Source organism: Epinephelus fuscoguttatus, linkage group LG1, assembly GCF_011397635.1.
Source record: "Epinephelus fuscoguttatus linkage group LG1, E.fuscoguttatus.final_Chr_v1".
Lineage (NCBI taxonomy): Eukaryota > Metazoa > Chordata > Actinopteri > Perciformes > Serranidae > Epinephelus > Epinephelus fuscoguttatus.
In genome coordinates, this window is record NC_064752.1 from 6,245,644 (window position 1) to 6,317,732 (window position 72,089).

Below are 72,089 nucleotides of genomic sequence, written 5' to 3' on the forward strand. Positions count from 1 at the left end.
TGCAGCTGATCCCGACAGTTAAGTGGACAAGGTCCAAAACCTGATCACATTTTATGGTTGAAACTTGTTTATTTATAATTAATAATGTTTGTAGTTTGATATGGCAACACATTTGACCAATTTTAGCAAAAGCAACAAGACACTGTTAATTAGGAAGTACTCATTTTAAGACATTCATACTTTATTATTATTGACAGTGTTTAGTTTATTTATACTTATCAGGTCCTAATGATCCCAAATAGCTGAGGAAATTAAAAATGCAAACCAAACAAAAGTTCGGGTCTCAGGAGGATATATTCTAGTGCAACCTCTAGCTCACCTGGTTGTGTGTTCCCCCATAAAGGCTGAATCCTTTGCAGCGGTGCGCGTTCGTCTCCAACTTGTGGTGTTTTGCTTTCCTGTCTGTCTACGGCTGTCCAATGAAATGCCCCAAAAATAATAATAATCTCAACCTCCTTTCACATAGTTTTCCGTTCTTCTCGCAGAAACTTCGACCCCTGCATGCTCTGAATCTTCAATCAGGAAACTCAGTATGAGATAAAGTCAAACACATGCGGCATTAACAGGCTCGTGGTGGTAATAAACAGAACAGGGCTGATTCGGAACTGATAAAACCTTTATTTCACTTTAAATTGTCTTACATTTTGTCCTGTTTATAACATGTAAGGTGAAACTAGAGCTGGATTTTTTTTAAAAGACATACACAAATCTAGTATTACTCCAATAACCAGGGTGGGGGGGAGGTGTCGAAGGGTTTAATTTTTTTTTGTAATTTTCTTTTTTTTTTTTTTTTTTATTGGTGTCCTTAAGCTAAGTCTAAATTTTCACAACCACGTGCGCGCTAAGCAATAAAACCGTCACAGAAGCAAACTTTTTTTTTTTGTTGGGTTTTTTTTGGGGGTTATTTTTTTTTTTTTTTTTTTTTATTTTAAGCATAATACTGGTCAGTAAAAACAAAATGATTTGAGATACCAGATATACAGACAGGCTCGGTGCCACATTCACTACTGCATGGGATCATTTTTTTCCTTATAAAGCGTAGAATAACTGCCTTTTTGTTCAGCTAACGAGAAAAAGAGCGGCAGGGAGGAATTTTTTTTTTTCAACCTTTTTAAACTTCAGTGCATGAAAACATTTGTCCCCAGCAAAAAAGAAAAATGAACAAAAAACACTGAGACACATGACTTTTCTACACCTAAAGAGTGGAATGTCGATGGTTAGTGACAAGGTTATTGTGACACTGAGTGGATAAGTTTATAAAAATGGGGCTCTGACAGACTCACAGGTCTGCGCTGTGGTTGGCTGACATCCCCTGATATTTTTCCAAGTTTGGGATTTGCTTTTTGACACGTACAGCATCTCTATCGGCAGGTCGTAGACATTTAAATAAGAGAGACTACAGGGTGTCTGTTTTATGCCAGGTCGAATTTTCTTATTGTAAAAGATCAGACGCAGGAAAAACGTACCGTTTACTGCTGATCGAGTGTTTTCCCTTTTATAAAATGCAGTCAGACAGATCATCTAAAGGTCGGTGCGTATGCATATTTACATACTAACCTCAACACATTAACCATGATCCCAACGTCAGGTTTCCACAAACAGATGATTGGCTGATCGGCTGCCGGGAGATTTGGCTCCTTCAACGCACGTACCTGTCGTGGACTCAAAGTGTGCATGGGTGACACTTAAAATTTCTGCTTCCTTTTGTTCTTTTGTGAAATTTAATATCTATACAAGTCAGTTGGGTTTAGCCTGAGCAGTCGCGGACTCGCACAAAGTACTGAATCGAACTGTTATATATCAGGGCTCAACAATAGGGATCATCTTGGGCAAGAAAACGCCACATCAGGCTAGTCAATTTAGGAACTCACCTGCCCGATCATGCAAGTGGTGTAAAAGAATGAAACTTTTTCCCAGAGATGATGATGATGGAAGTAGCTACAGAGTGAGCTGTCGCGCTGCTGAGAGTTGCACATGCGCAGTGTGGATCGGGCACTCGTGAGAAAATGGCGGCAGTTAAAATCAAAATTTGAGAGCTAAAGCAGCAGCTAGCATTTAGTTGGCTGGCGTTCGAGGATGTGGGTGAAACTCCAACTAAATATTGCGCAATTTGCCACAACTTTGAGAGAAGGCGGATAAAACAGGCCCATTTTCAAGGACAATTAACTTTAGTCTGTGTTGGCGTTTGATAACCACTAATGATAAAATAATGTGTGTAGGGGCAAGTGAAAACTACATTTTGAACGAGTAGATTTCTGTCCCACTTGCCTGATCGGGCAAGTTTGGTTTCACCTTTCTCGCAGATTTTAGTCAAAGATGCAACTTTTTGACTTTCTAAAGGTCCACTTACGTCACCTGAGTTTAGTTTTTGAGCCTGCTTTCAAGGTCAAGATGAACTCTGACGCTCAACTCCACTTTTGTTTTTAAGTCTGACCCTCTAATCTTGATCATCGTAGACATAACAATCAGGTGGCAGGAACGATACCTGACCTAACTGCCGCTCATATTTTGGAAATGAGAAAACAGGAAGTTTAAGTGTTGATCCACAGAGTGTAGAATTCCCCGCTCCACGGCTCGCGGCAGATTTACATGGTGATAAATGATGGCATGCATTCCTGTTGGCAGATCATTCAGCAGCGATGTGGAAACTAAAGACTTTTCTAGACTTGTCAGTACAAGCAGTTAGGGGGCATAAGGAGGCGTAGGGTGGGGGTGGGGGGGACAGTACCAAACAATGTTCTGGTCAAAAATGCTAAAGCATAAAACAGCAGCTGACTGTAACGGCTTCAAGGTTTTCATTGCAAGCAGGTGTTAACGAACAACATCGACAAACCGTTTTCCAAAAGACAGATTTACAGTTAAGCTCTAAAAATGTTTTACAATTTTACAGTTCTCAAAAACCGGAAAGAAGTTTGATTTGTTATGCACACACACAAAAGGAAAGGAAAAAAAAAAAAAAAAAAGCAATCGCAAGGGGAAATGAACATGTTTAGGTTTTAACTTTAGGGACAGCAGTGCTGATGTCTCACAGCACCGTGACTGGAGGGAGCAGGCAGGTCCCGATGGTGGTGACAATGTCTAAACTCTCAAACATTAAGATGGAATGTATGCTCTTTTTTTTTGTTGTTTTAATCATTTTTAAATCGGTTTTTAGCTCCGAACAGAAAATATGGTGTTGAATAAACCTCCGGGTCTCAGTTAGAAAATAAAATAAAATAAAAAACAGTGAGTGTTTGATTACACAGCAGGTAAAACACTTTGTTTTTAGATTTGTCAGTGTCACAATACAGCCTTGTAGGAGGACCCTTCTGTATAAACCTCAGCAGAATTGCACTGCTGCTCAAACACACCCCCTCCCAGCAGAATATCGTTGTTTTGCCATCAAACAGAGGATCTGGTGGCGAGGTGGAGGAAAAACTAAGCATCACAGTGTTTGTTGAAAATAAACGGACAGTTTAATAACCATTTTTTGATGTTTTGTTTAAAGTGGAATAAAACCAGCCATTCGCCAGTACACTAAGAAAAGCCAAAAGAGAAGGGATGGACAACTACATGAGTGCGTTAACTCACTAGAGCAAGGAGGGGAAGGGGGGGAGGGGTCGTGGACAACTATATAAGTGCATTAACTCAATGGAGCGAGAGGGGGTGGACAACTATATATGTGTGTTCTCATTAGAGGGTCGGGAGGGTGAGAGCACATCCTGAAATGTTAGGAAGGAGGGAAGAGCAGTGAGGGAAGAACAAGAGGAGGAAGAATAACCCAGGAGGGTAAAAACAGGGGGATGTGGACTCTAATAAAAAGGATTCATTTTGTAGTTTTGGATAAAAACCCTCCCTGCGTGCTATAAGACTAGACTGACCAGGAGGTTGAGTCTGCTGGCCGGCCTTGGAGTGCCATGATCATAAGGAGGGATGGAGGGATCGTAGGCGGGGTGATGGAGTAGTTTTCTCTTTTTCCCCCTCCTTCTTCTTTTTAAATTATATTTTTAAATATCTGTCTGTGAAGGTCAGGTACTATTCATGCTGTTGGTTATACAGAAGGGAAGTCGGGAGGCTGGGCTTGAAAAAGTGGGACGAGGGAATGAACAGGCTGTTTATGTGTACGAAGAGAGGAAGAAGAGAAGAAAGAGGAAGAGAGATAAAAGGAGGAGGAAGAGAGTGGGGATGGGTTAACAGTGAAGTGCGCTCTAGTTCTCTCCATCGCCGGTTTCGCCCTCATCTCCCTGGTTTTCTGATGTCCACAGCTGCAGAGAGACAGACGAGAGATCTTTCAGTTATCTTACCAAAGCAAACACTTGAATCCTACGAACAGTTTCTCAACAGGTTGAAAAAATGTAACCTGTACTGAATCATGTGAGCTGAAAGCAGGATTTATACTTCTGCTTTGAAGCTACAGCACTGACATGCACCTCCTCAGAAATGTAACTACACATCGCGGCGTTTATTTTTGTAAGCTGAAACCATTTCCCTCAGTGGAAAGGAAACTTTAATTTCACAGATTAGAAACAATAACTTGTGAAGACAATAAAGCCTCCACAAAAATAGCATTTTCTTGTGTGATTCATCCTGGCTTCATATGAGCAGAGGAAATCTCTGTTCGTTGCTAGGCTAATTTATACAATGTAAAATGCCATAGGCTTGTGCTAATAACGTTAGCATGTTGTATTTGTGTGGAAAATGTGTCCAGCAAAAGACAAGTGTTTGTCTGTGAGCATAAATAAGCCCTCACAAAACTTCTCCCTAATTTTAACCTACAGATGCTCTCAGATAATTTTTGGTGTCCAGTTTTTTGTGTGTACTCACAGTGAGGTTGTCCCTTAGTAGCTGCATGATCAGCGTGCTGTCTTTGTACGAGTCCTCGTTCAAGGTGTCGAGCTCAGCGATCGCCTCATCAAAAGCCTGCGGGGAGGAACAGAGAGGATCGATGATGTAAACCCATGATGATGAGGATGTTTAAGCCATTTTCAAATTACTCAGTCTTTGTTCAGTGACTGTTCTGATGATGACTTATGAGTTTATTTAGAAGTAGAAGTACACTTTTACATAAAGAGATGTCCTGGGCACGGCCTGCACATTTATTCAAATAGGCCTCAACGTTTCAAAACCTAATTCTGTCCAGAAATGGCGTCAGATGCCAGAGGACTGCAGATCCGTCTGGAGCTCCATCTTAACTGTTAACTGGCAGACTGTTCCCCTGTCCAGGATCTGTATCGCCATCCAATACAGCGCTCTTACGTGAATAAACAAAGTGTTGTGCACCCACCTGCTTGGCCAGAGAGCAGGCCTGCTCGGGCGAGTTGAGGATTTCGTAGTAGAAGACGGAGAAGTTGAGGGCCAGGCCCAGCCGGATGGGGTGTGTTGGCTGCATGTCCTTCTTGCTGATGTCGAAGGCATTCTGGTAGGCCTGCTGAGAGTTTTCCACCGTGTCTATACAACACAAAAAAAAAGAGAAAAGATGAAAAATATAAATTGCGAGGACAGTAAAGCCTTTGAAGTCTTATGTGTGATTTTTCTTCCTCCTTCATATGAGCAGAGGAAAAGTCTACTTGCTGCGAGGCTAATTTGAGCAATGTGTTGAGCAAAAGATAAATATTTTGTCTGTGTACCTTGTGAGTTTTTTTTACTGTGGTTTAATATTGTCACTATTAAGTCATGTTTATGTGTGTTTTATGTATGCTGGTTAGATCAATCAACCTTTACTGCACTCCACAGAAACCCAACACAGAATCCGAGAGCCTCGTCACCAGCGTGGCTGACAGCAAATCCAATCTGGTGTAAATTCCACGTGTGCCTGCGTTAAACTTTTGTTTTATGACTATTGGTGCACATCTGAGTGAACCTGCCACCAGCAGAGAGCAGTAACTTTGTCAACATCTCGTCTCAATTTCCTGTACAACGGTTGCTAACCCTGGCAACAAACCATCATTGGTTACCGTCTCTTGGCAACCATCTGAATGAGTCTGTCTCAGCGTTAACAACAGGAGCTCAACAAAAGGATATAAATAGATGACAAAAACATGTACCTGTTGAAGGTGTTACAAGCCTACTTTTCAAATATCACTCTGACTTGTGAAGCCTTTGTATCACATCATGGCTGAGACTTTTACCATAAACCCTGATGCTTCATGTGTCCTCTGACCCCTCTCTGCCATCTTTGTCTTTACTGAACAGGACTCACATGATTTGAAATTTGTTTTTTATTCCTTTTACCTTCTGCAACCATGATAAAAAGCTGCATTTCTCAGTTTGTGCCTCAAGGCAATCTGGCACATTATTATCCTCAAAATCAAACCTGTTGCAACACAACGTAAAACGCAGTGTAGAGGCCGCTAGAGAGTGACCAGCTCCTCAGTACTTGTCTTATTTGTTTACAGAAATAATACTACTGCGTCAACGTTAATACAATATTGGCAGACGACAGAACTGAATGACGATTACAGACTAACGCAATTTGCTTGTGTGGAGAGTTATTTCCTCTCACACAGACGCTGAATGTATGGACTGATTGGGCATCGGCTTTAGTCCTTGTCTGTTCATGTCCAACTTTCTGGCTGAGACACGACGACGTCAGGTGACTAGTTGCCACTAGTCATCTAAAGTTGGTGTGGTTGGTGACAACTGGTGTGGCTGTAATAGTGGCAGGGTCTTAAATGAACTTTTTTCACTGCATTCCACTGTGGCAAGTGTTTTTTTTCCTGCCGTGCAGCTACTTTATCTGCCACTTTTGAAATCTATGTGCTAAAAGAAGGAGTAACATTTAGATCAATGTTGCATCATTTAATGTAATGTATAATGATATACCAGTGTTTACCAGCTGCAAAGTGACGCTCATATTAATGCAACAGTAACTACGCTCAAAAATATAATTTATATTTTTATTAAATAAGCCATTCTGCATAACGACTACTTTCACTTTTGGTACTTAAAGTATATTATGATGCTAAAACCTATATACTTTAACAGAATATTTTCACACTGTATTATTACTTTGACTTAAAGATTTGAGTGTTTCTTCCAACACTGGTAAAATCCAACGAGAATTACACCGCAGCTTTTGGGGAAGCACCGTTTTTGGGGGATGGGAGGGTACTGTAAACATGCATGCACACACATGAATGCATCGACCTGTTGCCAACTGCTGTCTGCTCTGAGAACATCTACTATCACTTTCGCTCTTGCTCGATCATCACACACTCGCTGTGCACTGAGCTGACAGTACAGGCCATGTGTGTATGTGTTTGCGCATCTAAAATCTGGTGAACTCGACTGTCAAAACGAATAATGTTCTTCAGCTAATAGCGTTGCTTTTACCTATCAGTTCTAAGTAAGCGACTTTCAAATGTGTAGCTCAATCCAAACACGCTAATTCCAAAACGTGTCTTTCCATTGTGCTTATGCCCTGTCTGCCAAAGTAGCAGCTGGCCTGAAGATTTTACCAACAATTGATTCAGACCCTCATCAGTGGAAGGAGCTCCTAACTCTTAGCAATAAAGTTTTCTCATTACTGCAAGCAAAACAAATATTTACCAAGATCTGTTTATTAGAGAGGAACATTTACTCTGAGCAACGCCGCAAACAGACTTTTGTTTGAGCGACAGAAAGACGCTCTGGTTAGTCTTTGATTTGACTGAGTGAGGAATCCCTTAAACAGGGTTGAAGATCCCTGAACCAACAAACTTCTCTCTGCTCAACTGCCCACTAACAAGACACTGAATCCCTGTGAGCTCCAGGACTGCAGCACTGAAGCTCAGCTACACCGAGGATCCGAAATGATGCGAAATGCTGTAACTATATCTACTTGCGCCTCCTTTAATAAAGGAATAACACTTTGCTTATTTTCCCAGACAAAATGCTTTTTGTAACTGCTCAAACCCACACACTCACCCTTCTTTGAGTCCCCAGAGGCCACCTCTGACAGGTATCTGAAGTAGTCTCCTTTCATTTTGAGGTAGAACACCTTGCTCTCCGCCTGAGATGCGTTGGGAATGAGGAATTTATCGAGCAGATTCTGAAACAGACAGAAGACCAGAAGGGTTTATAAACAGAAATGTAAAACCAGACCAGCAGATTCTGTGTTTATACAACAACGGCAGGGCAACACAAAAAGAAACCTGCCAGCGTGCAAGTAAAGTGACAACTTGAGTACAGATGGTTTTACTGATGCATGTCTGTGCACTGCACCCTTTGTTTGGGTAGGGTGTGGCGTTGAGGATATCAAGTGTGTGATGACGTGGAGTTCGTGTTGGGACACAAAAGACACTTGACAGTAATTGCTTAGTGTAATGAACCTGGTTAGCAACATGTGTGCCAGCGGTGATAGCAGTCAAAGCTAACCAGTCACTGACGAATGCTTGTCGGATGATTAAATGGCTTTAGAAACCCACTCCCACTCCATTTCTGGCATTGGGTTACGCAGGGATCATACTTCTGCACTGAATCTGTGCCGCAGCCTTTGTTTAGATGCGTAGCCTATGCCATAGCCTGACGTGCACCTCCTCTGAAATTTAATGGCACATCAGGGTGACGCAGACTTCCTGTTAAAGTGACAATAAACCCCAACTAAGTAGCATTTGAGGTCTTGTGTGAGATTTATTCTGGCTTCATGTGAGTAGAGGAACATCTGTTAATGGCTCGGCTAATTTTTGCAACAGGGGATGTCAAAGGCTTATGCTAATAATGTTAGCATGTTGAATATGTGGGTAAAAGGACTCCAGTATAAGAAAACTGGTTTGTCAGTGAACGTTAGAGTTATAATGAAGCCAAATTTTGTACTTTTGTTTAATATTGTTGCTGTTAAGCCATGTTCAAAGTGTGTTTAAGGCATGTTAGCTGAATCAATCAAACTTTACTGTACTTCATAGAAACCCCACCACCAACTAACATTTTGGAGGTGTAATTGCAGGGCACCACCGCACAAGTATAGATGCTTACAACAGCGTAGAGCTTGGACAATAAATTAGCCCTAAGCCAACCCTACTTTCTGAAACTGATGGGTTTGAACTTTCCCCTCAAATTCTATTTTATTCTTGTCACTATTACAACTGAGTTCAACACCATAAATGTGTTCCAGGAGAGATGATTTGAAAATGTGCACCCTTATCCCCACATTAAAACTGAACCTCTACTCTTTATGAAGACCATCTTTTCACTCTGAACAGTAGCGTGGCCCCTTTGAAACAACTACTAACATTACTGCAGACATGGTCGGACGAAATATTGTTAAAAAAAGCTTATTTTCTAGTATAATCCAGCCCTCACACCCCTGTGGAAAGTCACTGTGTGGCAAGCTAGCATCTCTTCTGCAAGAGGCTCTCTCATTGTTTTCATAAAGTCCAGTATATAGACGTAGCCCTGCTGTTTAGAATGGTTAACACTACTGTTTGTCAGTGTTAAATATCAAGAGGAGCTTGTTAAAAATCAGTTTAGCTGTTCACATGTACACACAAAGGAATACCTCCTGGCCCCCAGCTGGGAACCACTGTATTAGACTATTTTATGTCTTGCTGTAAATCAGTGATCAGGAACATTGGATTCCATACAGGCTTTGATTTGTCAGGTGTTTCATTCAAATGGATCTAAATGGATTAGACAATTAGATAAATTCCAGTCTGGTTATTTTATCTAGAAACAGTTTCTCAATTTATTTTCCATCGAGTCTTACAATATATATTAATATTGCAAGATCAAATCAAATATACTTGTGACCCACTAGGTGGGGTTCTCCCACTGTGTTGAAAACATCAGTCCATTTTGTCAAACTGATTCAAAAACACTGTTCCTCCACCTCTACTCCTTCAGCTCTAACACTGCACACTAAGCATGACAAACCAGGCAGTCAGAAGTCTATAGTGGCTCACACACCTCACACACCCACCTACAGAGCAGAGTGATCGACCAAAAAATGACAAGCAGAAGCACCACTCTCGTTTCTTTTTTGTTGTCAGGTTGTGGGGCATTCGTAGCCGTGTTGCAGCCATTGTGGTTGCCTGTAGTAGACCTATCCAGTCGTCATAGCAGTCAGTTGTTAACAATAAACTAAGAATACCTACCATCAGGGATGGACATTTTTAGCAACGCCCATTTATGAGTAGTACTAACATTAAATTATTAATTGGTCCTTCCAGTAAGTTCAACATCTGTACAGTTAGCATGAAACAGCGACTCAAAAAAGCCTGTCGTTAAAGCACTTAGGATTTGTCGTTAACACCTGTTATAAAGCATAGCATGCCGTAGGACTGCCCCCTGAAAGTCGGAGATTCGAATCTTTAGTCAGAGTCCCCTTTAGTCAACTGAGATTCTTTCAAGCAGAGCAGTCTTTCCTTTTCAGTCAGTCAGTGTGCAGTGTACCTCTGGGAGCGTCCCCAGATTTAGTTGCGGAGTGAGCGCTCCTTGCTTTCGTCGGTACAGGCAGCTGTGGACACAGAGGCAGAGAAGATAACGTATCTTCTGCCTTTTGCTTAGAAGCGGTAAATTTACAGCTCACAGCAACTTACTACGACACAGTCTCTGGCTTTTGTTTGATATCTACTGTTGGTTCCATGTTTCTGATCCATCATTAGCATTGCTAGTTTACTGTATGACGTAAATGTCCCTGTCACACTGAACATCTCGCTGAACGCCATTCAAACTCCATATGAAAAAAAAGGAACGCATATTCAGATTTGATTTGACTGATATGATTCTGAATCAGGTACAGATCACCGATGTCCAAATGCCGATCTCTACCTATGTACCTATACAGCAAATTACCTGACTTAAATGTTCACAGAACCGTCATTTCTGAATGCTGCTTATATTTTCACCTGTATTATCAAACACGGTGCTCCCAATGCATGAAAGAAAAGCACTACTGTTCAAACTATTTTTTCCCCACTTCAGGACAGAACAAATAAGAGAATCTATTTTTTTGCTATAGTCTAATCCATTGGTAATATCTTGTAGCTCAAGGTCATGGACACACTCTTTGCCCTGCAGATGCATCAAATCTTTCTCTTTCCAAGCTTCCTGCTGCTTTAAGGACAGCATGTCTCTACCCGTCCTTCCCTCCCTTCATTCCTACAGCACCACATCACTGCAGAGGCTTCCAGTTTGACCTTGAAGATATTATTAGAAGTCTGCTCAGGCGCTAAAAATTTGAGTCTGCCTTGACCTTGAGCAATTTCTGTTCTAACCCAGTCAGGACCTGGCAGTGTGGAGGTTGATCATGAGGACTGAATCAAAGACCTAACTGTTTAAAAACTGCAGATGATACATTTTCCCTCAACACTGTCTGACAGCATCTCTGAACTCTGACAGCCGAGTGACACTCAAATCTTTTAGGTTGTACTATGTTTAGGCAGGACTGACCACAAACTTACAGGACATTCAAGGGACTCTGTGTCGAAAGATTAAACAATTAAACAGACAGAAACTTACAGCTTTTAGGTGACAGAGCACTCGTAACTATTCTCCACAACTGCAAGTCACTGTATTTTTCCTTACTGTAGTTTCCTCTTCCTCAGAGGCTCCGAAAGCAGCACACACAAGACCACCAGTGTTAACCCTGATTGTTTCTGTTACTGACTGAATCATTTTTCCTGATACAAAACTTTAAACACAATCTATTACTTGGATTTGAAGTAATTATTACAGTCATTTTACATACAATCGGACATTTTTCCATCAGATTTTACAAAATGAAAACACAAAAAAATGTAAAGCGTACAAACATAAAAAAATATATATATTTTCTAACACTTCTAAAGTTATTTAAATTATGAACATTATTTAGTTTTGGAGATGCAAAGCTGTTGTGGTGAATTCATCAATTAGTCCTCTGGCACTACTGCGCGTTTTCGCACCACATGTAACGAAACACAATGACGTCATTACAAGCGTACAACAAGACGACAAAAGACAGAGGCATTAACTTCCTGCTGCTAAAAGAATTAATGCTCTATGGTTCTTGTGGTTTTTTTTGTATATTGAGCTTCATTTTAGCTCAATATACAAAGGAATATGCAAACAGCGATTTCCCATGGCCAATACAGGGAACTAATAAAATAATGAAAGTGAAATACCACGTTTGCACAGCATGTAAGATAAGGTAACGTAAGGTCATGAGGTCGAGAAAGGGAAGACAGATGCCTTTGCTTCCTGCTGCGAAAAGAATGATGGCTCTAGCGATTATGGATCTTATCATAGATCTATTTAAATAGAACCATGCAGACAATGATCTCCTGCGGCTGTCCACTGGTGGTTCGTCTTTAAAGGGTTAAGAGAAATATTACACTTATGTTTCAGGTGTAAGCACCACGCATAATTAAACTTGTGGGGAGTTTAGGTAGGTACATACACTGGTGAAGGATATGGTTTTTTCTGACAGATGGATGACAAAAGAAAAAAAGACGAGTCAAATCCAATCCAGAGAGGACTTTACTTGGGATTCAGGTTGAAAACAGCACTGCATTACAAAATCGTGGGGTCAAGGGATTAAGGCTTTTTGCCAAAGGTACCCCCCTCTGCATTAACAACCCCCGTGTCAACACAGCGGCCTAAATGACTGCGAACACAATCTTATCCCTTAGTCAAAAGTAGGCCATGAGCCAAAAGGTGGAGGCATGTTTAAACAGAACAGGTTTAGAAAATGTTATCAGACCACAACTAAACCTGTTCATAGGTGTTCCTGTTTCTAGCTGTTCTTAATCACCACACCAGAAGGTGTGAACGTCACAGAAAGAGGTGAAATGCGGTGGTTTATAGTTGTTGCACACTTTTAGGTAATCTCTCACGGAAGGCATTAATGGTGTTAAACTCCGTTGTGTAAACAGAAAATGACCAACTGACAAGCACCTCTGTTGAAGCATACCGATCCCTGAAGGGTGTGTTCAGGCTGACAGTAACACTGTATCAACAGTAATCGCAGGTTCCTCATTCTTTTCAATCAGACCAATGTGTGTCTGCAAATATGCTGAGTCATACGCCACCTGGATAGACTCTTGCCTCAATGCATTGTAACATCACCTGGCAATACAGTGCGTTGACTAATCAAATGTAGGGATAAGCCAAATGTGAAATTCTGGGCTGATACCGATGTTTTGTTTTTGTGTATTTATTCCCCCTTTAGTGCCAGGGAAAACAAGAAATCTACATTATAGAAGAATAACTGTTTTTAGGTGACTCAGCTGTTCATTAAACTACATTTGAATGAGCAAGAATTAAAAAAAAAAAGAAAATGAAACAACCTAACATATATAACCGTTCACATGAAAAACATCTTTTAAAACTGCTTCAGATGCCTCTTTACTATATATCATTATTCCCTGTCTAATATCTATTTATATTACTATGAAAACATTACTAAATTTATCCTTCAAGCACGTGTGTTAATTAATAAGTTTCCCACCTAAAACTACATTTTATAAGATTACATTTGAACACATCATGATAAAGCCATAGCTACCTATGCTTAATACTAGAGCTGGGTATTGTTTACAATATATCAATACCAGTACCTTTACAGTGATACCGATACCAACAGAATACTTCATTCGTATACTGTAAAAATTAACAGCCTGGGCGTCAACCTGAATTCAACTGAATATCACTGTCTAACCAACATCGTTAGACAGTGATATTCGGTTGAATTCAGGTTGTGACATCTGGTGACTAAAGAAACTGAAGCTGCTGCTGAGTGTGAGCTTTGCACTGGTGCAGGTTGAGAGAGTCAGCCCATCTGTACACACACAGCAACTGGGCTAACTGTTAGCTTCACATGGCTTGTCATCGATGGGTTTAACGACAGTCTCGAGCCATTTCAGTGTGAGTTTATCGGGGGCATTTAAAAGCATGATGTTGGATTTCAGCTGTTGCTGCAGCTGTGTAGCCAGTGCTTACCGGGCAGACACCGAACTAACCGTTCATGGGGAGGACAGCAGCTCTGGATATGACTAACAGAAAGCCTGCTAATGTGGCAGGGTGATGGGACAGGATTAAACCTCCGGCACAAGAAGGATTGAATGCAGGTGTCGTTTAAATGGAGATGTTTCAATACTACTTGGTACTGATTTGTTTCGGTTGGTACCTTGGGAGTATAGAGTACCAATACCCAGCCCTATCCAACACTTATTTTTACTGAATAGAACTTGAACGCATCATAATGTAACTCACTGCAACCTTTGTCGGCAGTTAGTTCAGCCACTGGCTATCAGCTAACATTAGCTAGCTCTCCACCTGCCAAAAGCAACACAGATTTGTAAGCTGTGCTTTAAGCTGCTCCCCTTGACGTGTCGTTGATGAGTTTACTGCTTACTTAAACCAAAACATGTTTTATAATGTCCCTGGGAGACCGTTAGTCTCGAGCCCTGCTTGTTAGCCTGTGCCACATTGATGTGACATGACAGAAAAACATCGGCCACTGCCATTAGTGAATGTCTCATGATGATGATCTCATTTGATCTCATTTGCCGAACACGTAGTCAACAAGGAGAATATTGGTCAATAAAGCGGGGCATCCCTCATCAGATCCACACACACACCTTAAGCAGATTACTATGCAGTGATAAAATTAAATTATTATGCTGTGGTATCTCAGCTGTAAAATCCTGTCTCATGCTATAAAATACTACTGGGCAGTCTTTTACCATCTGATAAGCCTTTAAACTCATAGATTTATAACTTACATTGGACTTCCTGGATCACATTTCATCCTCTCACCTCCTACCTGTAGCAACACTCCCACGCTAGCAGCCCCTTGCTTGTTTTTCTGAATGCAGCACTATTTACTTTCTGAACACCTGCTCAGGACTAAGCTGACAGACGCCACTTCAAAAAATAAGATGCAGTAGTAACGACAGGTTCATAAAATATATTCATTTAAAAAACACCCCTTGTCATTTCTGAGCCTTCATATGAGCAGTCTGGCCACACACACACACACACACACACACACACACACACACACACACACACACACACGACTTGAGCCACAGTGTTGCCTTTGCAGCAATCTTTTCCTCTGAAGCGACTAAATACAATAAATGAAACACAGATACCCAAGTGAGGAAAAAGACAGAAGACTGAGAGGAAAACTAAGCTTTGTTTGACAACTCTTAGGAGCCACCAGCACTGCTGCTAGCAACATTATTACTGCCTCCACGAGTAACACCATGTGACTGGTGTTCTCTCCTCAGCCAGGAGGGATCAGCTCCAGTTTGCTTCCTTCTACCATCTTCCCCTCGTCCTGCTCCGCTCCCTCTGTATACCTTCTGTACCACTCCTCCCTGCCCACCATCACCATCGCCACCCATCATGTCTATCCTTCCTCTCCGTCTTCACACCCCCTCGCTCCCTGCCTGCCCTTTCCCCATCCCTCTCCGTACCAGCACGTCGTGGCAGATTTCTTGGAGCTCACTCTCGATCTTCACACGGTAATCGCGGGCCATCTGCTGTTTCTTCTCGTTCCCCTCCGTCTTCTGCTCAATGCTGGAGATGACGCGCCAGGATGAACGACGGGCTCCCACCTAAAAGCAACAACAGCTACGTCAACCACAAAAACTGACATTAAAAGACAGCATCTTATACACCTTTAATACAAGCCATACTTTGTGTTGTAGAGTAACCATGACTAAACATTAAAAGCAAATAATTGCAGTTTGAAATCATTTGCACATCAACAATATACAAGCAGTGTAATTTTATTAAATACTTGAGGGAAATATGACAGTTTCCTTGTCACTGAAATGATGTTGAGCAATGAAACAATGTGAAGCTGACATGTAAATCAACCACGAAATATATTTAAGTATAAATAAGAACTTTTATGATAGATAATTTTTTAAACTTCATAAATACTAATTTGTAACAGAGGCAGTACAAGATAATCTTCAACTAAATTTGCTCTGTGATGCTAAATACAAAGCCTACAGTATCTTTCCCATCCTCACATTAGAACATGACTATCATGTGAGATAAGTGTGGCTGATGCTATTCCCTATGTCCAAACTAAACATATCCCACAGAGTGACTTATACTGTCCTCCTGGCTGGGTTGCACATGCAACTTAAATAGTACTGAGTGGTCCTCTATGCTGTCAAGCACTGACAATAAATAAATAAATAAATAAATAAAAAAATAAAAAAATCAAGCAAACCTCAATGATAACTGGAGCAGCAGTGCTTGAAAACCTGAGGCTGCTCTTACATAATTTCTGCTTTTATAGTTATATTATAAAATCTTCATAAAAACAAAACAAACAAACAAAAAAAAAAATCACAAAAATTGTGGCCGTGCAGTGAGTGACAGACTACAGATTATATAAGAAGCTAAAGATTTGAACAGCCACTGTAAATACTATTAATAAACCTCAGGGGAGAGCAGACTGTTTTGTAAGACGTATCTCAAATCTGTGACTCCTGTTATAGCACATCCTGAAAAAAATACAACTCTGCCTTCAAAGATGGCATTTTAACAAGTGAAGAGCTGAGACGTGACGAGCTGCAGTCAAACGCTGCAGCCTGAACATTATGTCCGGTTGTCCCAAACCACCACAGAAATGTTTCCCTGCAAAGATTTGGCAGTCATTTGACAGAAGAACAGAGGCCGTAACTTCAGAGGGAGATGTCTGCAGCTGCCAGAGAAGTTAAATCATTAACCTCAGATGCACCAAAGGTGTTTATTATGGGTGTAAAAATATATCATGGTGCAATGTTTGGAGAATAGAGAAACAGATAATCAAGTGGTGGAGCTGAAAAATAAATAAAATATCAATTTAATTCTATCAACATGCTGTGAGCGCAGTGCAAAGTTGGAGTGGAGAACCACAGAGTGAACTGTCACGTCACTTTGAGCACTGATGTGTTTATTCTGTTTTTTACGCCACAAGAAGTCAATGATCAATCTTCTCATATGATCAGTCTCCTCTAGACTGTCCACTGCTCCTGTCTCTAAATATATAAAAACCCTTTGCTCAAGTTTAGGAAGGTCAACGGTTAACCCTTAACTGGTTAACTGCCAAGAATAGCCACTTTTACACTGCCTGTTCAAGGCACTGTTATTCCTTCTGGCCATTCCGTATCAAAGGTACTATAGTTGAAAGAGGTGACAGCGTTGTCTCGCCTCTGAGTCGGGAACGGGAATGGAGGTAGCAGCAGTGCCGAAACAAGATCTGTATAAACAGGACAGCCCGTATAACAGAATCATGGGCGGCATGGGTGTGATGATTTCACGACATGTTATATGTGCAACCCACCACGGGAGGTTTAAAAACCAGCTACCAGCAGTTAGTGGCTAACTCAAAAATGAAACAGTGGCCAAAAAAGTCCACACACTGAAAAAACAATAAGCTCTGGGACCTCTGAGCGGAGGACGAGATCGGCCGCCATATAACAGGGGCAGTAAATGATTGTTATTGACATGTTATTATTCATGAAGCACTGCTGACACGATTGTTACATGTCATGTGTGACATGACGCCTCTTTTGATTCCGCAGGAGTGGCATGATGCTGCTGTTGTTTGGTTCTGTGCAAAAATACAAAGGAAGCATAAAGAAGGGACTTCGTGGTGGCTCTGTAGCGCAGTGTCTGAGTAAAAAGGACTAAAGTTTAGCAACCAGGTCTTGTGTGAGCTAGCTAACAACACTCCTTTGGCAAATACCTATAATACGGCCATTCTAACACAAGTGTTGCTATGGAAACACGTTGCCCACCTTCCAGTCTCCCCCAGGTCACTCCACTGAGTAAACGGCTCAATTTTTATCACTGTTAGCTCTAGCCCTTTTTAGATAGGAATTGTGCAAATTCCTTGTCTCCCCAGTTGCTCATCTTTACAGTGTCTGTCAGATTTGCGTTTCCCTCTTGCTACTAGCTGCTCGCTAATTCCTGCTATCAACTGTTTCCTGTTTATCCACCACCAGTGGCTCACACGTGCGGCGTCATCAACAGCTCCTCCAACAGGTCTTCAACAGCCCCTCCCGTTGCGAAAGGTTGTCTCGGTCTGTTTAAACTAAAAGGGTTCCACCAATACGACTACCCTACAAGGCGGAAAACTGGGCACCTCGGATCAACTCGCCATTCCGACTCTGTGTGTATAGACGCTCTCGCGCACCACTAGCAGCGTCAGTAAAGCTAAAGTTGCTAACATAGGTAACAATGCTAAAGGAGGTTTGCAGCTCAAAATGAAGCTGCTTACTCACCAGTGTTACCTAGGGGGAGACCCGAGGGTTGGCACAGTGTGTCTGCAAGAACGCTAGACAGCTGTCTGTCTGTCTGTCAGCAAAGCCAACAGAACATACAATATAAGTCAGACATTTACATCACAAAACTTTTAAATACCACCACTTCTAAATGGATGGCACTTTAAAATGCGGCCCTTACGCTCAATACAGTCAAGGGAGTGCCAGACCTAAAGAAAAGACCTCTTGTATTTCATGTCATTTAGCTTTTTTCCCCCTCAAAAATTAACCGCTTAGTTACCAGTTCATGGGTGCTGTGCTATTGACAACAAAATTAACTGAAACTGACATCCGTATTCAAGTTTAAAATTTCAACCGCACATGTATGGATACAGAGTTATGCTCGCCTGAATTTGTGCTGCCTAAAGAAAAACTGCTTCAGTTTGTATTTCTATTTCTTCCCCACAAACTTAAGTTTGCCTTCAAGCCACCTCTTTTTTGTGTTGCAAAAATCTAACTGAACAGCATCAACCACACGTAGTAACACATTTATTCTTTCTTCATGTGGACATTCTTATTTAGGTATTGATTATTCCTTAACTTAATTTTATGGAGAAAATTTACCTGTAAAACAAGCTGATTCTATAATTAAGAAAATCTATTATTTGCATTTTATAGTAAAATCCATGAGGTCATTTATATTTTTTTAACTAAAAGTACTGTGGCAGTCCTAAGCTTTATATTGTGAACTGAACCAAATCATAAGCTAACTGTACTGTTACACTCTGCACATCTCCACATTTTGGGGGATGGGCAAACAAAGAAACCTGTCTGAGTCATTAGGTAGATGCCATACCACGTTCTTGTAGGCGACAGAGAGCAGGTTGCGCTCCTCGTTGCTCAGCTCCAGGCCCTGCTCCGTCACAGCCTTCATGGCAGCCGCCATGTCGTCGTAGCGCTCAGCCTGCTCTGCCAGCTTGGCTTTCTGCACCAGGTCGTTCTTATCCATTTTTAGGCTGCAGGCAGAAGAACAGGGGACAGTTAGTATTTGGACTTAAGCATTGAGGCTCTCCATTTACCATCTGGGACAGGCAAAAAAAAAAAAAAAAAAGAAGGAAGACAGACTGGGAGAGAGGCAACAACAACGTTACGAATAGTGTGAGAAATACAAGTGTGCGAGATCTGAGGGACCAAAATATGAGTAGAGTGTGGTGAAGAAGGGGAAAGAATTAAGAGAAACGGAAAACCATCCGAGTGGCACAGAGTATCAGCTAGATGCTGGAACATGTACGAGGAAGCTTATCCGTCCCATAATCAAATCTCTAACACTGGTGAAGTAAAAGCTTATCACTGTCACTGGTTGGATCCTACTATCACACACGAAAAGGTAACAAATAAAACCCACTGGCAAAGACCTAACAGCACTTCATAAAATGTCAAAACCCTTTCAATTCCAGCTCCCAGATATTTCGTCCCTGAGGGCTTCCTGCTCGCCAAATGAATCTGCAGGTCTAACTAGGCCACAGCCTCGCCTCAATCTCCTTTATATCTACACATCTCACTATGATTCTCCATTTTACCAGCTTCTAAGTATCTACATTTACATATCTAATTTATTTAACTTGCATATCCCTTATTTCTACATTTAAATCTAATAAAGAATAAACTTTTACACTAGAAGTTAAATATGTTAATACACCCACACCACAATCCAGTTTTACCCTCACATCTACATATCAACAAGTCTGGTAACTTTCCAGTCTTAGATGTTCACCACCCTGTTGTGTTCAAGTATTCTTGAAGACCAATCACCCCAAAACGGCAGCGGACAAGTCATTATGATATGATACCATATGATACCATGGAACTACAACTTCTGGGTCCATTGCGTGATGCCAGTGGGCCCAAAAAGACTTTTTTCCATAGACCTACATTATGAAAGAAACTTCAGTTGATTAGTGGATACGTGTTTTTAAATGTCACAACATGATTTACTTCGATAACACCAAAACATTGCAAGTCTTGAAAAGGTGTACAATTGAATTTTTTATTTTATCTCCGTTCAAGTTTGTGCAGGGCTAAACCGGAAGCTAGCCAGCTCAGCCTGCGGAAGTCTCTGGTGCACTTGCTTTATGAGCATGTGAATACAGGAGCTGTGCGTAATTTTTTTTACCAGGGACATCCAACTTTTTTACCCGATGCCGAAAGAACAGGGCAAAAGGGGAACCCGGTGGCTTAGTAGGTAGAGCAGGCATGTAATATACAAAGGCAATGTCTTTGCCACAGTGGTCGCAGGTTCAATTCCAGCCTGCACATTATCCCCCTTCTCTTCCTGCCTCACGCTTAGGCCGTCCTATCTCATAAAAGCCAAAAAAATAAATAAATAAATAAAAAAGATCTTATAAAACAGGAAATGTATATTTGGAGCCTTCATGCTGCGCCCACCAATTGTGCAAGACGAACCCACCAACATGCAGTAGTGAATACATGAGGCCAAACCTAGCTATAATCTACTTTATAATTCATAATACATACAGATACGATTCCCCTTATAGGGGACAAGATGTAACCTTTTCCCTCACCGCCTCTCTTTAAACCCAACACTTACTAGCTAACTAAATGCTAACTTAGCATTTTCTACAGGGCTACCACTTGCGGACGAAGGGGCTAAGAAGTATTAATCATGCACTGATGGTGGGCGTGTCATGTCGCCAGTTTGCAGGTCACATATCAGGTCCAGCTGCAGTTATACTTCTTGAAAAATGATATAAACTATGATAAATAACAATTACATCAGTTTTCAACCAAAGCTGTTCACATTTTGTGTTTTTTTCCAGAAGATATTGATGCAGATATTAGATTTAAATAGAGTTTTAATGAACATGGTCTCCAGTGTTGAGTTGCCATGGATACTGAATTCTGACCTGATACAGTAAGCCTTACTGTGATTGATAGGAAATCAAAAATGAAAGCAAACCAGTAAAAACAGCAAGTTATGACAAAGCCTACTTGAATGAATTCCACAAAGAATGAATGGCATGTGGTCTGGAGGAAAAAAGTATTCAACTCTTTAAAGTCAACATTTAGTAGAAACATAACTGGCAGCAGTAACAGTATCTGGGGACGTCTTCATCAGCGTTTCAAATCAGAACACTGCCATGTCGTTCCCTTGTTGTTCTTTACTAAAGTGCTCAGCTCTATTGTGTTTAATAGGGACCGCGGGTGAACTGCAATTTCAAAGTCCTGCCTCAAATTCTTGATTGAACCTAGGCATAATGTAACCACTCCAGGACATTATTATTAGTTTTAAGCCATTCCTGTGTGGATTTGAGCTGGACAATAAATCTCCTGAGTCACCTCAAACACCGCAGCAGCCTTTACTCTTGGATATTTGTTTTAATGCATTCATGTCCACGTCTCCACCTTCACAAGCAGCATCCCCACAGCGTCACATGCCAGCACCAGGCATCATGCTGATGTACAAGTGCTTGGCCGAGGTACAATGGTCAAAATGCTCATCACAGATCCTTCTTCCAGTTTGTTTCACTGTTTACCACATCCTCTTGCAGAGCCTAAGTACGGTCCATGTTTGTTTTCCCAACAGTAGCGTTCTCTTCTTTCAGCCCACTATGCTGTTGAGCTGTAACTGCTAAGGCACCCGTCAATAGAGCACACGCTGTTTTCATCTCAGCATTGGAGATCTGTATCTCCTTCAGAGCTGCTGTAGCCCTCTTGATGGCCTCCCTCGCTAGACCTGTTCTCGCATGGACGGAGTGTTTGTCTTTTTTGAAAGGGAAGCCTTTTGTGGGCACACTCCACAGGATACTTGGGGCTATATATAGATGTAAAGGAAGAAAAACATTAACTCAAAATGATCAATTCGATAATTTTAGGTGTTTTTTCCTGTTTCTCTATACAGTGGATGTATTTTTCATGTGTACATCATGACATTTACTTCAAAGTGCCACCAGATGGCACCGCAGTATCCATAGCGACATTTGCCCCTCCCCATTTCGCGTCTGTGTACTCACCATACTATATTCCTAAGAGTTAGTTTTGATGTTCACTTCCATTTTATTCATGGAATCACATTGGTGTGAATTGTGGTGCTTGTGAACTACTTTTAATTATCAATAAATCAACTCAGCATAGAGATAATCACATGTAGTTCTAGCGTTCAGTAATATGACAATATTTACCATCACTGTATACAAATACGTCAATCACCAGGGATTTTGCCACACAGTTTATACAACGGTAGCTGTCCCTTTTATATGTCTGGTTGTATTAGCCCATGGGATACTCAACTTGCTCTTTGCCTGGCAGGCCAGTTAAAAAACGAACAACATATATGCATGACTAATTATCAGTGTGTAAATGAATTGCCTGTTTCCAGCCTTTTAACATTTGCGGTCCTCACTCATCTTTACCAAGAGGCAAATCCATTCAATCCTGCACAGGTCACATGTATACAGGAGGATTCTAGGAGGATTTTCGGGGCTTAACCCAAACCTCTGTTAAGGCATCCTCCCCTGGAACTTTTTATTTTTAAACAAGCTCTAATTTCATGCTTTTCTTATGCACGCTGGCACCTTATTTACAGATGACAAAAAAAAAATAAAAAATCCAGTGTGGATTAGAAAATGTTTGGTGGGCCACCTGGCACCCTTGATCTGGATCTCAATGTATTACCCCTTGGGCAATGTTGTAAACCAATGAGCAGGACCCCATCAGAAGATTTTTCTATTAATTTTGCATCAGCGTATGAACCACCTTGATTTGTAAAGTATTTTGGAGAATTCAACAAATAGACATTCACGACTGCAGCCTTCACACCTGCATTAAGAGCAGAAAAAAAACCTTTGTCATTCATAAAGTTTGACCCTGCTGCTACTCTTGTGCACTTCCTGTGGTCTGTAAAGTAATTGTTAATCTCTCGGCTGGGAGCGCACCAGTGGCACAGTTCCAGTGCTGATTCAAGGGCTGAATCATGGAATCAATTATCTGCTGATACTGAGAGCAGTTCCACCAAAAAAACTAAATAATGAGACCATTAGTGTATGGGATCATTAGAAATTCAAACACCCATTTCCTCCATTATCAGGACACTAACTGAGAAGCAACCTGAGACCGCTCGAAATCCACCAGTGTTGCGCTGTGGTTCACAAACGGATATTCTGCTATAACATCAGCATCTCTATGGTCAGTTTCAGTTCACGATCTGACTGTGTGAGGGATTTTAGCAGCACCTGTAAATCACATTACACTAGTTTCATAAGGAATTTAAAAAAGGCTGAGGTTACAACATGCTACGCTCATCATGGACGTTTGATTTTGCATTGATACACCAAACCGGTTACAGTAATGATTATGGGAAAGGTGGTGTTTACTGTATGGATTTTACAACAGAACCACTTGTAATAGTTTAAGCTGAGCATTACTTTAAATGTCTGACATCTTCATGTCATTTAGAGCTTTAAGAATTGTAAATCAATTTGCAGAAAATTCAGCAACACCATCATTTGCCAACCTTCAATGGTTTAACTCATGGTATACCAAGTATATGGATATTTGGCCTGGCTATGTCAACTTGAGTTCAGGGAAACTGTCGTGGGCATTTATTGCTATTTTCTGACATTTTATTGAGCAAAATATTAGTCCATTAATAAATAAATAGGGCCATGCAATAAATAGATATTGTATCTATATCATGATGATAATCAAAGAAAATCTCATTGCGTAGGCTATATATTTTATGAAAGTACCAAGAATCAACCATATTGAGGTATTTGGTCAAAAATATTGATGTCTGACTTTCTCCATATCGCCCAGCCCTACAAAAAAGAAATAATCAGCTGATTAATCAATGATTAAAAAAATCAGTTACAGTTTCTTTTCTTTATCATGGGAGTGGTGAGAGATTTTATCTGTCAGCTGCACCTTAGTTTAGGAAACTGTAAGGTATTGGTGCAAGGTGGTCCACTTGCTGTTGCCAAAATCCACCCGACATGTTAGTTTGACTTTTAAAAGCTTACAAGGCTATACGGATGCACCGATTAAACAGCTGAACACCCATTTCAGCCAATATTGGTCTCGTTGACTGCCATCGTCTTATCAGCAAATAAGATGCCAGTCACCAATGGCAGTTGCCGATGTTTTTCTGTTGTGTCGCATCAATTGTGCACAGACTAAAAAGCAGAGACTGCCACAAATTTAAACTAATGAGCAGGTACAAGAGGAATACAATGACTTTTGGCAAATGGGCTCTGTGATCTCAGCTGTGTGACAAGATGGCTAGCAGCCATAGAAAATATGTTTGGGACACACTGGTCTTCCACAGCAAACCTTCAAGATGAAAGGATGCAGTGAACTCACTATTGTTGTGTCAGAGGACACACCCTATTGCTTCCCTGATGATACTACATTATTGACCACTGACGACAAATCCATGTTAAAATTGGCAGGAGAGCTCATTCGTTAGCTTTAAGTGGCAGGTTGCCGCAGTTAACAGCTCACGGAGGTTGCAATGAGTTATGTTATGGTGCATTAAAAAAACAGTATTTGGCAAAAGTTAATTGTAACATCAAATGTTCAAATGTAATCTTGTAAAATGTAGCTTTTGGTGAGAAACTTGAAAAAAATACAGTTGCATAAGGGAGATAATTATTATTTCTACAGCTAATAAAAGAGATATTAAAAGAGGAATTTAGTTTTATATATAGTACAACGGCCTCTGAAGCACAAAAAGTATGTTTTTCATGTGACAGTTTTATTAAAGCTTGTGTCAAATTCATGATTGAATTTGTACTCATTCGTAGGTAATATAGTGAAGAGCTTAAGGACTTTTTTTATATACTGTAATTTTTTTTATCCCTGCCACAAAAGGAGGAATAAATAATAACAAAAACACAATAAACAATTGATAACATTGGTGAAATTGGAAAACACTGTCATGAGCAATAGGCCAAACTTATTTTGAGCATCACTATTGGCCCAGAATTTCACAATTAGTGCATCCCTACTAATCAGACAACCACAGACAAGATAGTGTTTTATTTTGTGTGGAAACATCCGCACATTAAGAAAACATTATAATTAAATATTAGTAAAAGGGTGGCTATAGTTTAATTGGATTTCACTCCTGTGACACATTAAAATTAACTGGGCTAAGCTTTATTTTAATTGCCAGACTTCGTGTTTTCTTATCTTTCCATCTGTTGGTCGTCTCCAGTTAATATTTTATTAACAAGATTTTAATGTGGTCATTGATTTTATCGCTGATGTATTTCATAGAACAATGAATATAACAGGCCGTTAAACGAACGCAGACAGTAAAATATGCTCAGGGTGAATAACAAAGAAATCGTGAGGCTTTTCTACAAAGTTGAATAGGAAGTGAATCTTCATCCCGCTTCAGGCTTCATGTGGCATTCACACAGTGCTGTCATTTCGACAACCGTGTTATGCCTTCGAAGCTAATCTGTTTTAGCATCCTGGAGTTAGCGTCTAGCATTGGGTAAAACGCCACTTATTCCGGCTACAACGCGGTAGATAACCGCCGCAGTGACCCGAACATCGGTTTAAATTGATCCAGACTGGCCTCTTGGTTCAGCTACAACCACCTGGCACGCCACCAACACACTCAGCATTAGCAATGCTGTTATCCATCCACCTAGGTAGCTACTACAGGCGGATGCGCCCCGATTAAAAAATGAGGTAACGTTACACCATCTTCAGCAGTAGACCGAGATAAACCTAACAGCTTTAAAACCATCGCCTTGGCATACGTGTTGACAAGTACAATTAAAAACAGCCCCCCCAGGCCATGAATATTTCGGCTGGAGTCTTTCGTCGGCCTGCTAACAGCTACGCCCTCCTTGTCGCATTCCCCTGCGGAATTTTAAGATGGAGAGATAGATTACCGCTAGCTAGCATGCTAACCGAACGTCACAACGGCCGCTGGCTTTAACGGTTAGCTTAGCTTGAAAACGGGAGCTGACCCAGTTCAATCTGAATGAGTGCCGACACCGGGCTGAGGGCTGAAATAGCCACAGGGTTTTAAACACGGCACCGACTCCATTTCACCGCGTTTCTTTGTCGGTTAAACGGTATCAAAAGGCGTTGAAATTTAAGTCGCATTTGAGGGAAACTCCCGGGAAACAGGGAGGGTGTGTTAGCTTCCATATCGTTTCACTACGCCATTACGGAGCTGAGCTACAAGACATCGTCGATTACGCCGTTATATGAATAATGAGGCCACATAGATCGGTTGTCCGGATACAGTGGGCAGCACAGTGTTAGCCTTATGTTATCCACCGCGCCATGTACTGGCTGTACTTTAGCCCTAGCTGCTAAAATGCCGCTTTCACGGCGGGGCCGGGGCACGGCTGCTAAGCTGTCAAAATGGCCAAACTTGGGTGCTGCTGATTCTCCCTCCCTCCCTACACGGTCACCGCGCACCACGCATGGCATCGACCGGAGCCTGGGCCTTCAAAATCAACGATCGGCAGCACATTACACAGCACAATGACCACGGGCAGCCTAACACCGGGTGTTTTTCTGGTTATTTCTCGCTATTGGCCACAAGTTTCGGCCTAGATCCTCGCACCCAGCCCCAAAACCACAATAGGCACCTTCCGCCGCAGAGGCAGGGAATGGGGCCACCGCTGGGGCTGCTGCTCCCAAAGAAATAGCATCCTTACCCTGTACAGAAGACAAATATCGAGTGATATGCAAGTGAACTCACTTTTAGAGCGTACTAGGAATCCCGATTTTATTCTCTGAACGATGGGAGTTTATCAAGCCGTCCTCCGCTCGCTGCTCAGGGTATTCAGGGCAGTACCACTTCCGCCTGCTCTGACACTTCCGCTTCCTCTAAACCCCACCCCTCCCCCCGCCAGTATCCATGGCGACCGCGCCAGGGGGTTTCCTGAGCATCTTGCGAGGGGCTTTGACGTCAGGAGGGCCATGGCAACCGCTACAGGATGACGTGCGCCGGTCTCCGTGGCAACTGTCTCTATGAGGCCGCTGCTGTCGTATCTGAGTTCACCATCGTGTCAGCTGACACAGCTCTGTGTGGGTTACACTGATTTTTATTTTTTTTATTTTATTTTTTTATGAGCGTTCGTACATTATACCAAGCAGGTCTGTTTCTCCCACCACACCACCTACACAACCACTGCACACCCTGAAACACATAGTCCATCATCAACCATTCACTTCTCTTCTTTCCTTGTCTATTTGTCATTTTACAACACAGGGTTGCACAATGAAATTAAGTTATAGCCCCTTCACACCACACACACCAACACAGGCGTATATACAAATATTTAAAGGAAATTAATAAGTGTAATTATTAAATTTATCACACAAAACATAAAAAAAAACACTTAAACAGACATGACAAGACCAGAGGATTTCTCTCATTCCCTCACTGGCTGTAAACACTATGTAAGTGACATGCGATAGATTTTTAGGGTCTCAAAGTAGTGGCCAAGGAGTCATATCCATCCAGCAAGAAACGTCTTTAAAGGCACATTTAGGCATGTTTTGAATGTATTTTTTCTAATCTGGCCTTTAAATATTTTTCCCAGTCATATTTTTTTACTGCTTAAAATTGGTAAAAATCGTATTTTATTGTACAGCTGTGTGCGGTGTATTGCTTCGCTTAGCGCCTCCTTACCATGCTGCCCCTCTTTCACTCTGTTTATTATGGGACTACTGCTGCGCGAGTGTGAGCTCTACACCGGGAAATGTTGAGAGTCCACTTGCTGTTGGCATCGCATGGCTAACATTACTTAATGGTTATTAATGGATTCATCAACAGAGTCAATCGGTTTCAGTGTCGATTTGAGTTTGTTGGGACCGTTGAATTCCTTGGTGTTGGATGTTAGCGACTGCTGCTCCTGTGTTTGCTCGTGCTACTTGGTCGATGGTGAACTGACTCTGGGCAGAGCGGTTCAGAGACCAGAGTCCCCTAGTGCTGTGTCTGTTGAGTTGGTGTATCAGATAGACTGAGGCCTGGTTGTTCAACAAATGGATTTCAGATTGCATTTGTTTGGGCAGCACGATGGTGCAGTGGTTAGCATGGTCGCCTCACAGCAAGAGGGCTCCTGGTCCGAACTTGGAGTGGGGGAGCCCTTCTGTGCGGAGTCTGCATGTTCTCCCTGTGTCAGCGTGGGTTTTCTCTGGGTACTCCAGCTTCCTCCCACATTCAAAAGACACGCAGGTTAATTGGTGACTCTAAATTGGCTGTAGGTGTGAATGTGAGTGTGAATGGTTGTCTGTCTCTAAGGGCACATTCACACCAGGATAGTCGGGGGGACTCAGTTCGATTGGGCGGGGAATGTCGAAAAATTTAACACCTTCATTTAGTTCGGTTCACTTTCACACTGCACTTTTTAAAGTGGACCAAACCACCTGGACAATGTCATGCAGTTACAACAGCTGCTTGTTTGGGGGCAGTATTGCCCGAAACAACCACTGACTGAGCATGAGGAAGAAGAAGTTTTTTTTTTTTTTTTTTTTTACCTTGATGCAAAACCGATCCGCTGACTGATTAAATCCGCATTAAACAATTTAAAAACTGCTTCTCCTGGTTCACACTGTTAGCTTTGTTTGTTTTTTTTCTACCCAAAATGCACTGCATATCACTTCCTCTCTTTAGTCCACTTCCTCTCTTTGGTTCGCTTGAAATTCCATTTGCATTTCCCACTGTAAGCCAACTGCACCAGGGTTCACTTGCAAGTGAACCGAGACCCCCAGTTTTCAAGCGGACCAGGGTTCACTTGTTTGGTCCGCACCAAATGAGTTCGTATGAGCATTCACACCACTCCAGATGAACCGAACTATCCATGGAAGCGGACCAGGGTTTGTTTAAAGCAGACCAAATAGCGCCAGTGTGAGTGTGTCCTATGTGTCAGCTCTGTGATAGTCTGGTAACCTGTCCAGTGTGCACCCTGTCTCTCCCAGTGTCAGCTGAGATAGGCTCCAGACCCCTGTGACCCCCAACTGGATAAGTGGTTGCAGAAAATGAATGACTTGCTTTTCATTGTCAGTCAATTTACATTCCTGTTCTTCTTCTTTTGTTTGATTTTGCAAGCTCCCGAGTACTCTATAATACTTAAATGAGTACTGGAATATGGAAGCTACTTAAAATGCCCATCCCTATCTTAAATATACTGTAGACCAGGGATACCAAGCCTGGGTGTTCCCCACCACACCCTTGTTGTTAGCCAATCCCCTTTTCCCACCTTTTGTCCGTGTCCACCTCCTCCAGCTGTGTCTCGTTCTTGTGATTAGTTTTCTGTGTATATATACATCTGTGTGTTTCCCTTTGCTGCTGGTCAGTTTGTCTGCGTTCATTCCTGCGTTCATGGTGTCAGGTCCCGCTCTGTTCCCTGCCTGGTGTCTTGTGTTCTGTTTGGATTTTTTACCCGAGTTCATCATAGTATCCCAGTTGGTTTTCAGTTAGTTTTGGTTCTCTGATTGATTTTCATCAGTTTTATTAAAGCTCACTCTTTCTTTAACCTCTAACGTGCCTGCTGCTCTGCAGTCGGGTCCCTCCCGAACGGATACTTGACAGTAGTGTCAGTGATTTCCATTGTCTTTCTACAGTATGATGTTAATGATATGGTGCCAATCTACTTCTGTCAGTGATACTCACTGAAGCACCTGCCCGTTATCACAGCCCTGGACTGTAGTGGCAGCAGTTGCTTCTAAGAAGGCTTTGCTTTGTTGAGGAACGCCCTTGTGGGTAGGATGGTTTTCAGGGCAGTTGTGGCGCGGTGGTGTAAAGGCAGCTTAATGTATATCAAAGGCACACACAAAAAATAATAATCCAGTGTGAATTAGAAAATGGTTTGCAGAGCCACACAGCATCCTATGGGGGGCCCAGATTTGGCCCATGGACTGTAAGTTGAGCATTACTGCCGTAGACAGTGCTCCAACACCCGTGGGGTAGAGGGGTCCATAGAGGGAGCAGGCCCTCCAATAATGAGCTGAGTGGAGAAAAGGCTCCCAGGAGGCACTCAGAGTGCCACCATGGCACACGTGTGTTCAAAGAAGAACTTGTATTAAACTAACAATATGCCATTTGCTATATTAGCCCTCAAAGAGACAAACCCACTCCGTCATTGGTTTTATACTTTCGGGAGAAATAGTCAGTAGCAATATATAAGTATATGCTTATTCTACATAGATTATTAATAAGATATATATATCCGTTGGGCAGATTTATCTTTGAGTGAGAGTTCCAGCATTTTCCAAGTGTTTCTTGTGAGTGTGTTTCGACTGTTTTTGCCCGTTGATTTGGATCCTTTTGCCTGATCACACATCTACCGATCTGAGCGTGATTAAAGACCCTGAACTTTCATCTTTATCTGAGTGTCTGCTTTGTGAGTTCTAATCCAGTTTGTGCATGGCACATTGTACTGATTGATTCAGCATTAAAGTGGCTAAAAGGATGCACCAGTTGGGTTTCAAATGACTGGCAATGGGTGACTTTAGAAAGAAATCTAGTAAGAAAAAGCAGATAATAATTAATACTTGTTACATCAAATCAAATCAAATCAAATCAAACTTTATTTGTGTAGCACTTTTCATACATTAAAAATGCAGCACAAATTGCTTCACAGAATAAAAACAAACAAAAATAATACATACATATTGAAAACCTGCCCCTCCCACCCCCACATATAAACACATATATACACACACACACACACACACACACACACACACACACACTGGGTGGGCAGTGAGGAACCAGGTAAGGAAAGAACCACCTATGGGGAGCCATCCACACTGAGAGGCGCCACAACCGACGGCCGCAGGGAACGCCGCCACAGAGACCACCCCGACCCAGACAGACTGGGGTGGACTCCACACATGGTGCAGAGCCCCCCAGTCCTCTGGGCCTGAGGGATCTCCAGGGCGACGTCCCCGCGGGCAGCCCGGACACACCTCTCAGTGTGGAGGCCCCCCATGAGGAAACACTGGAGCTAAAAACTAAAAGGCTAAAAGGCAATATGATAAGATAAAACAAGTATGAGATAAAATAATGATAAAATGCATAAAAATGTAAGATTAGGAAAAATTAAAGATTTAAGGATTAAAATAATATTAATAATAAATAAATAAATAAATATATGAAGATTTAGAAACTAAAATGCATAAAGATTTAAAAATAAATCATTTAAAAGCATTAGAAAGTAAAAATAACATATAATAGAAGAATTAAAAGAGTAAAAGAAATCAGTTAAAAGCTAAATTAAAAAGGTGAGTCTTGAGCCTCCTTTTAAAAACATCAACAGTCTCTGCAGTCCTGATGTTCTCCGGCAGGCTGTTCCATAAGTGAGGGCCATAATGGCTGAATGCAGCCTCCCCGTGGGTTTTTGTTCTAACTCTTGGAATGATTAAAAGGCCGGTGCCGGAGGACCTCAGGATCCGTGAGGGTTGATATGATAAAAGCAGGTCAGATAAATAAGATGGCCCAAGACCATTAAGACATTTAAAAAATAATAAAAGAACATTAAAATTGATCCTGAAACACACGGGGAGCCAATGCAGCGATTCTAAAACTGGTGTAATGTGCTCCCGCCCTCTGGTCCTCGTCAGCACTCGTGCGGCTGAGTTTTGGAGTAACTGCAGGTTAGAGGTGATCTTTTTGGGAAGACCAGAGAGCAGGGCATTACAGTAATCTAAACGACAAGAGATAAAGGCATGCATCAGCACCTCCGTGTTAGCCTGAGAGAGAAACGGGCGGACTCTGGCTATATTCTTAAGATGATAAAAACCTATCTTTGTTACATTTTTGATGTGTGGAATAAAACTAAGCTCAGAGTCAAAAATGACGCCCAGGTTCTTTACACATTGTGAGGGTTTAAAATCTTGTAGTTTTGGTAAAAGTTTCTCTCTCTTGCCTCCAGGACCAATAATTAAAACCTCTGTTTTGTCCTGGTTGAGCTGTAGGAAATTCACTGCCATCCATGACTTGATATCTAAAATGCAGTTAAAAAAGGTATCAATTGGCCCTGTGTCATCAGGAGACACGGCGATGTACAGCTGTGTGTCATCTGCGTAACTGTGGAAGCTGATGCCGTGCCTCCTGATGACGTCCCCAAGGGGAAGCATGTATAGATTAAAAAGAATTGGACCTAAAATTGACCCTTGGGGCACCCCACACCTAATTTCATGCGTTCTGGAGGAACATGTATCCATACTTACAAAGAAACAACGATCTGTGAGATAAGAGCTGAACCAGTTAAAAACAGTACCAGAGAGGCCCACCAGGTTTCTGAGTCTGTTTAATAAAATGTGATGGTCTACTGTATCGAAGGCAGCACTTAGATCCAGTGTTACCAAGACTGTGAGTTTTTGTGAATCTGCATTAAACCTGATATCATTTAAAATCTTTAAAAGGGCTGTCTCGGTACTGTGGTTCATCCTAAAACCAGATTGATATTTCTCTAAAATACTGTTAAAATCATTTACTTGGTTAAAAACCAGGTTTTCTAAAATCTCACTTAAAAACGGTAAGTTGGATACAGGTCGGTAATTATTAAAAATGTTGGGATCTAAATTACTCTTCTTCAGAAGGGGCTTCACCACCGCCGTTTTGAAGGCAGCGGGGAAGACACCCGTCTGAAGAGAGTAATTCACTATATTTAAAATCTGTTCCTCAAAGAATCCATAAAATGTCTTTAAAAGTGACGTGGGAATCGGATCTAAAAGGCAAGTTGTTGGGTTTACCTGGGAGAAAACTCGACCAAGTGTTCTCGCATCAACCAGGACAAAACTCTCCAGTGTTTCCTCAGGTAAAAGCAATGATGATGTTTGTTAGAAATTACATTCTGTTGGGATAAAAGACTGGACCTGATATCATCGATTTTACTTCTGAAGTGGTCTGTAAAGTCCTCGCAGAGGGCATCTGTTGATATGTTGGATGGTTTATTAAAATCGGTGCTGGTTAAACAATCGGACATGGAGAAAAGAAATTTGGGGTTGTTTTTATGATCAGAAATGAGTTTTGAAAAGTGGGATATTCTTGCCTGTTTGACTGTTTTATTGTAGGATTTGAGTTGTTTGCGTAATATTTCAAAATGAACTGTCAATTTGGTTTTTCTCCACCTCCTCTCTGCACTCCTGCATTTTCTTTTCAGTCTTCTACATAATTAAAGAGGTTAAACAGAAAGGGTAAAAAATTAGAATTCTGTGTGAATATTTTGTTTTTTGCCTTCAGCATTCAAATTTGAATTCTCGAGTCCTTGGTCATTTCAAAACACACTGTATCCAAATGAGAAAGAACATTTATGACTGCTGCGAAATGAAACAGCTGGTAAACTTGAGTGTTTATGATTTGGTTGATTCCTCACAGTGAAACGAGTCATTTTCATGGGTTTATTTCATTTTGTAGAGTCGTGCATTTGGAAGGTATTGGGACAGTTTATCTTTTTAATCCTTTGTTTCCTGCAGGTCAGTTAATTCTAAATCAGAGTTAACAAACATCAACTCAACTGGGGTAAACTGACCTGAACAATTAATCAGTCTGTCAGTCCATCATTTATACAAGCAGCCAATTCCAGTCGATTCATTAATTAATTCATCAAACAATCTGTCAGCGATCATTTAGTCAGTCGTATAATAATCAATACAGAAAGCTAAGAATCAGTAAAATGTTGTAAACGTATTAATCCATCAATGCTTCACTAACAAACGAGTTGATTGAATAAACAATACACAGTGGAAGTGGAGAGCATCATCAGACCAGACAACTGGTTCATCAGCTCAAGTGACCAATAAATCAATAAATCAAATCAGCCAGTGACGTCAGAAGTTACTGATGAAAAGCAGAATGTGTGAGTGTGACTGTAACTGATCGGCTGCTTACAGTAAACCTTATGTCGTTGCTATGCTCAGTGTGTATGTGAGAGAGACAGAGTACAGATACTGTACTGTATTATGAATTAACTCACAGCTGTACATTTATAAATGTGTTTCTATGTCCATGGATGGATTTCTGAACTGACCTACCAGGCGCACGCCGGGAGCCTCTGTTTGGACGACTACAAAGAGTTGCAAAATGACTGTGAAGATGTGCAAATGGGCTACAAAGAGGTACACACAACTACAGAGAGATACAAAAAGAATACAGAGACCCAACATGACAAGGACATGCAACAATACTACAAATAGAGTAGGAAAGAAAGACCCATAAGAGGACTACAAAAGGTGCAAAACAGCTAGAAAAGCCTTCAAAAAGACAATAAAAAAGATGCATAATAACTAGGCTACAAAGAAACACAAAATGACTACAAAGACATGCAACATGACTACAAAGATGTGCAAATAGACTACAAAGAGACAAAAAAAGACTACAGGGACCCCAACAAAGAGACTACAAAAAGATGCAATCCAAAACAACTAGGGTACAAAGATATGCAATAAAATACTGTAGGGACCCTTGGTCACGGCAAAGAGACTACAAAAAGATGCCAAACAACTAGGCTACAAAGAGACGCAAAATGACTATAAAGATGTGCAAATGTACTGCAAAGAGATACAAAAGAACTGAGATACAAAAAAACCTAGAGACCATGGCCTACAAAGAGACACAAAATTACTACAAAGTGATACAAAACAACTACAAAGAGACACAAAAAAGACTACAGGGACCCCAAGACATCACAAAAAGACTTAAAAAGATTAACAAACAAACAACTAGGCTACAAAGAGACACAAAATGACTACAAAGACATGCAAAATCACAAAAGATGTGCAAATAGACTACACAGAGATACAAAAGAACTGAGACACAAAAAATCTAGAGACCCCAAAACGTCACAAAAAGATGACAAAAAGATGCAAATTGACTATAAAGACATGCAAAAGACTTAAAGAACATCCAAAACAACTAGACTACAAGAGACACAAAACAACTACAAAGAGACAAAAAAGACTACAGGGACCCCAGGACACCACAAAGAGACTACAAAAAGACAAAACAAATAGGAGATGCAAAATGAATACAAAGACATGCAAAACGACTACAAAGATGCGCAAACAGACTACACAGAGGTACAAAAGAACTGAGACACACATAAAAGACCCCAAAGTCCCCAAAACACCACAAAAGGACAACAAAAATGCATAATGACTACAAAACAACATGCAAAATTACTAGACAGATGTGCAAATAGACTACAAAGACATGCAAAAGACTTGAAGAACATCCAAAACAACTAGGTTACAAAGAGATGCAAAAGACTACAAAGATGTGCAAATTGACTGCAAAGAGATACAAAAGAACTAAGACACAAAAAATCTAGAGACCCCAAAACATCACAAAAAGATGACAAAAAGATGCGAAATGATGACAAAGATGTGCAAAAAGACTATTAAGAGACACAAAAACACTACAGGGACCCCATGACACAACAAAGACACGACCAAAAGACCATGGCCTACAAAGAGATACAAAACAACTACAAAGAGACAGAAAAAGGACTACAGGGAACCAATGACATCACAAAAAGACTTCAAAAAGATGCAAAACAACTAAGTTACAAAGAGACACAAAAAAGACGACAGGGACCCCAGGACATGACAAAGAGACTACAGAAAGACTTCAAAAAGATGCAGAACAACTGGGCTACAAAGAGACAGAAAAAAGACTACAGGGACCCCAGGACATCACAACAAGACTTAAAAAAGAGGCAAAACAACAAGGCTACAGAGACACAAAATGACTACAAAAACATGCAAAATCACTACAAAGATGTGCAAATAGACTACACAGAGATACAAAAGAACTACAAAGACACTACAAAAAGACTACAAAAAGATTCAGAACAACTAGGCCACCAAGAGATGCAAGAGACTACAAACTGAGGCAAAATGACTACAAAAATGATCACATAAGATTGGTGGTGTTGAGCAAAATCTGTTTGTTTTTGATCATACAGATATGGCATAATGTTACTGAATCCCGTCAGAGTGGAAAAGTAACCTGATGTCTCTAATCCACAGCTAGCAGAGGTTACAGAGCTGTGGGGTACAACATGCAGTTTTCCTGAAGGTTCACAGGTGATGTAAGATTTTTGTCTTCCCTGCTCCTGTTAGATCAGGGATTGGGAATTGCATTGTTCCAGATTACTGCTCAGATTTTGTATGAAAATATGTGTACACTGAATTTAAGGTATATTCTGGTGACCAGGCCCTTGCTGTACCTCGCCTCTTACCCAGTGCGTGCTGCGACAGCCTCCCATGAACACCATAAGTGGTTGAGAAAAAGGGCAAATGGAAGTCAGAGAATGACATAAAGAACAGGTGAAAGCAGAAGAGGAGAAAGTAAAAACAGTCGGTGAGTTTAACAACTCTTGAGAGACTTTTGTATCACTCATTTCCACTCTGACAAGTCTTGGAGCTGAACAAAGTGTGAAGCGCTGCAGCTTCTCTGTGCTGCATCTCAGCATTACAGCCACTAGATGGCAGTAAAGACTGCTGTTAGTTTAATGTGACTCAGTGGGCTCTGTGTGGAGGCTCTGTGCAGCCTGTACTGCTGCAGTCCATCACACACTCATTTTAGACTTTTATCTTTTGATTAAATATGTCAAACTGATTTTCTGTTATTCTGTTTTATACTATTTTTTAATTGTCTTTCAGATCCAGCGTAAAATAAAGACTAGTTTTATGCTAAGCAGAGATGCATCTGCATCTAATATCAGTGATTTTGGTTTTGCTCTTTTTCAACAACAAACTTTGAGAAAAATAATAACAAATAATAACAGCAAGTGAAAGAAAAGGTGAAAGAATTATTTTAAGACATGGAATAGAATATCAAAGACATACTATTTTGTGAAATTTCTGGACAAAAAATGCTTGTAATCAAACAATCATCATCATCCTCTACTTCCTCCTCTTTTTCTTCTGCTTCTTCTACTAAATGTATACAGCACCTTTCAAAACACAGTTACAACGTGCTCTGCCTGGGTCAGTCAAGATTTAGACATTTAAATACAACAAATGTAACACTGAGACGAGTATAACCAGGCAGTTTTACAACATTTAAATGAAATGTAAACTGACCAAAAATTTAAACACAACACTTATTTGTTTTTGCTTCCATTTTGTCACAGGTTTAAGTTAAAGATCTAAGACTTTTTTTATGCACTCAACAGACATATTTCTCTAAATTTTTTGTTGTGTCAGTGAGCACTTAATCCGTTCACCTGACAGGTGTGACATATCAAGATGCTGATTAAACAGCATGATTACGACACAGGTGTGTAGGTGTAGGTGTGCAAATTGATCACGACATAGATGGAGCGTGCCCTGGCCATGCTGACTGCAGTAGAGTTCACCAGAGCTGCTGCCTGTGAACTGAATGCTCATTCCACTTTTATAAGACGTCTTCAGTGTTGCAGTACACCCAACTGACCTCACAACCGCAGAACTTGTGTAACCACACCAGCCCAGGACCTCCACATCCAGCGTCTTCACCTGTGTCTGAGATTAGCCACCTGCACAGCTGATCTGCACGACCAAATAATTTTTGCACAAACAATCAGAAACTGTCGTAGGTGAGCTCATCTGCATGCTGGTTGTCCTCACCAAGGTCTTGACCTGACAGCAATTCACTGTTATGACCGACCTGAGTTGCCAACTGCTCACTGGCCACACTGATAAAGGCTAGCATAAGCTACAGACAACAAACACAAGTGCATTTCATAGATGGCAATTTCAATTTGTGACTAAAAAAATGCATTTCCGTTGTCCTTTTGTCAAGATAAAACTGCACATCTCAGAGGCCGTTTACACGTTGCCGGCTATTTTCGTAAACGGACATTTCACCGTCTCCGTTTTCAAAAAGATCTTCGTTTACACTTCCCCGTGTATATATACACAAGAGCATGCCAAACCTGTAGGTGGCAGTGTAACGAGAGACTCAAGCCTTCCATGTATCCATTGTCACCATAGCAACATAGGTCGCACTTTTGACACAGGCGCAAGTACTGGCGCATACTGTGACGTCGGCTGCCTATAACTCCGTTTATCTCCGTTTATCTCAGTTTACATGCAAACGCGTAACCGGAGTTTTCCAAAATCTCCACTCTGGCCGGAGTTTTTAGAAAGACTCGTTTTCAGGAGAGAAATCTCCGTTTGCGTGTAAACGAAGGGCACAAACGAAGGAAGATGTCTCCGTTTATCAAAATCACCGTGTACGTGTAAACGGCCTCTTAGAGTGGCCTTTTACTGTGACCATCCCAAAGCACACCTGCGTAGTAATGATGCTGTTTAATCAGCATCTCGATGAGCCACACCTGTCAGGTGGATGGATTATCTTAGAAAAGGAGAAGTGCTCACTGAGAGGCCGTTTACACGTGGCCGGCTATTTTTCATAAACGGACATTTTACCGTCTCCGTTTTCAAAAAGATCTTCCTTTACACTTACCCATGTATATATACACAAGAGCACGCCAAACCTGTAGGTGGCAGTGTAACGAGAAGCTCAAGCCTTCCATGTATCCATTGTCACCATAGCAACATAGGTCGCACTTTTGACACAGGCGCAAGTTACGGCGCATACTGTGACGTCGGCTGCCTATAACTCCGTTTATCTCCGTTTATCTCAGTTTACATGCAAACGCGCAACCAGAGTTTTCCAAAATCTCCACTCTGGCCGGAGTTTTTAGAAAGACTCATTATCAGAGGGGAAATCTCCGTTTGCGTGTAAACGAAGGGCACAAACGAAGGAAGATGTCTACGTGTAAACGGCCTCTAACACAGATTTTAACAAACCTGTGACAGAAATTTAGAGGAAAAAAGGCTTCGATCTGTAACTCAAAGTTGTGAAAAATGGGAGCAGAAACAACTGTTGGGTTTGAAGTTGTTGTTCACTGTAATATGAAGAGATATCAAATGAGACACAGGTGTATGAACTAAAACTAAGGCACAGCTTTTACCATAAGATTTGAAAACAAGTCACCAAAAAACAGCTAACATGATAACAAGTTATCTTTGGAGGGATCTCTGTCTTGTGTTTTCACAACATGACTGTGTATCCAGCAGCAGAAGACATTCAGAAAATAAACCCGAATGTCTTTAGATTGTTCCTTTGGACAAAAAAAAAAACAACCTGCAGATGCTAAATTCATGTTCTGGTTGTCATTTCTCCGACAGCTTAACCAGTTCACTGTGACCTAGAAGTGTTTTAAATTTAGATCATCATCGTCCTCCGCAGGAAGTGTTTAATCTCAAGATGTTCTACATCCATTTTGGAAATGTTGGTCTGACTGAAAAATATTTTTAAAAAATAAGCACTTCCTGTCCTTAAAGATGTTGCTGTTTGACTCATGAATTTATACAAGAGCGACATTTTCATCTCAGCTTGTGAGGACACTTCAGGAGACTCAAGTCGGAAGTTTTGTTCTGCAGACTATTACTAATATTGTAGCTGTATAATAATTTGTGGACACAAATGATCATCAGTTGATGCCCCCTTTCACTTAAAGAAACAGTGTATAGCATTTAGTGGCATATAGTGGTGAGGACTACAAGTTACAACCAGCTGAAACTTCTCCCGTGTGCTAAATGTGAACGTCTGGTTAGGATTCCTTCAATGTTTTATGTTTAAGGTTTTTGCCAGTGACCGAATTATCCACAGAGGGCTCTTCCTCTCCAAAACAAACAGACCTGAGGCCTGTACTATGAAGCCAGTTAAATTGACCCAGGATATCTTTCATCTGGTTTGACTAACCCTAACAGTGGCCGTCTGGATAACCTATGACAAAGCTGGGTGTCAACTAGTTCAGTCAACTCTGGGTTTTGAAACGGTACCCAAAGTGTCTGTGACTGTGAGACTGCGGGATACAAATGTTGCTCTGTAACTGAAAACGGAAAATGTAGAGACATTGAAAATACTATCCAAAATACACTGTCAGCCGAGACTTACATAACGTGTAGGTATCACTGATCTGTATGTGACATTAGTATCAAGTATTATTTGCTGTTTAGTTGGAAGATAATGAAACTACTCTGAATATGTCGTATGAAACACTTTAAAGTGACACGAGACTGTTTCTGCTGCTGAAGTAAAAAGTAGTTAATGACTGATGAGGTCTGTCTGACTGAAATGTTGCATTTATAGTAACTGGAGCCAGTTAACAGCGTGTGGATTATTTTACTAATAAAATATCACCTTATTATTAGTTATTTTGAGCTGCAGTGATGAATCAGAGTGTAAAAGTAGCAACACTGTCAGACTAAAATAAACTTTGCATAAGTTCTGAATTCTGTGTTTGGTGTCGTTAACAATCTCTCTGTTAGTTAGAAGCTCTGTTTTAATACCAGAGGAAATAAAGCTTGGAGCAATAAAACAATACACAGGCTCCTCTTTTTACCTGAGACTCCAGACTTTTGTCAATGGATACTTTTTTCTGATTGGCCAGAGGTCGGGATGTTGACAAGTTGTGGTCCAATACCTTGATGTTAGCCAGCTCCAGAGCAGGTTAGCTGTTCAGCAGAAGTTACCACGGTGATTTATCCTGGTAAATTGATAACCAGCTTTGTAGCACTGAAAACAGAGTCAACCCTGAAGTTAGCTCGCTTACTCCAAATCCTGCTCCGTAGTACAGATCAAAATTGGTAAAAATACTAAATAAAGTACTTTCATGTAAAAAAAAAATAAAATAAAATAAAAATCAGTGTTTTCTTCTGACGCTGCTCTCCACAGAGGGACTGCTAACCATGCTGGCGGACACAAAAAAAATGAATGGCCAGACTGTGTTCATTTCGAAGCCATCAAATATCACTGCTTTGTCAATGATTTTGGTGTCAGACACCGACAGCAAAAGCCACCTTTTGTGGCAGTATGACACTCTGCCAGACAGCGTCGGTTTGTAACGCAGCCAGACGTAACCTCCTGTGGAGTTATGATACACCACCAGTCAGCTGAATGCCACCTGTCATGGCAGTATCATGTGCAGACAGGCAGCATCAGTTTATAACGCGGCAAGACGGCACCTGTCGCGGCACTATGATACACAAATGCTGCCGGTGACAACGTAACATAAGGAGCTTGATAGTCCCAGTAGGGCTAGGTGGGGGGTCGATGGATGGGTCCAACAAAACCTGGACGAATTATTGGACCTGGAGCCAGACTTCTCCGTTGCCGGTAAGCCCTTATCTTGCGCCGTATTTGACAGGAATACGGCGTCTGTGACCCCCTTTCAACCCACAACTGGCAGGGTTGGCCTTTTGTTTCTGCTGCTGGTTGAAATCTGTACTCACACAGCGTGCTCCTGAATGATTTATTATCGCAAATGCGAGTAAAATGCTCGCACCGTAGAGCTCTGTGGAAAACAAATCACTGTAGCATATATAAACAAATTTAACCTACAAGTAAAAAGAAAGAAATAATAACTTTAACTGCTTAAAGATACTCAATAGCTCAGCTAATACCTGAAATGTCACTGGATACAAACCACTGCAGCAGCATATTGAGTGCCAGGTGGCCAGAGCACCGTTATTGGATGGCGCAAGGACACTCACCCTCTTGCAATTGGACTTTGAACTTATCCCACAGTAGTGGTACCGTGAGGTACCGTAGTACTACGCTACTCCAACAATGCTAGCGCGGGTGGCAAACAATCATGTGGGACATGGTCTCAATTTGCGTGACGCGTGAAAAGAGACAGAAATGCTGTGCAGTCCCGCACAATGCGGACGTCTGGTCACCCTACTTAGCCACTCGCAAGCAGCAGCTAGTAGGGGCCCCATTAGGGGGGATTCCAACGTGTTGTCGTTGTTGCAGTGCCTATAGGGGTTCCATCAAATTGTCATTGATACGGACCAATGTCAGCTTTCTCAGGGGTCCCCCTTCCAGCTCGGGGCCCAAGGCAGTTGCCTAGTTTGCCTGTCCGGTTGTGACGGCCCTGTGCACAGCCCCATAAACAGCTCATTCTGAGGTAACAAAAACTCAATGATAGTTATTTTCAAGTGATTACACACTAAAGAAACACACTTCTTATTATTATATTTCATTATATTCCAACATATCCCCCAAACTCCTTCATACTAGACCTTTAATCCAAAGCTCTGTGGTCAGTGGTCGATCACAGTGCATTTGTAGTGATAGACCTCAGTGTTAAAGAGGTAACACACTGTAAATAACACAAACACACACGTTCATTCTGAGGTTCACTGTGTCTTCATGCTGCCTCTGGATTGGTCGTCAGCCAGCAGTGTGACTGAGAGCTGCCTCGCCTTGACGCAAGAGTCCAGTCTCTGCGGTCCTCAATCAGTCTGAGGGACTTTTAATCAATATGTTATGAAGTCCTATAACTCAGGTCTCGCTGTCCGGCTCCAAGCAGGAGAAAGATCTACTGAAAATCGATGGAGTCACAGTTTCCCAACACAGCCATTTGGTCGAAAGGTGACAGCTCTGGAAAATAACAGAAACCAGAACAACAGAGACAAGTGGAGAGATACAGGAAGAAAAAGACAGGGTGTAGACAAAAGAGATAACACAGGAGGACATGAAGACAGGCTGATAACAGAGAGCAGGACTCTTATTCAGTAACTCAACTTGGCCCTCCTGTGAATACAGGACAACAACAGCAAATGTTTAACAAAAAATAAACAATATAAACAAATGTTACATACGGATATAACATGAAAGCATAGAAAAAAGTAAAAAAATAATTGTTCCAACAAGTGACTCATCTTTAACCTGAATGTTTGTGTAGAGTTTAAGCAAATGCAACCCAGTCGCCAGAATAAATGTTGGCATTGTACATTACTGCAACATTTGTACATTATTATGGAGCAAATGTGTTGAAACTTTATGTTTAAACCATCCGTCATCTATCTATCTATCTATCTATCTATCTATCTGGTTTTGTTGACATGAATATGAGCATGTATCCAACATGTTGGTTAATGGTCCTTGTCTCTGTGCTGCAGTTTTAATCTCTGTTGCATGTTGCATGTTCAGGTTCAGTCCCTCATCCCGTTCTTTTGTCTGTACCATCAGTCACTCTGACAGACACACACACACACACACACACACACACACACACCTTGAAAGTCAAATTTAAAGACAAAATAAAGTATGCATAAAAACTATTTATACATATGGATCAAATCCTGACAGCAAAACGAGTCATTTCGTCAGAGTTGTGACGCTAAAAAAATTGTATCTACTGATTTATAGACATCTCTTTTGCCATGTAAGCCGAAGGAAAAAATTCTTTTTGGGCCGCAGGGCATCACGTGACGGACCCCGGAAACTGCAGTACCACCGTTTGGCCCCTGTGAAAATTGGCTTCAAAGCACGGTGCACGTCCTGGGGGCCTGTTCACAAGACCGCTCAGGACTCCCTTCCTGGTTACTCCCTTCAGCGTATTGGTCATGTGATCACAGCCTTTCGAATTTGAGTGCATGACTTTTCATATTAATACATATTAACAGTTTATGAGAACAGCCTGCTGGAGGTGACGATGCATCTGCAAACAGTGACCCTGATCAGGTGTTAACATGCCACAGTATCCTGGTTTCTATCTGAGCGATCCAGCTTCAGGATGTGTTCTTCACAGGTGCAAACACATAACTGCATGCTCCCAAAAAACAAAGCATAGCTAGGATACCTGTGTGGATGTGAACACACACACACACACACACACACACACACACACACACACACACACACACACACACACACACACAGATTTTAAACATTTAAGGAATGCAGGAAACGAGCAGCATCTCCAGTGAGGGAGAGGAGGGTCTGTCCTCTGAGCAGCCTGTTTCTGTTTTTATGGCTCCCGCTTGCTTCCTCAGATTAACAAGAACAGAACAGTTATTTATAGAGCATGGAGAACTGGGGATTAGTGCTATTCCTGTTGTGTTTTGGATGCTTCTTTGATGACTCAAGGTGTGGAAGTGTGTACTTGTACGCATACTGTAGATCTATGCGCATAATAAACCCTCGCTCTTCTTCTAACACTGCTCCCCACACAACCCTGCTGTCAGCCAGAATTCTTTTCTTGTTCCTATCTACCTGTCTGTACAATCTGTAGTGCTTACGTTTGTCTTTACAAGTGCAGTAATGTCCTGTGATTGTGTACATGTAAAGGCTGTATGATCTTTACATCACATGTTTGCATGGTACGCATACATAAGCAAATAGAAAACGTGTTTCCTGGCAGTTTTCTGTCATCGTTACGCAGTATTTTTCTGGCGGATGAGTCAAACAAGCTGCACGTTCCTGTTTATTTTGGGACTGGCTGTATTACAGAAGCAGGACAGGATATTAAAGGACCCACAGGAGGACAGTACGAGTGTGTGTTTGTGTGTGTGTGTGTGTGTGCTTCTCAAAATAACACAGATATAATGAAACAGACTGATATCAGTTGGTGAAATTCACAGCGATCCACGTGCAGCAAAACATTTCATTTCTGACAACAAACTTTAAAAAAAGGCAAAAAAGATGAAAATATGTCACTTCAGAGGAAACATGTGATTCTTTGTGGAAAATGTTAAACTGTTTTGTTTTTGTAATGCAGGTTTCCTCTTGTAAAATGCTTCAGACCAGCTGGGTTGTTCAAATTAAGCACATTGTGTGAAGGTTACTGTCAGATGAATCCTGGCTGCGAGTAAACAGGCCGCCATCACTGCACATCACCATCAGAGTCACCACTGGTCTACAAAACCTAAACTTTTCTGTTCTGTCATCAGCTGCTCCAATGACAAAGTGAGACTCCTCAAACCTCTGCTCCATTAAGTCAATCTCACTTCCATAAATCTCTCGTGTTTTGATTGTAACCTGAGCGTCGTGCCAACAAAGGATCGATCAGGAGTCACTAAAGATGCAGTGATGGTGAGATGGGAATCACCAGAGGCCTCACGGCATGTAGTTTTATAACTAGGTTCATGAATAAAGACCACGCCTCGAACACATCTCATTTACACCCAAAAGTGTTTAGGAAACCTGATCCATTCTCTTCCTCTTCAACCCACCCATCCCTTTTTCCTTTATATCTTCTGCTCTCTTTTGTCTGCACACAGGACCCACTGTGGGCTGAATCTGAATCTGACTTCACAAAGACACCGCTCCCCTGGTTCCCTCCTGTGATCCTGCCTTCATGTCCATCATCACACTCGTCCATGTCTCGGTGTTCTTCCCTCATCCATTCATCTCTCAGCCTTCATTCCTTCATCCTTTATTTCCTCACCCTTCATTCCCTCATTCCTTTATCACTCAACCCTCATCTCTTCATCCCTAGACCCTCATTCCTTCATCCCATATCCAGTCATTCCTCACCCTTCATCCATTGATCCTCATCCCTCAACCCTCATCATTTAGTCTCCAACCCTCACCCCTTCATCCCTCGACCCTCATCCCTCCATCCCTAGCTCCACATTCCTTCATCCCTCAACCCTCATCCCTTCATCCCTAGGCCCTCATTCCATCATCCCTCGACCCTTCATCCCTAGACCCTCATTCCATCATCCCTCGACCCTTCATCCCTAGACCCTCATTCCATCATCCCTCGACCCTTCATCCCTAGACCCTCATTCCATCATCCCTCGACCCTCATCCCTTCATCCCTAGGCCCTCATCCCTTCATCCCTAGACTCTTATCCAGTCATTCCTCGACCCTCATCCATTTATCCCTCCCCCTTCATCCATTCATCCTCATCCCTCAACCTCCACCCTCATCATTTATTCTTCGACCCTCATCCTTTCATCTCCTCATCCCTTTATCCCCAATCATCACCCTTTCATCCCATAATCACTTGACCATATCCATTCACCCTTCATCCCTTGATCCTTCATCCATTCATCCCTCAGCCTTCACTCCCTCATCCCTCAGCCTTCACTCCCTCATCCCTTCATCCCTCAACCCTCATTCCTTCATCCCTCATCCAGTCATTCCTCAACCCTCATCCATTTATCCCTCACCCTTCGTCCCTCATCCCTTCATCCCTAGACCTTCATTCCTTAGACTCTCATCCCTCAGGCCTCATTCCTTCATCCCTCACCCTTCATCCATTGATCCTCATCCCTCAACCCCCACCCTCATCATTTATCCCTCGACCCTCATCCTGTCATCCCTCACCCTTCATCCCCTCATCCCTTTATCCCTCAACTATCACCCTTTCATCCCTTCATCCCTCATCCATTCATTCCTCAGCCTTCATCTCCTCATCCTTTTATCCCTTCATCCCTTGACCCTCACCCTTTCATCCTTCGTCCCTCATCCCTTCATCCCTAGACCTTCATTCCTTAGACTCTCATCCCTCAGGCCTCATCCATTTATCCCTCACCCTTCATCCTTTTATCCCTTCATCCCTTGACCCTCACCCTTTCATCCTTCGTCCCTCATTCCTTCATCCCTAGACCTTCATTCCTTAGACTCTCATCCCTCAGGCCTCATTCCTTCATCCCTCACCCTTCATCCATTGATCCTCATCCCTCAACCCCACCCTCACCATTTATCCCTCGACCCTCATCCTGTCATCCCTCACCCTTCACCCCTCATCCCTTTATCCCTCAACTAACACCCTTTCATCCCTTAATCTCTTGACCCCTATCCCTTCACCCTTCATCCCTCATCCATTCATTCCTCAGCCTTCATCTCCTCATCCTTTTATCCCTTCATCCCTTGACCCTCACCCTTTCATCCTTCGTCCCTCATCCCTTCATCCCTAGACCTTCATTCCTTAGACTCTCATCCCTCAGGCCTCATTCCTTCATCCCTCACCCTTCATCCTTTTATCCCTTCATCCCTTGACCCTCACCCTTTCATCCTTCGTCCCTCATCCCTTCATCCCTAGACCTTCATTCCTTAGACTCTCATCTCTCAGGCCTCATTCCTTCATCCCTCACCCTTCATCCATTGATCCTCATCCCTCAACCTCCACCCTCATCATTTATCGCTCAACCCTCATCCTGTCATCCCTCACCCTTCATCCCCTCATCCTTTTCCCTCAACCATCACTCTTTCATCCCTTAATCTCTCAACCCCTATCTCTTCACCCTTCATCCCTCATCCATTCATTCCTCAGCCTTTATCCCCCCACCCATTCATCCCTCAGCCTTCATCTCCTCATCCTTTTATCCCTTCATCCCTTGACCCTCACCCTTTCATCCTTCGTCCCTCATCCCTTCATCCCTAGACCTTCATTCCTTAGACTCTCATCCCTCAGGCCTCATTCCTTCATCCCTCACCCTTCATCCATTGATCCTCATCCCTCAACCCCCACCCTCACCATTTATCCCTCGACCCTCATCCTGTCATCCCTCACCCTTCACCCCCTCATCCCTTTATCCCTCAACTAACACCCTTTCATCCCTTAATCTCTTGACCCCTATCCCTTCACCCTTCATCCCTCATCCATTCATTCCTCAGCCTTCATCTCCTCATCCTTTTATCCCTTCATCCCTTGACCCTCACCCTTTCATCCCTCAGGCCTCATCCCTTCATCCCTAGACCTTCATTCCTTAGACTCTCATCCCTCAGGCCTCATTCCTTCATCCCTCACCCTTCATCCTTTTATCCCTTCATCCCTTGACCCTCACCCTTTCATCCTTCGTCCCTCATCCCTTCATCCCTAGACCTTCATTCCTTAGACTCTCATCTCTCAGGCCTCATTCCTTCATCCCTCACCCTTCATCCATTGATCCTCATCCCTCAACCTCCACCCTCATCATTTATCGCTCAACCCTCATCCTGTCATCCCTCACCCTTCATCCCCTCATCCTTTTCCCTCAACCATCACTCTTTCATCCCTTAATCTCTCAACCCCTATCTCTTCACCCTTCATCCCTCATCCATTCATTCCTCAGCCTTTATCCCCCCACCCATTCATCCCTCAGCCTTCATCTCCTCATCCTTTTATCCCTTCATCCCTTGACCCTCACCCTTTCATCCTTCGTCCCTCATCCCTTCATCCCTAGACCTTCATTCCTTAGACTCTCATCTCTCAGGCCTCATTCCTTCATCCCTCACCCTTCATCCATTGATCCTCATCCCTCAACCCCCACCCTCATCATTTATCCCTCGACCCTCATCCTGTCATCCCTCACCCTTCATCCCCTCATCCCTGTATCCCTCAACTATCACCCTTTCATCCCTTAATCTCTTGACCCCTATCTCTTCACCCTTCATCCCTCATCCATTCATCCCTCAGCCTTCATCTCCTCATCCTTTTATCCCTTCATCCCTTGACCCTCACCCTTTCATCCTTCGTCCCTCATCCCTTCATCCCTAGACCTTCATTCCTTAGACTCTCATCCCTCAGGCCTCATCCCTTCATCCCTAGACCTTCATTCCTTAGACTCTCATCCCTCAGGCCTCATCCATTTATCCCTCACCCTTCATCCATTGATCCCTTCATCCCTTGATCCTCACCCTTTCATCCTTCGTCCCTCATCCCTTCATCCCTAGACCTTCATTCCTTAGACTCTCATCCCTCAGGCCTCATTCCTTCATCCCTCACCCTTCATCCATTGATCCTCATCCCTCAACCCCCACCCTCACCATTTATCCCTCGACCCTCATCCTGTCATCCCTCACCCTTCATCCCCTCATCCCTTTATCCCTCAACTATCACCCTTTCATCCCTTAATCTCTCGACCCCTATCCCTTCACCCTTCATCCCTTGATCCCTCATCCATTCATCCCTCAACCCCAGACCCTTATCCATTCAACTCTCAACCCTCAACCTATCATCCATTCATTTTCTGACATTTTTCAGACTCAACAATTAGATAAAAGTAACCAGCAGATTGAGCAGTATATGAAAGGAATCAGTTTCAGTCATAAACTGCTCCTGCTGAAACACAGTGGATGAGAGAAAACATGAGATAAAAGCGGTGGAATTATAAAGTCCTTGATTTTTAAAGATTCATGTGTGGTCCTCCTCATGTTTTATTATTCCTGTTGAGAGTGCACACTTCCTCTCTGGAGCATCTCTGAGTGGAGAGACAGAAAGCAATAATCACTCTGGTTGTGTGCGTGTCGCCGCGTCTCCCTCAAGACAGCCAGGTCCACGGGTACAGCTTCTTAATCTCAGGACAGTGTCAGTGGCCTTCTGGGAAATCTGCGGGGACGAGCGATGGCAGAATACAGAGCTGACGTCCTGCTGAGTCAGCAGAAAACACAATGAACTCCTGGAGGAGGAGGAGGAGGAGGAGAGGGGCAATCATCTGTGTGTGTGTGTGTGTGTGTGTGTGTGTGTGTGTGTATGGCACTGACCTCACTGTTTACTGCTGCGTTCTAAGAAACAGCATCTTCTCCTGCTGTAGCAGTAATTAGGAACAACAGAGAGATGGACCACATGCTCTAAAAGTACCAGCCATGAACCACGAATGACATAAATTCTAATAGATAAACTAAGCACAAAAAGTAAGGCAGTGTGTGTTTGGTAGATTATTTCGTTGTTGTAACAAAGCTTCTTGGCAATACATCTTATACCCTTGGAACGCCTGTTTATTTCTCATTTAACTGGTGCCACATTTGTAAGGAACATGCATTTGTGGGATGAGCAGCAGAGCTGAGTATGTAGGTTGCGCCCATGAAAAATCTGCCAGTGCCAAACAGCTTTTTTTTGGGAGTTCGGTCCCAGACTGTGGAGATATGGAATTGCCACTGGTTGCAGAATTTCACCTCACCCCACACCATCACTCTGCCTCCACCATGAGATGTTACTCTATCGGTGCAACAATAAGCAAAGCGTTGTCTGTGTCTTCACTCTTCGCTGAACAAAATGTTCCTCCACCTGTTCAGGTTCCAGTGCACGTGTTGCCGACTCTAACGCACAGGGGCCTGACGGTGAAGAGCAGTCATGGCAGGCCTCCTGGCAGCCCTATGACACCGGAGACTGGCTGCGTGCAGTCTGTTCCGGATTGTCTGGGCAGAGAGCCATCGGCCATATCATCCTACAAACCTTGACTGCAAATCTGTAGAAGACTGCCTACAGATCCTAACATCCTGACAGGATGAGGAAACGCTCTCTTGGGACGCCCACTTCGCGGCCTGTCTCTGACATCCCCTGTTTTATGGAACTTGGCCTTCAGTTTGCAGATGGTACTAGAGCTCACTCCAAATAATGCCGCAACTTGGTTTTGCAGAACACCAGCTTGAAGTTGCCCTATCACACGGGCCCTGTCAAGATCAGTTAAACGTGGCATGCCGATTCTTGGAGCAGACACAGGTTGTTCAGGACAACTGTATGGGGGGTGATTTTTTATTTTTTTTTTTATAACTCACCTGTTTACATTTTATCAAGGCTCAACGATACGCACATTTAAGGGTGGGGCTGCTTGAGTGACAGACCGACTGCGAGGTGTCGCCACAGTCTATAAGTCAGATCCACCCCTCGCTCCTCCATAACGCCAGCCTCTCATCCAAATATTTGGGCTTGAACTTGAGGCTTCAAAATGGCAGTCCACAAACCAATGAGTGAGTCACGGCAGCTACGTCCACTATTATATACAGTCTATGGCTTTTTCCCAGTTTTCTGTCTGAAGCCTGTTATCTTCTAGACTTTCTTTTCTGCTTGTGTTTTTCCTTGTTTCATGTCTTCTGTCACGTCTAGTTTATTTCCTGTTTTATTTTGAAGGCTCTCTCCTCATGTGTCATGTCTGGTTTTACTTCCTCTCTTTGTGTGTTTTCCCGCCTTTTTGATTGTCCACCCCGCCCTGCCTGTTTTGCATCTCACTGGCCTGTAAGCCTGTGTTTCATCAACTGAAGTATCTTTCTTTGAATCCACCAGCCTGCTGTCCTGCATTTTGGGTCCTCTCTGCCTGAATAGCTTCAGTCTACTGTGACAGGTACTCAGTACTTATTTTTTTATATTTTTGTGTGTGTGTATGTGTGGCTTTTTTGCCTTTATTTGATAGAACAATTCAAGCTTGAACGAGGGGAGATGACATGCAGCAAAGGGCCAGCAGCTGGAGTGAAACCCATGGCTGCTGCGGCAGGGACATAACCTTTGAACATGGAACGCCTGCTCTACCCGCTGAGCTACTGGGTGTCCCAGGTACTCGATATTTTTGAAGCTATCTGCTGACTTAACCCAGTACCAAGTAGCAGTGAAATGTCTACAGTCACACAGTACCAGCATTTGGTCCTTTTTGCACCAGTGTCTGAGCCTGACTGTTCAGACTGTACACCAGATCAGAAAACTTTTTGTCGCAGTCATCACCTCTCTATTCACTAAGCTGCCAGGTTAGCACGTGCTAACACAGCAGCAGCGGCTAACATCCATCACCGAGCTGTAAGACAGTTTAAACAAATTCATACTGACACCTACATTGCTCGACTCATCGTTAAAGTCGTTACTAACCTTTGGGTTACGTTAGCTGTGTGATGGTATCAGTTAGCCTTGTCACTGTGTGTGCACCTGGATGGACTCTCCATCTCTGGGTGGAGCTCACACTCCCACCACAGCAGCTACAACCTATACAGTCTGTGGTGTTGTGAAGTCAAGAGTCAAGTTTTTTTTTTATCAAGGTACTAGCATTGGCTTTAGCAGTTATTCTCCAATAAGTATTTGACGCAAGTATTCACCACAGTTAATTAAATAGAAAAAGCCGCAGCTGACATACGTATGTAAAATATTATGTAGGTCAAAAGTGGTTATAGTTAGATAGTTAGCTTCTAAAGACAGATATGTGGCGAGAAGGAGTTGTTGAAGAATTGATCGGTCTGATGGGATGAAGAGACGGAGAGAGGAGAGGTGATAATTGTGAGTCTGAGCTCTAGTTTCTATATAAACTGTCTGTCTGAGGCCGCGCTCCACTTTCCCTCCAAACTAGGCTGAAACGTCCTTAAAGGAATTGACTGCTGCACTTCAGACAGAGGAGCCAAGAGCTCGAGGTTTGGCAGTCTGGGACACTCATGCATACACACATACACGTGCATATCTGTACTGCTGTGGACCCACAATAACATGATGCATTCAATAGTTCACAACCCTAACTTTCACAATCACAGCTACGTGCCTGATCGCAACACTTCATGTGATACAGAGCTTTATTTGTCTTAAATTAACAAACCTGAAGTCATTTATTAGAGTGTGGCAGTACTTCCTCTGCATGTTTAAACTACTGCGTAAACTCCCAAGATCACAATCAGAAGCACAACCAGGTTAAAACTTAAATTTGAAATGTTTGAGTCTTTGTCGGGACATTTTAACTGTTCTCTGAGAGACTGCAGCGCCTCACAGTTAGCAGTCAGTCTCAGAGCGGAGCCGCCTGCAGGCAGAGAGGATTTTAATGGGACAGAGCTGCTTGTCCAAAATTAGAAATACTTCATGATCAAAATATCAAAGCAGCACTTCCCCACACTGCAGCTTTTTGTCTCGCCTTTAGTGCAGGGTTGGAGTTAGTATACTTTGGTTATTTAAACAGAAAGGCCACACACATCAAGTCACATTACAGAGAAATACAAACCGTACTGATGAACCTTCATTAATATAGGCCTATATTTTATCTCCAAGTGCACGTCACACACTGAGCGAGCCGCCTGTTAATGACGCTGTGGGCTAATGGGCATGTAGCTACTTCCATGTTTCAGATGATACGTCATGTTTGTAGTCGACCAATGAAGATGAGTTTACATATCACCTTGGGTTCGTCCTTCACCTTCTCAAAATGATCCCACACTTTGGATTTCCTGCCCGACATGTTGTTAACTAGCCTGTGGAATAACCGCAGGTACCAGCCCTGGGAATTAGAGATCTTTTTTCTGCGAATAAGCAACCAATGAAATCTTGCCGATTAATGACCTTCCTGGTCGACTAATGTTTGGTTGACGATTAGAGGGCAGCTCTAATGTGAACACATCATAACATGCTGGGTATGGAATTAATCTGCAGATGCTCTGGTTCAAAATGAGACCAAACTGTTTTATGGATGTAAGTTTCTGAGCCAGGATGAAGGCCACAATGTAAGTGATGAGTATGACATGACGATGTTGTTGTACGGAGGGAATGAATGCTTCGTAAATGTACATTACAGTAATTATTTGAATATACAGGTTTCAAGAGACCAACTCAGCAAAAAATGATTAGGCTGCAGTCCCACATTTCCTTCTGACACAACATTTTTCATCCAGTCACACCCCGGCACATTACCTAACAAGTTTGTAAAGCCAAAAATGGTCTGATCCAAACCAAGCTGGAGGACTTCCAGCCGTAATGTTCGTAACAGCAATGTAAAGAGCTGAAGAGCGAGATCAGGAAGAAATGAAGCAGACACTATTTTAAACAGCCACAGCAGCTACATGAGCTCTAATTCCAGGCCAAGTGTGGACACACAAAGACGTGATTTCACAAAGTCTAATCTTAAGAATCAGATCTCACAAATCACACCGAAATAACAAGCGTAGCCGCAGGCGATGACACAGAACAGCGGAGCTCGACAGGCCTCAGCTATGAGAGGAATGCATCCTGCAACATCTAACCTTTACGATGAAAATGTCACACCAACAAATGACGACGGCCTGCGAGCTATTTATGGTGCGGAGACGCAGCCACCTGCATTGTTTCTCCCACCCGGGGATGATCCTCGTCTGTAGACAAGATATTTATATATTCACCAAGAAACACTGACATTAAGGAGCTGTGAGCAGAAAGTTGGTACAATGTGGTGTCTCATCTGGTGAGGCTGTAAGCATGGTGTCATACAGTGCAATGAATGAGCTTACTGCTCATGCATTCATTTCTCTACTAGAAGGATTATGAGAGGAGGTGAGCAGACACAGGAACTAGTCTGACATTGAAACATGGTGGAAAGTAAAGTTTGCAGGGTCAGGGGCAGATGGGAGGAGGAATTTTATTTGATAAATCATTAATCTATTTGTGTTTGCATTATTAAAGGAACACTGTTTAGTATTTGGTGGCATCTAGCAGTGAGGCTGCAGACTGCAGATTGCAACCAGCTGAAACTTCTCCTGGTTTCAATTCCTCAAGTGTTCATTGTTCAGGAGTTCCTGATCAGCAGCTGAATTACCTGCAGAGGTCTCCTCCTTCGAAAAACAAACAGACCTGGTGATTAAAACCTGTAAAACACTGCATAAAGCAGTTTCACCGTAAAAATCAGTGTTTCTCAACGAGCCGAACAGCATTCGAAGGTATCTAAAATAGAATTCGTATTTTCAGGTGATTATGCAAAACATACTTATTATATCATAATCCATTTTTTGCCAATAGATCCCCCTCAGTCTTAGACACTAGAACTTTGAATAGACCACGTAATAACAGTATGTGTGTCTTACCCTCTAACCCCATGAGTGGTCCTACTCAGGACCTTTTGCCTGATCTGGTTAAAGTTTCATGCTTATTGTTACTGTCTGATAGCCTGGAAATCCAGACTCAAATCTAGAGAGATTCTGGTCCTCACTGATACACCCTTCCTACCCAAGGGGCGGCACTAACTGAGGCATATGAAATGCTGCCGCATGCAATTGGATAGCACGATGGCCAATCAGAGCAAAAAACATGGTGACATATTCATTGCACTAAGCCCCATTTGTTTGCCGACCAGTGGGGCTAACTGATATATTATGCTTTTGCCGTATCCCGTCGGCAAAATGGCAAAAACTTCCTTTCTGGAAGCGAAGGCTTCCAGGACAGTCTTCTGTTCTTCTCTTAAAGAAAAAGATAAGTGTAGTTGGCTTAGCGTTTCTTCCAAATTGAATGGCCACGGTCCTTCAGCAGCTGCCATCTTGGCTGTTTACTTTTCGACTCCTACAGTGCAGCGCTGTCTTCATCATGTTACGCATGCCCAGAGCCCGCCTCTGTCAGATACACTGATCTGATTGGTCGTGATGGCAATTCAACAGGCTCTGCTCGTCGGGGCCAGATCCCTGGGCAGAGCAAATTCGAATTGGCTAGACGCAACTAAAAAGATATGATGTACGAGGAAACCACGGTGAAGAACACACATTTATTACAAATATCTTATAGTACTGTGTAAATTCTGGTGCAGTGGTCGAGAAAGAAAGACGAAGGGAGCACTGTTCAGATAAACTATAAAATTGCCCAAGAAAAGGGCAAAATTTATAGAAACAAGTAATATATACACATTTTAATAGCGTTTGCTTTAGTACTGGGTCTGAGTAGTGACTGAGTCTGTGACTGTACTGGCTGATGATGACCATCTCCTCTTCTTAACTCCTGACAAACTTAAGGATAGTACCAAGCGGCAACCTCCAAGGAAAAATGAAGCCAATGCTGAAGTACCAAAGGCAGCAGTCTTCCTCTTATGGCCACTTGAGGCTGGCTCCAAAGCAGAGTCAATCTGATCTAAATTTCAACATTTGTGACAACTGTATGGGAGTGAATTTCTTTGATAAGTCACCTGTTTACATTTTATGAAGGCTTTAAAGTCACACATAATTGAGGGGAGGTCACTCTCAGTCAGATCAACCCCCCCCCCCCAAAGACAAAAGCAGCATAATGAAGTGACTTCTTCGCGGCCCTGTCGCAGGATCTCTGTGTAAAAAGGGCTAATGACACTCGCTTTGACATGAACGGGAGGCAGGGGCCTTGTGTTCTTGTTTATTAGTTGCAAACTGATACATTCATTTTAATGAACACGTTGCACAACACTACTGAGGACCCTGCTGGACAGACAGGGAATAACAGGATGATGTCAAAAACCCGCAGGCATTGATAATAGCCAGAAAAAGATAGAGATGTTATGATGACGCAGTCGCCATGACAATGTGTCATTGAGATGTTCCAGTGTCCTCAGCTCTGCTGTCGCTCACATTCATTACCTGAATTTCACATCACAACACAGCGTGGGTCTGAGCCTCTGTAAGCTCCCAGGGATCATCAGTCATCTGCTGCCCAACCTGCACACTTCATGCTTCATACAGAACCAGCCCGCAGCCCTTCTTTGTGTGTGTGTGTGTGTGAGAGAGAGAGTGTGTGTGTGTGAGGAGAAATACATTTAGCTGAATCCAATACTGCAGATTTATGTAGTGTTAGGGACACTAGATCACAGTAATGCTGCTTACACACACACATCGTTCTGGGTCTTCCTCCGCGTTCTCTCCTCAGTTTATTATTTCTTGTGTCCTCTCAGTCTGTCCTCACTCCACCCCACGTCAAGTTTAATTCACTAAACGATACTGGTACAAATACATTTTGGTTTATTCTATTCCTTATCAATAAACCATAATAAAAACAATAATGATATCACAATATCACAGTAAGTTGTGTGTGTCTGTGAGGTGTGAACAGTTTAGCCAGAGAGTGATTTGCTCTTCTCAGATTGTTCAGTTTAAATCATATTCATGATACATTTATAATACATTGATAATATAAAATGTCATTTAAAGGGCCAGTGTGTAATATTTGGCATGGTTTATTGTCAATCTGAATCTGAATCTGAATATTCTACCCATTAATATGTTTATACAAGTGTATAATCGCTATAAAATAAAATTCGTTTGGTTTCCGTAGCCTTATAATTATGCTTTTTATATATATATAGCAAGGGCCTTGCTTTAGAGAGGTCGCCATGTATGTAAGGCAGCCCGAGCGGACAATCCAGCCAGCCAGAGAACGTGTTTCGCGTGTACAAATAAACCAGCGAAGACAGCAGAAGGAAGGAAGGAGGAGGAGGAAACAGCAGAGAATGTTAGTAGTTTGTTGATGGAGAGCAGTGAAAAGTTTTTTTTTATAAAGTTTGCGAATGGACCACACTTACCACGCAACAGGAGAGAATGAACCCGAACCGTCATCTGCGAGGAAAAGAAGACGCAACTTCACTCCTTGTGATGCACTCTCCGCGGTGCTTTTCCTCCTGATGATATATCTCCCCAACGATGGCAGCACCGAATCCCATTCTGTGCAGCCAAATGTGAGCGGAGGATTCAGCCTCTCTTCTCGCCCGCTCAGCATCAAACACATGGAGTTCCTCATCTGTATGCTCCGGCTCAAACAGGTATGGCTCTGGGTCTGTGTCCGCTACAAGAAACTCTTCAAAATCGTGTTCAGAGTCGTCCATTGCAGCTACTATAGTGCGGAGATATTGCTAGACTAAATAAACAGCTGAGCTCTGTTTACTGGCTACGCTGTCAGTCAGTGTGCGGGCTGGAGATTGGCGGAGCAGAGAGGGGAGGGGGTACCCGCTAGGTAGTGCAAACGAGTATGTGTGTATGAAGTGTGTGTGTTACGCTAGAAGAGTCAGAGTTTGGGACGGAGTCTTTTACCCCCTGGAGTGTTACCGGAGTTTTTGGAGTGCTCAAATAAACTGGCCTTTTTCCCGAACGCTCCTCTGGTCTCCTGCTCATGAGTGATTCATTACAATATCGTAACATGGTTTAGATTTCTAAATAAATATTCACCTCGTCGCTAGATAGACCTACTCCTGAAAAACTGCACAAGGCTTTTTGTCCCTACGAGGCCACCGTCATTTACCCGACGGGAGGGGTGAGCGAGTGAGCCCTGCAATCTAGAATTTGACCACCGATGTCACTGTTTTCAACGGTTTTCAACCCATTTTACACAGTGGCCCTTTAATGGTTCAAATAACAAACGCTGATGATGAAGTGGCACCCATCGTAATTATGACAGGAGGTGACTTTGCTAAGACCCTGACACACCAAACCAACGGTCAGCCAGTGGTCAGTGTTGGGCCGTTGGTTAGCATACTGTTGCCCTAGTCAGTGCAGTGTGTCCTGCACCGTTGGCCCTCATGGTCCCCTCTCTGCTTCTCTTTTGGCTGATTCAGCGTGTTGCTGGCGGCGGATTAAATCACTCTGATTGGCAGTTCAGCTCAGTATACATACAGAGAGATGGAAGTGAGGGAAGTAATCAGATGGCTAAAGTCAAGAGGGAGTGAGACCAAAAGAAATTTGTTACATAACGTAAGATTATTTTTCTTTAGCCATTTAGCTCTTTAGCGCAAAAGTTTCCGATGGACTGTTCACTGGAGCATGGTAAATACGCTCTGTTCTTTCAACATTTGGTTGTGTTGTTAATGTGCTAATCGGCTAACTAGCATCGAGACGATCTTCTGGTTGTCCCATTATAGAGTCAGTCCACATAGGGAGGTACAGGGGGATGGATGGGTAAGCAAAACATTGGACTTCAACACCAGAGACCACTGTTTGTTCCCTGTTTCCAGTTGACAGTTTTTTAAGCATGACTGCGATCATTCCCTGACTTACCATGTGGTTATTGTTGTTACCACGACAACAAAGGTCCCCTAATCTTGGGTGATCTGATCAATACTGGACAATACTAAATACAAATGTCAGAACCTCCATGATGCATTGTGATCTGGTCACTTAAACCGCTTGCAGAGGTGGACTGGTAACATTAGACTGCGTAACTTGAAGTGCGAACGCTTTGGCATCCTGATGCATCCACAACGGATGTGGTGGTTAATTTGGTGACAAGTTGGATGAAGTGTTCTGTGACCGCCCACCTTTGTAGCCAATGGAAAGAGACATGTTGAATTCTGCTGACGCCCAGTCGTCATTAGAAAATGTTGGCATTGTACGTATTTGCAAACCAGGAATACGCTACATTTGTATGTTTCATATGTATCATATCAGTGTTTCTAAAGTGGCGTATATGAGCTGACTTTGTCATCAGGAGCTGGAGGGGATGGTGGATGGCGTGCCACCTGGGCAAGACACCTGCCAAGCTGCAGACCACTGTTGTAGACCAACAAACAACAAAACCAGTTGTTTTTCAGTTACTCTTCTCTGTGTTTCCACCGGGACAAGTGATCATTTTTAACTGAGACATCAACGTGTTTCCTGAATGGATGGTGCCACAAAAAGCGGCTGTTTTTCATAAAGACATTGCTGCATTTCCAGTCAGACAAAAACTTTTTTTAATTTTAAGCCAAAACATGAGCTTTTCCTTATCATAACCAAGTGGTTTTTGTGTCTAACCCTAAACACACGTTAACCACAGGGCTATTTAAATGTAGAGAAACATTAAGTTTCGACGTATTTGCTACATAATAAAATAAAAATGTGACGTATCCGTGGTTTGCAGAAACATACAAAGCCAACATTCATTCCGGCGATTGGACTGGACAGTGACATCTCCAGCTGTACCGACATGACAAGTGAGCATGCTAACGAGCAGCTAGTGAGAGTGTGGACATAAGACACCTTGCAGGGCTCTTCAAGTGTAAGTGACGTTGGCAGTAACAAAATGTAAACACAAGTGGTCAGCTTGTGTTCAGGTCAATGAAATGCATGTCAGTACCAGGCATGTGTATTCAGGCTCTGAGCTCCTGTGTGTCGTTCTAGAGGTCACAAACAGACAAGGTTTCTTTGTCATGTAATCTGAAGGCATTCACTGGTTGATTTCAGTCACTTTACAATGCAGCAAAACAAAACAAGCCTTGGACAACCTGCAGACAACTCTCCCCCTCTCACTTCATCATTAATTTCCTCTCTGCCACGTCTCGTTTTTTTCTTCAGGTCTCCGAGGTCTTTTATTTACCTCTACTCCATCAATCTCTTCTTCCGCCTCCAATAACCTTCCTCACTTGCTCGCGCTCTCATTATCTCTCAAATCTTTGATCTCGCGTGTGCGGTCTTGTTGTATGCACCTGCTTTACATTTCTTTCTTTCTTTCTTTCTTTCTTTTCTTTCTCATCATTTCCATACATAATGAGAGACAGAGACGAACAGACAGAGGGCAGCCTATATTCTCTGGTGTTCAGTAAAACACTGAGGCTGATTATCAATAAGATGAAATAAAAAACAATAACTAATGAATAACATGCAAAGTTTCCTTTCCATTTTTTGAGCAATTCAAATCCCACATGGAAGTGACGGACTGTGCCACTAACAATAAAAAAGACCGTACAGAGAGGTAATTACAGAAAACACTTCATATTAACATTATAATTTTGACCACAAACCAGTTAACACACAGTAAAGTATGTTTGGGCCATGTTCAGACCAACTTTAGCTCTGTGCACCCTCATTTAGAAACTGTGTGTGTGTGTGTGTGTGTGTGTGTGTCAGTGTAAGTTGAACAGTTGTGCAGCATCTGTGTCCTTGACGAGATGGTATGTTCCCTCTGCCCCGACAGGACCTGCTGTCCCTTTGTACCTGCAGTACAGCACACACACTCATTAACTGAACAAGCAGACAGACATGCAGAGAGACAGACAGACAGACAGACACCTGCCTGTACTTGTACACTGTTATAGAGTGCCGACAGGGGGTTCATACATTGTGCAAGTACATTTTGAAACACTTACTTTTATTATTTGGGATTAATCAGTCCTTGACAACAACTGACACCTAGTCAGCCAATCCCTGTGAATTCTGTGCGACATTGCAATCTTGTTTGATCACCGTAACTTTATCGCAAACACACAGTGACAGGGCTAACTGTTAGCATCACACTGCCATTACTACCATTACCTAATGGTTATTTACAGGTTTAACGACAGTCAAGCTATTCTGTGTGAGGTCAACGACTCAGTTTCACTGCTGCAAGGCTTCTGCCTAAGTGGCAAAATATGACGAGTAGGGATGAGATGACATTGTGTTGTGCTTGCTCATGCCATCCTGGCAGAGAGAGCAGGAGGAGAGCAGCTCGTGGAGACAGTCTCTCAGCCCTGTGTTGAAGATGAGCTGTTACTGCCCCCCACCCCCCAAAACAACATGTTCTCACTCCCCACTCGTCACATATCACCACTTGGTCAGTGGACTTTCACGTCTACATAAACCAGTCAACCAAAACATTTAAACCACACAATGCAATGTTCTGTTGGGAAATCTTTAGTTCTGACATTCATGTGGATACCACCTGACATGTTCCACCCACCTAAACACCAGTGCAAGCCAGGCACCCCCATTATGGCAGCAGCACTCCCCAGTAGCAGTGGCATGTAATGCACCATGCCACACCACAAAAACTGCCCAGGAATGGTCTGAGGAATGTGACCAGGAACTCAAGGCATCAACCTGGCCTCCAAATTCCCCAGATGCCCATCTGATCAAACATGTGTGGGACGTGCTGGTGCCCCACCTCACAACCCGCAGGACTCAAAAGGTCTGAAGCTAACGCCCAGGTGCCAGACACCAAAGAACACCCTCCAGAGGTCCTGTGTCCATGCCTCGACAGGTCAGAGCGAAGTCCAGTCCAAGGAGGCCCCACTGTGGATTAGAACTTAGATCGGGCCCAAAAAATTCAGCCCGACCCAGCCCGAGTCCATGCACGTTATGTCTGCGACCGGCCCGGCCCATCCAATTAACTGTAATTATGGGCCCGAGCCCAATTTAAACCCGACATTTTTCAATAAGTTGGCTGTTATAATTAACGCGAAGGACACACCAAGCGCGTTAGTGCCGCGGAAGTCCTGCAAGTGTACTCACAGGCGCTTGACTGTCCACACAGGCAGCGCATTTCTCCTGCACTCTCCGCGCCGGTTAAACATAGACTCCACTCGTCTGTTCTCGTCAGTACTCATTTTTTCACTTCAACAGGTCTTCACAGATCTCTCTCTCTCTCTCTCTCTCTCTCTCATATCTGATCCGGGTCGGGCCGGGCTCAGGCTCGGGCAGAGAATCTAAGCTCTCCTGTGGATCGGGGGTACCTTCTTTGTCTCGTTCCTCGGGTCATGCCTGAGCAGTTTTTGTGATGTGGCGTGATGCAATGTCTTGCTGGGGGGCCACTGCCATCGATAAGTGCCGTTAACATGAGGGGGTTAATTTTGTCTGCAATGGTGTTGGGTGGATGGAGCACGTCAAGTAGCATCCACATGAATGCCAGAACCAAAGGTTTCCAAGGTTCCCAAGGTTTACGCCTATTACATGCATTGTGTCTTTTCAAAATAAACCCCTTTTTTCACAGGAAGTGTACAGTTACTTGCATAATGTTTTTCAAAATTAACTGACAACATCAGTGAAGCACCTTGTATTTAGGTTTATTTCCCTCTGAAACAAACGCATGTGGTTAGGTTTTTAAATAAACATCATCTCTCTACATTCATAAAGGAAGTGAACACCAGACTCCTAGATGAAAATCCAGTGCTTGTTGGACCTGCCCACTGCACCTCCCACCGGTCCTACACTGACTTTTAAGCTCCTTAAAATTATGTCGTTGTCCAGCAGCGTTTCAAACTGGCACCGTATCATTCCTCCACAAAAAGATGCCTTTTTTTTGTAGGTGTCTGCTGCGGAAAACACACTGGCCAAGCGGCGGTGTTTGACGACTTCGGAATGATCATAATAATGAGCTCCGAATCGGTGACAGCATCACAACTAATTTTGTAATTTGACTTGTCCTTGCAATTTAATCACAAAAAACACCTATAAACATTGCAACATGCATCACAAATTTTTTAAAAATGCTGCAGTGAGATCAGGTTCTTTAGGTCGTAACAATGCCCAGAACACTCTGCGAAATCCTGGAGGGACTGATTAATGTTGTGTGTACGGTCCTTCATAAAATAACTTCACTTACTAAATGATTTTGAGTTTCTGTGGGTTCATCTCTTTGTAGAAGAATATATATTTTAAGAGGCTCTCTCAGAGTTGTGGAGCCAGTCTGTGTTTTCTGAGTTCAGGAGTGTAAATCTGTTCTGATCCTTTGCCAGCTGCAGGCTCAGAACAAGAGACAATGCATATAAGTCTGCCAAAGTACCGGCGTGGCTGCTTGACACACTATAAGGCTTTGTATCTTTACTTGCTGGGTCTCTACATGCTTCTATTTAAAACTGGTAGATGATGATGATGCAGAAATACATTGTATGAACGAGTAACGTGTATTTAATTAAAACTCTGTGTGTGTGTGTGTGTGTGTCCTGGACGAGCCCTCAATTTGTCATTACCCGGCTCCGAGGCCACAACAAATATGGGAAAGGACACAGTTAATCATGGTTAATTAAAAGTACTATTGTAGTAAAGTAAACAACTAGTGTGAGGTGTTTTAAAGTCAAAGTTAAAAACTAAAAAGCCAAACAAAGGCAAAAATGTGCAGACGCTGGCAGAATGAGTCCAAGTGAGAGGGACCAGACCAGAGAGTTGGGCTTTTATTCCCTGTGAGCACTTGACCCAGGTGCTCTACCGGTTGTGTTCCTGTGGTACCTTCAAGGACACATAGGAAAAACTCGAACTGGCAGTAGTTCAGAACTTGACACGGCATCAACAGCAACAACCAACGCACTCAGGGTACCTTGCACGTCTTGTGTCAACATTGAAAGTCTATGACCAAATGTCAAAATGTGACGAGGTCGGAGTGAGAATGTGTTAAACCAGGAGGTTATTTTGAGGTGGCCTTATGTGGGTGTTTTTTAGCAACCAGTCGCCTCCAGAGATAGTGCCAAGAAAAGCAGTTGTTTTTTACTTTTCAGCCGCGATTTATAATCTGGTGTGCTATATAGCACCCAAACCAGGTATTTTAAGCCAAAATGTGATCTTTTCGTAACCATAACCAAATGGATTTTGTGCCTAAGGACACATTCACACTGGCTCTATTTGGTCCGCTTTAAATTAACCCTGGTCCGCTTCCACAGATAGTTTGGTTCCTTTGGAGTGGTGTGAACGCTCATTTGAACTCTGGGAAATACAAACAGACTATCCAACGATCCAAAGAGAGGAAGTTACGTAGAGCACAGTACATTTTGGGTAGAACTAAAACAAAGCCAACAGTGCGATCTGGGAGAAGCAGAGATAAAAAAAAAAGAAAAAGTTGGGAAATGTCTCATAGGCAGACGTGGAGTAGTGAGGAGGTGCAGGCGCTTATCCCTAGACTGCAGAAATTTGGTGTTACTCCATTGTTTTTGTGGGGACCAAGCCGGCTGAAGGGGATGGATTTCCGTTTTTGGTCCTGGCCAATTGATGAGCCGGGTTTTCCTCTTCCTCATGCTTTTTTCCTTCCTGGTCAGTGGTCGTTTCGGGCAATACTGCCCCCAAATGAGCAGCTGTTGTAACTGCATGACGCTGTCCATGTGGTTTGGTCCGCTTTAAAAAGTGCAGTGTGAAAGTTCTTTTCAGCATTCCCCTGAACTATCCGGGTGTGAATGTGCCCTCAATCTAACCACACGCTGACGACAGTTTTGTTGAAACGTGAGGAAATACAAAACATAAATACAAAGCATGTAATGTATCTGTGTTTTGCAGAAACATACAATGCCAACATTTATCCCGGCTGGGTTGAGTAAGCCATAGATGCTGAACAAAATGGTAACGACAGCCTGAGTATCTATGATGGAGGTAGTTGGCTACTAACAACCGTTGCACAGTGCAACAGTAAACAGTGCTAAAGAGGGCGCTGCTGCTGTTGTATGGAGACTCAAATCTCTGAGTCAAACCGAGTGAAGCCAGAACGTGTATATTTAATAGAGCTACAGTAGACTACCATCCACTTCCTTACCATGACCAGGACTATCTGGGCATCAATATCAGGTGAAGAGTCACTTCATCACTTTCATGCCTGCTGTTGTACACTTGGCTCACCAGGTTGAATCTCTGTTGGTATGTAACGTCTGCCAAAAAAAAGGCTCCTGGCAGCACATTCAAACAAAGCAAACAAACACTCTGGTGTGTTTTTCTGCTCCATCTGTGCCTGCGTCGCTTCCCTCTCCCTCCTGACTGAAAAGACACACCACACACTATTTTTGTCTCTTTGAATATCCCTTTCACACACAAACAGCCATGACTGTACATCAGAACCAGCGATGGCGTCTCAGTGATGTCATATATTCAGTGCGTGGGCTGTAACAAGCTGCTGTAGCAGAGATGTTTGTGTGCGGTTTGTTTCTTTTCTGTCCCTTTTGAGGATCAGATGACCTCAGAGTGAGCAACAAAGAGGAATAATCTCCACTAACCCTCTGTAAAGGCTAATTTGACTCATACAGTGTTTATAACTGTGTTGAGTTTTACATCCTTAGAGGACATTTTATTGAGTGAACCCTTCATCAGGAGGTTAAATTAGGCTCGTGCTTTAGTTAAGAAGACACAGTGATGACGCAGTGAAGCTGTTAAAGTTTTCTCTTCTCAACAGCTCAGACAATAAGGAGTAAATACAATTAGTTAAGGGTTGTAATGTGATAAAGAAGCAGTTTTAAATCAGAAATTGTTTCAAACCAAAAACATCCACTTATGATATACACCCATCAGTCAAAACATGAAGTGAATAACTTTGATTATTTTGTTCCAGTGCATTGTTCTGCTGGGAAACCTTTGGTTCTGGCATTCATGTGGATACCACATGAGACCAAGTACCCCCCCTCATGGCAACAGTACTCCCCAATGGCAGTGCCCCCCCAGCAGGACCTACAGAGTTGCATCTCTTTCAGGCCGCATGAGTGGAGGGCACACAAAGGATGTGCACGTCCAACTTATCCTCATAGAATGCTTCGTATGATATCCTAAAATTAGCGCCCCATAAATGATGTTACGTCCTTAACGTCAAGTCGTGTAATTAACGTAACGTTAATGAGGGATAGGATCAGGAAACGAAACATGGTGAGAATGTAAAGTCTGGTTTTGTGACCCATCCACCACCCTAACCTGCCTCCTTACAGTCTGCCAGGGGCATCTTAGAGAATAGAATTACTGGCTCATGATTACGTAAGATGCGTACAAATTTGGGTAGTTCTCGCAGATGTTGTCTTTTTTAGATTTGGAATCAATAACTAGCCTCACAAAGGAGACTCAAGACCAGCCATCGCTATTGAGATTCTGCAAATTTAAGGAAAAAGGGCCAGGCTGTAGACATATGGCGCATGTAGTTGACAAGATGTTATTATTTTTTTTTTTTTTATTCACTGTATAGGCTACACATTTATAAAATTGGAAAATGTAAGAATCATTTTAGGGCTACAACAATGATAAATGAAAATTAAAATGTCAAAAAAAAAAAACAACTGTTGTATATGTCCATTTCTTTTTTTTTTTTTTTTTGTCAAAGCCACAGCGAGCCACCGGAGAACTGCTGAAAAGCTCCACGTGGCTCTTGAGGTCATGTGGTGTTTGTTGAAGAGCTAACTTTAGCTTATGTGGCTAACAGAAGCCTTATCACAGGTTTGTAACCTGTCGAACAAACCCAACATTGAAGTTTTTTAAGCAGTCTTCAGACTCAACTCAACTCGCACTTTAAAACAACCACAGCTGAAACAAAGTGCTGTACACAGGAGGTCATTAAAACAACAAAACAGTGAGATAATAAAAACAAAAAACAATAAAAACAGCAACAAACAAATATAAACAGAACGAGGTCTCATGCTGGGTTAAAAGCCAGTGAGTAAAAGTGGGTTTTAAGGTGGGTTTTAAAAACAGACAGTGAGGAGGCCTGTCTGATGTGCAGAGGTAGATTGTTCCACATTTATGGAGCAGCAACGGAGAATGCACGGTCTCCTCTAAGCGTTCGCTTGGACCTCGGTACCTCAAGGAGCAGCTGATCAGCTGACCTGAGGCACCGGGCAGGGGCGGAGGGGTGAAGAAGCTCAGAGAGGTAGGGCGGGACGAGGCCATTTAAAGATTTAAAAACAGATAAAAGGATCTTAAAATGAACTCTAAAGTGCACAGGCAGCCAGTGGAGGGAGGCCAGGATGGGTGTAATGTGCTCTCTCATTCGTACTCCAGTTAGCAGATGAGCTGCAGCGTTCTGAACTAACTGGAGAAGTGCAAGGGAGGACTGGCTAACTCCGTGATGAAGGCATGGATTACTGTTTCAAAGTGCTGATGTGCAAGAAAATGCTTCGCCTTCGCAATCTGCCTGAGGTGAAAGAAACTTGACTTTACTACTGCACTAATTTGGCGGTCCAATTTACAATCACTGTCCATCTTAAAACCCAAGTTTGTAACAGTAGACTTTGCATAAACTGCCAAAGGACCCAGATCAACAGGGGAGGAAACACAGGAAAGTTTAAAAAGTTTAGGGCCATCCAGGCTTTGATGTCTTCAAGACATGACAGCAGGGGTTTGAGGGAAAAGGCATCGCTTTTACTCAGGGGGACATATATCTGGCTGTCATCAGCATAGCAATGAGAAGCGACACCATGTTTTCTGAGGATAGACCCTAGGGGAAGCATATACAGGGAGAAAAGCAGGGGTCCTAAAATTGAACCCTGTGGGACCCCATATAAAAGCAGAGCGGAGGAGGATTCACAGGCACCAAGACCAACACACAAGCAGATCAGAGATTCCCCTTGCAATGACTTGCACCGTAACATGAAACTGAACAGCACAACAAACCCCAGAGAGCAACAACTTAAACAACTAACTGCATCCCAGTTTCTACGTGATATAACTTCTGGCGTTGTGTTTGTCAATTTTGTTGGAGTAGCTCTTCAAACTGGTGTTATACAAACACAGTGGTGCGTCCAAAAGATTTATGAGCTTGTCTTCTCTCTCCTCTGTCCAAAGGTCTGCCATGTTTGCTTGTGCGTGTACAGCCACGGCGTGCGCCCGTGCGTTCGGCCCACGTGGGTACTCAGCTGTACAAAAAAAAAGCATGAGCTTGCTGCTGATTGATTACAAGGTTCGAGACAGTCTGCGACACATTGCCCGCGATTGAACAGGTTGAATCCCTCGCAACTGCATTCAGAGTCATTCAGACCACTGCAACTTCTCTCTGCAAACAAAAAGGGAAAGATGTCACTGTTAAGATATTTTGTACGGTCGGTGTGCTCCTGTGTTTGTGTGTGTGTGTGTGTGTGTGTGTGTGTGCAAGCATAAGTGTATTTGAGTGTGTTTGTGTGGGAGCCCAGCTGAGCAGCTCCCAGCAGACTGACTGGTGATGGCATTAGTCATTCACAGAGGGAACCAGCTGCTCTCTGCTCATGTTGTTCTTTGACATTTTGTGAAAACACACACACACACACACACACACACACACACACACACAGGCATCTTCAGACAGTGCGCACCTGCAAACATGTTTTAATGAAGTGATAAAGCAACCTTTTTCTGAAGCATGCACATTTAACTTCCCACAGCAAAACTTTTAAGCATGCTTACATGTGTTTGATAAGATAAACTTTTTTGATTCCACACAGGGAAATGTAAGTGTCACAGCAGCAGGAAAGAACAACAGATGCATTAATGACAAAAACAAAAAAAAAAAACAACTGCTTTATACAACATAAGGTAGTAAATTGGGGCGGGCAATACCACAAAATTTTGTTTTGATCCGATGCCGTCACTCCATTTGATGAAGCTAAAGACGAGTTAACTTTTTGAACTGAGTTTTGACTGACATGTTGGGGCCAAGTGAAAAACTACGATAATGAATGTCTGTGAACTCCTAAATGCTCATCTGAGTGAAGCTATTCTTCAATTAAAACCATAAGTCTATATTAATATCGTGAGTCACGAGCCGTCCAGGTTGCAAACACACGGTGAGATAAGCAGATGGTTCAGGTCTGGTGTTGAGCGTTTTCAACATGGAGGAGCAGATTTCACTGGTGTGTATTTGTATGGTTTATGTTCTTCCACCAGCTGCCACCGGCGCTTCGGTTTTCACACTGAAACTGAAGCTTTACAGGAACAAGTCACTCAGTTTGTGTGTGTGATTTTCCTTCTCATGTGTCACTCTTTAAAGGTATACTGAGCAGGATTGTTGGTTACTGTTTGTAAATGCGGTCACCAGCAAAACTGAAAGTGAAAGCCAACCACAGATTCACTCTCATTTGGAGTTTTGCCTTGCTATATTTCCTTTTCCTGTGACTGTGCCTCTTGGATACCTGCTGCTTACTGTCTGGCACCTGGTCACTACCTAACACATGACAGAAGAAAAGTCTCTGCAGAAAAATACACCACCACCTATTGAGATTAGATCATAAGTGATGATAAACTCCAGTTTGCTCACTCAGCTTCAAGTTTTTTTGGAATCAGCTCGCACCCAAAATTTTTAGTTAAGTACAATACAGTAACATAAGGCGGCACGGTGGTGCAGTGGTTAGTGTTGTTGTTTCTTCAGCATGTGGGCTCCTGGTTCTCCCGGTGTCGCTGTGGGTTTCCTCCAGGTGCTCCAGCTTCCTCCCACAGTCCAAAGACATGCAGGTTAATCTGTGACTCTAAATTGTCCGTAGGTGTGAATGTGAGCGTGAATGGTTGTCTGTCTCTATGTGTCAGCCCTGTGATAGTCTGGCGACCTGTCCAGGGTGAACCCTGCTTCTCACCCAATGTCAGCTGGGATAGGCTCCAGTCTTTTAGCCTCAACTCGCCACAATGGGCCTTTACGAAACCAGACCCTACCCACTCTCCCACTTTTGGTCAACTTGACAGCTGAATCAAACACCCTTCATCAAAGAGTAGGGGATAAACACAGCGGCAAGCTTCGGGACAAACTTCATTCTCTGTAGCAGAAAGAGGAACTGTCTTAATTTCTCGTAACCTTGGAGAAAAATGAAGCTTAATCCAATTTCATGGTCTTCATATGTATTTGTTTGCACTTGTTTTCTGGAGTATAGAGAAGGATATATTTCATCCTTTATACAATGTAACCCTTAAGATGTTAACGTCTGTGTGACAATATTAAATGTCTTTCTTAATTTAAGCAGTTTACTTAAATAAGGGTAGTTACATGGAATTTTATTTCTATGGAGCATCTACCATGACAAACACAACACAGCGTTGCACGTGGTCTGTAAGTTGGCATAGGTGCAGGCTCACTGATGGAGGGTTTTATAACTCCCTTCCACTCCTGACTATTTGGTTTGGGATGGCACTCAATGTGGCGGACCCTCTGCGTGAACGTGGAAATGGAGTGGAAGAGGGTGTAGGGGGTGGTTTGGAAAAGGCCAAATATGTTAAGTACACAATGATAGTGTTGTTTATTGGCCTTAAGCTAAAAAAAAAAAAAAAAAAAAAAAATCGGGATTATAAATTTTCATCAAATTAACTCAAAATTCAGAAGTTGTTGACTTAACATAAAAAAAGATGTCAAGCTCACAAGGGATGCATTTTTGAGTCGAATGAACATAATGTTCTTATGTCATTTTGACAATCTGGGGCATTTGCGTAGAGTTCACATTAAAATTTTGTGTCATGGATGGATTGGGGTACGTTTTTTGTTTTTTTTTTAAGGAAAATCCTGTGTCCTGCAGTGCTCCTTTACGCCCAGTTGTTTTTGTGTTTTTTTTTTCAATCATTTCCCTCCTCACACTATTTCCCCTTCATTTACTCCTCACTCCTCTCTTTCCCTGCCCCCTAAACACATTCTCACAGTCACGTGGGCACAGAATCATTATTTACATCCTCTGTAACACACACACACACACACACACACACACACACACACGCACGCACAGAGTGAGTGATGCAGCAGATGAAAGGCTGGAATGAGGAATTGAACCTACACTCTCCTGGGACCTTCCCAACATGTGATTGGGATTCAGTCTGCAGCACAGAGAGACCAAGCCCATTAACTAACATGTTCCAGTACACACACACACACACACACACACACAGTGACATATACAGTGAGTGTGTGTTAGCGTTACAGACGCTGAAAGGCCGCTTCTCTCTGTCTTCAGTTTGTGGATCAGTGAAGGGCGAAACAAAGACACAGCGAAATGAAAGTGGTCGATATTTAAAGGTGCATTCTTGTGATACAAATGTGATATATCCTTGATTATTTGTGTGTATTTTCTGGTCTAGATAACCTGCTTGCCTGCCTTTACTCTTTTAATTGGTACATGTAGTGAAGTAACTGAGTTACAGTCGACTTTTTTTCAGTTAGCTGATTTCATCATAATCGTCATAACGCCAACCTCATCATGGTGCTGGAGGAGAAGTCAAAGTCAGTAGGAGTCATCGTCTGGGCATCCCTCATGTCTGCACAAGATTTCATAACAATCCATTAGATAGTCGTTGAGATATTTTAGTGGTCGATCGACCGACCAGCATCTCCATCTTTAAAGCCAAGCTGCATCCAGCCAAGCATCATGGGGCCTTAGCAAATTATCAGCGGTTAAAACTAAATCTCCCTCTCTCATCATCTCCACTTATAACAAACACATTTCTTTTCCTCCAATGAAACCAAATCAATACAACAATTACACATCTCTAAACAATCCCGGCCCTCTGCTTCTCCCATTAAATAAAACCGCCTAACTGATAAACAACTGATTTACACTCCTGCCGCCGCGACGTCCAGCCTCCATCTCCTGTTTCAACAGGAAATACATCACGCTGAGGAAGAGCTGCTTTATTAGGACTTAAGGCAAATTACTCATCTTGTGTTTTAGTGAGATTGAACTCATTCCTCTTCATTGTGATTAGAGAGGAGGGGGATGGAGAGGGTGACAGGAGAGGGACAGGAAGGAGAGAGGTGACAAATGGAGAGGGAAGGAGGAGGGAGATGGAGACAGGTTTGTTGGAAATCAACAGCACTGGGGGAGTGAAGGAGAAAAGGAGGAGGCAGGAGGAGAGGAGGGGTTAAGGATGGAGTAATAAAGGAGAGGAGGAGGTTAGAGGTTTGAGAAATGAAGGTACAGGGTGACGTGGGAAGGACCGCCTCGTCCTCAAAGACAAATCAATGTCACACACACACACAAACAGCTGCACATATCACATGCTGGTGTTAAGCTGCTGACCTCCCGTGGTTATACACTCCATCAAACACACAGTCACATTCTCTCTTTTCTTTCTGGTTTGTTTGCTCTCCTTTCTGTGTGTGTGTGTGTGTGTGTGTGTGTCAGGGGTGTTACGATTATATAACACTGCACATGTAGGGACGTCCCTGCTTCCTGTGTGTTTTAGTGTATATAGTATCCAAGTATCTGTGTTTAGGTGCTGTTGCTTTGAGTTCTACACAGATCCAGTTTTATAAACTCGTCAACCTCAGTACTGAAACCGACCCGTTACCTGTAATTATCTCCAAGTCACATTCAAACCTGCCTCAACCCCGAAAACAATTCCTGCAACTCAGGCTGAGATAAAACACTCTTTTGTGAGCTCAGTCTCACTCCGAATTCTT

General features: G+C 42.6%; 1 protein-coding gene across 1 annotated transcript; it reads right to left on the reverse strand.

The window, feature by feature from the left end:
- Nucleotides 1-598: 598 nt before the first annotated feature.
- On the reverse strand, nucleotides 599-27,036 carry ywhaba (tyrosine 3-monooxygenase/tryptophan 5-monooxygenase activation protein, beta polypeptide a). Its single transcript, XM_049584072.1, has 7 exons — nucleotides 26,896-27,036; nucleotides 19,006-19,165; nucleotides 15,360-15,500; nucleotides 7,885-8,008; nucleotides 5,264-5,427; nucleotides 4,804-4,899; nucleotides 599-4,244 (listed from the first exon to the last, which is right to left on the reverse strand). Exons 2-7 carry the CDS (start codon nucleotides 19,156-19,158, stop codon nucleotides 4,188-4,190), a joined length of 735 nt encoding a protein of 244 aa, XP_049440029.1. The 5' UTR covers nucleotides 19,159-19,165; nucleotides 26,896-27,036; the 3' UTR covers nucleotides 599-4,187.
- Nucleotides 27,037-72,089: the final 45,053 nt, after the last annotated feature.

What these genes read in the sequence shown, in the direction of transcription:
- ywhaba (XM_049584072.1), bottom strand. Translation starts at nt 19,158, where the DNA reads ATGGATAAGAACGACCTGGTGCAGAAAGCCAAGCTGGCAGAGCAGGCT. An exon ending in CTGTCGCCTACAAGAACGTG is followed by an intron (nt 15,501 to 19,005) that starts GTATGGCATCTA and finishes TGTTGCTTTTAG; the next exon opens with GTGGGAGCCCGTCGTTCATC. An exon ending in TACTAAGGGACAACCTCACT is followed by an intron (nt 4,245 to 4,803) that starts GTGAGTACACAC and finishes GTCTCTCTGCAG; the next exon opens with CTGTGGACATCAGAAAACCA.